Source organism: Rutidosis leptorrhynchoides, chromosome 1 (genome assembly GCF_046630445.1).
Source record: "Rutidosis leptorrhynchoides isolate AG116_Rl617_1_P2 chromosome 1, CSIRO_AGI_Rlap_v1, whole genome shotgun sequence".
NCBI classification, from domain to species: Eukaryota; Viridiplantae; Streptophyta; class Magnoliopsida; order Asterales; family Asteraceae; genus Rutidosis; species Rutidosis leptorrhynchoides.
This window is the reverse complement of record NC_092333.1, coordinates 134399865-134471953: the sequence shown is the minus strand read 5'-3', so window position 1 is coordinate 134471953 and position 72089 is coordinate 134399865. Positions and strand designations below refer to the sequence as shown.

Below are 72089 nucleotides of genomic sequence, written 5' to 3'. Positions count from 1 at the left end.
AATTGATATAACAATATTGTTATTACTGTTAATAATAATATCAATACCAGTGATATTAAAAATTTAATATTTCAAAAATATAATAGATATGAAAATTTAATATAAATAGTTTATTATTACTAATAATATTATTAACATTAATATAACCAGAATTATTATTGTAGTTATCATTGATAATATTATTAGTATAAATTTCACTAAAATTATTATTATTGGGACATATTATTATTATTATTCTTAATATTATTATTATGATTATTAATATTATTTTTATTTAGATTATTATTAATATTATTATAATTAGTGTTATTATAATTAGTATCAATATAATTAATATTATTATCATAATTAATATTATTATTATTAATTTCATTAAGAATAATATGAAGTATAATTATTATTTCTATTTATTATTATAGATATTATTATTTATATTTAAATTATTATATATAATTATAATTATTAAATATTAATTACTAATAATAATGGGATAAGATCACTAGTACGATTTAGAATTCATTCAGTTACACATAGCTATCAAAAACTGTATATAACTTTTGTATATATCTTCAAAAACGTTTCCATCTCAATCAAGTGTACAAGCTGTTGAAAAAAATAACAGAACTTTATTTTTTTATTTATTTACTTGTACCCGTTTAAAAATCTTGTCGAGCAATTTTAGCTAAAAGTTAACTTCAATCAATTCTGGATTTGCTGTATCAGATACACACCAGCATGATATATTTTGTCAATCTTTATTAACTGTAAAAGAAAACAGAAAAGAGAGAAGCTGAACCAGTCGGCTCCCTGTTCCTACTTCATTTTATCAAAATCACTAATTTGCAATGATTTTCAAAATCTATTATTGAGGTTCTGTTAGGAAGCTGTTATGTAATCTATCTGCAAAACCTCACCTTCCAATTCTTTCTAACGAATGCCAATTTTAGAGTCAAAGTTTATATTTTAAAAAGTCAAGATAGTGTTCTTCATGAAATTTGATTTCCAGTCGATGTGTGAGGTTCAATTAATGATACAGTTAGTTTCTAAAATTGTTTTACAACCTATTTCATGTAAAAATTTTGTCTGAAACTGTCTTGAAATCAAAAATTAAAATGGAGTTATAGTCGACGGGTTCAGTGCCGCTGTTGCATTTTTTTTTAAAAATCTTAGTTCTTTTATTTCTGTTAATCCAACAATTCCTATAATCCAATCGTTCTGTTTCAATTTGTGAAGTCTAAAAACCAAAATCGAATTGGTGGTGATGGTTGTTAAGGTTACTGACGAAGTACAAGGGAGAAGAAGAAGGTAGAAAATAACATACAATTTATAATAAATTCGTTGGGGTTATAAAACAGATAAATGGACGACGGCCCAATGGATAGGAGTGTTAGCGGGTACCGAGAGTTCTCGGGTTCGAGCCTAGGCAGTGGCTGTTATTTTTTTTAAAGCTTGTTTTGAAGGTAGTCAATTTTATTATTATTATTATTATTATTATTATTATTATTATTATTATTATTATTATTATTATTATTATTATTGTTATTGTTATTATTATACTTATCATTTATTGTTATTAGTTAGTGATAAAGAGATATTATGATTGTTACTATCAATAATAGAATTAATATTAATATCATTATAATTATTACAAAGTATGATTTTTAAGTATTATTGATATTATTATGCAAATTGTTATTAGTAACATTAATATTATCATTATTATCATATGTATAGTTATTATTATCATTAATAGCATTAGGCACTATTATTATTGATATTACTATTAGGGGTAGCAATTAAAATTAAATTTTAATATTATTAATTATATGATTATTAAAAATTCTATTAAAACAATAATTATTAATAAACTTACCCTTACTACTAAAAATACTATTTTTGCTAAAACTATTATTTTTACTTTATCATTATTAGTAAAATTACCACTTGTATTAAAAGTACTACTATCAGTATTATTATCCTTAAACTAGTATTACTACAAATAATAATTTTACAAAACCAGATATATATATATATATATATATATATATATATATATATATATATATATATATATATATATATATACACATACATATATTAAAGATATAATTAATACATATAACATAACAAAAATTAATATTTTTATATACAAAATGAATATATGAAACATATATATATTATTAATATAAAAGAAATATAACTAATAAATTTATATATATATTTGTTCGATATCAATTATGTATATTAATAAGTACACAGATGATATAGGTTCGTGAATCCGAGGCCAACCCTACATTGTTCACTTGTTCAAAGTCGTCATATGTATTTTTACTACAAAATACAGTATTGTGAGTTTCATTTGCTCCCTTTTTACTCATTACATTTTTGGGCTGAGAATACATGCAAATGCTTTATTAACTGTTTTACAATATTTATATACGTGAGTTTCATTACTCCCTTTTTAAATGCTTTTACAATATATATTTTTGGGACTGAGAATACATGCGCTGTTTTTATAAATGTTTGACGAGATAGACACAAGTACTTAAAACTACATTCTATGGTTGAATTATTAAACCGAATATGCCCTTTTTTATTAAGTCTGGTAATCTAAGAATTAGGAAACAGACACCCTAATTGACGCGAACTCTAAAGATAGATCTATCGGGCCCAACAAGCCCCATCCAAAGTACCGGATGCTTTAGTACTTCGAAATTTATATCATGTCCGAAGGAGGATCCTGGAATGATGGGGATATTCTTCTATGCATATTGTGAATGTCGGTTACCAGGTGTTCAATCCATGCGAATGATATTTTGTCTCTATGCATGGGACGTATGTTTATGAGAAATGGAAATATGAAATCTTGTGGTCTATTAAAATTATGAAATGATTATTTATGTTAAACTAATGAACTCACCAACCTTTTGGTTGACACTTTAAAGCATGTTTATTCTCAGGTACGAAAGAAATCTTCCGCTGTGCATTTGCTCATTCTAGAAATATTACTTGGAGTCATTCATGGCATATTTCAAAAGATGTTGCATTCGAGTCGTTGAGTTCATCAAGATTGTTATTTAATCAATTATAGTAAGATATGTTATGAAATGGTATGCATGTCATCAACTTTAGATGTAATGAAAGATTGTCTTTTCAAAACGAATGCAATGTTCGTAAAATGTATCATGTAGAAATCAAGTACCTCGCGATGTAATCAACTGTTGTGAATCATTTATAATCGATAGGGACTTCGTCCGGATGGATTAGGACGGGTCTCTACAGTTGGTATCAGAGCTGGTATAACGCCGTCCAGGTGTGGCGGGTTAGTCGTAAAGGAGGTTCTCACAGTGTTACCTGTGACGAAGCATTGGCTCTTACTCCTTGCGATCCCTTACGAGGGTTGGCAGTAGCCGAGAGGCAGACCCTAAAATCAGTATCTGAGGTACATTCAGTGGTCACCAGGCGGTTAGCTGGGAAGGCACTGGGTGGGACGGTGGTTGTCCCCACTGTATCTACAGTTAGTATCAGAGCGGTGGTCTTAGCGAACCAGGTCTTGCATTAGTGTGTCTAACTGATAGTCATTATGATGCATTAGTGAGTCTGGACTTTGACCGTGTCTGCATGTCAAAAGTTTTGCTTATCATTTCTAGTCGGAAATCATCTGCTTATCATCCTTAAGAAATTACTTGTTTATCATTCTTAGTCTAGACACATCTTACTGCATTGATTGCATGAATAGTGTATAGACAAATTCATATCTTAGCGTATCTGATAATTCATATCCTAGCGTATCTGTTACTGTAGACTTTATCTGACACGTTTTCTTAATTCCCTTCGTAATCTACGGGATCTTCTGTACTATGTATAGATATTCTATGTAAATAGAACATCATCCGATATCCAAAAATCATTTTATATCAGAAAATTCTTTATTCAATCGTACGAAATGGAACTCACGGCTAGTTCAAGCCCCTCGGATTCTGATATGGAGTCCCACTCCAGCTTCGAAAGCAGCGTCACCAGAATGAATCAATCAATCAACCATCCCCAATTCATCTGATGGGTTCGTAGTTTACTCAATCATTGGAGACAAGAAAAAGGCGATCCTTTCCACCAACCAAATTTCCCTCTTGGCGATGAACCAGAAGCACTCACCGGCGAACCAATCCGAAACACCATTTTCACCCTCATTTTCCGAATATCTCGCTATGATTATATACTATCTCAAATTTAAAACCTTATTCACTCGCCGTTCCTACCGACAATCATCCCGGAGAAATAAGTCAACGAGCTTCGCACCCGAGTTGTAGCCTTAAAAAATATGGTGCAAAATGTACCAGCTTCAGCAACATTACCGGCACCAACAATACCACCAACAACAACATTCGCATCTCAAGCCTAAATTTCCCAATCTGTACCTCGAACATCAATATCCTACGCACCATAGATACCAAGGAGTACCAACAACAACTATTAACGATGAAGTATTGATCCATAACTTCATTAATATTCTGCGAAGAATATGTGGTTCCTAATAGTTTTAGAGATTACTTATTCTAGCTCAAACTTAATATCAAATGAGTCTAATATTATATTGACTCATTAAATCCATAATTACATCTGAAGAAAATATATATGTATATATATTTTTTCATAAAGACTGTAATTAAAAATTCTTTTGTACAAACTGTTAATGGTGAAAATATTTTAACGGGTAGGTAATACCCGAGGAATATTTAGATTTCACTTTAATAAGTTATACTGTACATTCTTCGAATCTGATTCAACCGTCATTTACTATCATATTTACAACCACCGATATACGTATCCGTTCACCAAAGAATAACTATTTTCATTCAAATTCAATTTCATATTTGGATTTTGACCTATCAGAATCCAACAAGTGGCATAATGAAGAAATAATGGACACAATAAAAATTGATTAGAAACAGACTAATTAACAATATGAAATTTTGTTAAGAAACCACGCTAACAAGATCCTAGCTAACTGTTCCTAGCTAACTGTTAATTCCGTATTACATTTTATTTATCGCATTTTATTTATCGCAATTTAATTATCGCAATTTACATTCTCGCAATTTTATTTATCGTCATTTAATTTCTGTTATTTATTTTTACGCACTTTAAATATCGGGACATGTGTACAAGGTTTTGACATATCATATCGACGCATCTACATATATTATTTGGAATCACCATAGACACTCTATTTGCAGTAATGATCGAGTTCTCTATACAGGGTTGAGGTTGATTCTACAATAATATGTAGTTTGAGTTGTGATCGAGTCTGAGACATGTACACGGGTCACGATATGTATTAATTAATTCGAATACTATAAATTAAACAATATATGAATTATTGGACTGTTAACTGTGGACTTTCAAGATTGGACAATTAAAAATAAATAAAAATAATGATTATAACATATGAAACTAAACAATTCTTCAAGTTGCCACTTGATTTCACCCTAAACCTCATTTGTATCTTGACGATTACAATATGCATTCAAACCTTTCATGATTCTTGAAAACACCTCAATCGATAGGATGAACCAACCGCACTTCATCTACGGAAGAAAAGATTGATGCATATAGTTATGCACTTGAAAAACTCTCGGAAACTGAGTAAACGTTTAACACGTAACTGTGCTAATTTCTTTAGTGTTATTATTACCCAAAATAACTTTGCAGTTCTTCTTCAAAATAGCCAATTTTGTCACAGCTCCAGCAAGACAACTTCGACTTTTCGTACGAAACAACCTTATTATAACGTTGATATATACGCGTGCTCTTTTATTGTTACCAGGGAACCTTTCATATTCCACCATATTACCATCAGCGTTTAATCATCTAAAAACACAATTCTCCTGAAACCACCTCGGATTAATAATCGATGATTTAGATATCATAGCATTAAATGCAGAGGAAACAGAAAAATGGTAGATGGTCTAAACGGCCAAAAGTTTAATGATAAAGAAAGGAGTGTTAGGAACGCTCGATAGAAAATTGGGTATTGAAAAACATATTGAGCTACCCATGAAGGAGACCAAGGACAAATACAAGGACCAAACTCTATATTCAAAGGATTCAGGTAATTCTGGATCCGTTGAAAGCTTTAGTGAATATCTTGCTCCTTACTCTAAACCCTTGCAGACAATAGTTTCTATCATCCTCTGATCTTAGATATTTCGAGATATTATCGTATCTTTCATTATAAATATCCTTCATATTTCTGGAGATATTTTTATAATTATTCTTATCTGAAATCATTAATCTCTTCGTGCTATCAGTATTACATCATATAGAAACTGTTAGTTTCTATATTCTGTAAACTTTCGAGCTTAAAATATGAATGTTATTGAAGTAATGTTGGGAACTGATGCATGAGTTAGTATAATATAATGACACTTGATCAACGTGATTATATTACAGTAAGTCAGGCTGAGTTTCTAAATGGAACATGATGATTCACAGATTATAACGTCATCATGTGTCATGTTACATAATTCTTTCATTCTGATTAACTTCAGAACATATCAAGAAAATATATTCTTGATAGTCCTATTCTCAGTGATTCTGGTAATTTGACAAATCAAATCGTGCTAATACGTTCTTTTTTGTTTAGAACATTAAGCTCATTCGAAACTCCACACCTATGAATTCTGGACCGTTACTTGCAAAAAGAAAACAAAAGCATGAAGCTCCGAGATAGAAAGGGGTATAAATCATAGCAAATAAGAGAGAGCATTAACTGTGAATGACAATGATTATAGAAGACGGAAACAGGTATTCCAAAATATAAGAGAAAATATAAAACCCAATAACAACACGGAGGTTTCAAACCGGGGATATTAATACGAATAGCAATATAAAGACACGGTAGAATTAAGAATAGTATCCCCCAAGGTAAAAGTAGAAGTAAACAGATTCGTCAGGTGGAAGTTGGAAAAAGGAGAATGGTTGTTACGATAGTAAGGGTGAGGACAAGGATTTGAACTGGATTAAGCATTTGTTCAATCTTTTGAATTTGGGAATTGAGTATAGGAATGGTAAAAGTAATGGAACGAGAGAAGTTAATTTATAGTAAAATGTCTGATAGAGGAAGCAAGAAAGATCTCCGCATTTAATTAGAGAGATCCTAATTTCCTTATTCGCCGAAGAATCAAATCTTATAGATTTCGAAGATTTTCTTTTAAATCCCTGGAATTCCGGAATTCCACCAAGACAACGTCAAAAGTAAAGAAACACCTTATTTTCTAAATTCAATCATGACTACGTCAAAAGTTAAATCTCTATCTCAATCTTTTGTGATAGCTTCATTCATACTCTTCAAATAATCAAATTATTTTATCCATATTATTCAATGATGATAAAACTCTTTTGATCAGCTCATATTGTCAGGAAAACATATTTATTGTTAGCCATGACGACCTCACTCAAATTTCGGGACGAAATTTCTTTAACGTGTAGGTACTGTGATGACCCAGGAATTTCCGACCAAATTTAAACGTAATCTTTATATGATTTCGACACGATAAGCAAAATCTGTAATGTTGAGTCTCGAAAGTTTTGAAATCTATATTCATGTAATCCATTACCCTTTGACCATGCCCGACGATTCACGAACAGATGTGTGTAAGAAAATATATATATATATATATATATATATATATATATATATATATATATATATATATATATATATATATATATATATATATATATATATATATATATATATATATTTATGTAAATATAAATGTAAGTATTGTTAATATATATATATAAATATGTATATGTTATTATAATTCCATGATTATATAAATATAAAAATATATTTGTTATAATTACTTTTATTATCACTAAAATCAATATCTGTATTAAAAATATTAGAGAAATATGTAACTTGTTATATTTTCATTATGATTAGATATTATTACTATTAAAATATATAATACTCATTATTATAATTCCATATTACATAGTTATAGTACATAATCTATAAAAATTGTAATACTAATATATTAATTATAATTGATATAACAATATTGTTATTACTGTTAATAATAATATCAATACCAGTGATATTAAAAATTTAATATTTCAAAAATATAATAGATATGAAATTTTAATATAAATAGTTTATTATTACTAATAATATTATTAACATTAATATAACCAGAATTATTATTGTAGTTATCATTGATAATATTATTAGTATAAATTTCACTAAAATTATTATTATTGGGACATATTATTATTATTATTCTTAATATTATTATTATGATTATTAATATTATTTTTATTTAGATTATTATTAATATTATTATAATTAGTGTTATTATAATTAGTATCAATATAATTAATATTATTATCATAATTAATATTATTATTATTAATTTCATTAAGAATAATATGAAGTATTATTATTATTTCTATTTATTATTATAGATATTATTATTTATATTTAAATTATTATATATAATTATAATTATTAAATATTAATTACTAATAATAATGGGATAAGATCACTAGTACGATTTAGAATTCATTCAGTTACACATAGCTATCAAAAGCTGTATATAACTTTTGTATATATCTTCAAAAACGTTTCCATCTCAATCAAGTGTACAAGCTGTTGAAAAAAATAACAGAACTTTATTTTTTTATTTATTTACTTGTACCCGTTTAAAAATCTTGTCGAGCAATTTTAGCTAGAAGTTAACTTCAATCAATTCTGGATTTGCTGTATCAGATACACACCAGCATGATATATTTTGTCAATCTTTATTAACTGTAAAAAAAACAGAAAAGATAGAAGCTGAACCAGTCGGCTCCCTATTCCTACTTCATTTTATCAAAATCACTAATTTGCAATGATTTTCAAAATCTATTAATGAGGTTCTGTTAGGAAGCTGTTATGTAATCTATCTGCAAAACCTCACCTTCCAATTCTTTCTAACGAATGCCAATTTTAGAGTCAAAGTTTATATTTTAAAAAGTCAAGATAGTGTTCTTCATGAAATTTGATTTCCAGTCGATGTGTGAGGTTCAATTAATGATACAGTTAGTTTCTAAAATTGTTTTACAACCTATTTCATGTAAAAACTTTTGTCTGAAACAGTCTTGAAATCAAAAATTAAAATGGAGTTATAGTCGACGGGTTCAGTGCCGCTGTTGCATTTTTTTTTTAAAAATCTTAGTTCTTTTATTTCTGTTAATCCAGCAATTCCTATAATCCAATTGTTCTATTTCAATTTGTGAAGTATAAAAACCAAAATCGAATTGGTGGTGATGGTTGTTAAGGTTACTGACGAATTACAAGGGAGAAGAAGAAGGTAGAAAATAACATACGGTTTATAATAAATTCGTTGGGGTTATAAATCAGATAAATGGGCGACAGCCCAATGGATAGGAGTGTTAGCGGGTACCGAGAGGTCTCGGGTTCGAGCCTAGGCAGTGGCGGTTATTTTTTTTAAAGCTTGTTTTGAAGGTAGTCAATTTTATTTTTATTATTATTATTATTATTATTATTATTATTATTATTATTATTATTATTATTATTATTATTATTATTATTATTATAGTTATTATTATACTTATCATTTATTGTTATTAGTTAGTGATAAAGAGATATTATTATTGTTACCATAAATAATAGAATTAATATTAATATCATTATAATTATTACAAAGTATGATTTTAAAGTATTATTGATATTATTATGCAAATTGTTATTAGTAACATTAATATTATCATTATTTTCATATGTATAGTTATTATTATCATTAATAGCATTAGGCACTATTATTATTGATATTACTATTAGGGGTACCAATTAACATTAAATTTTAATATTATTAATTATATGATTATTAAAAATTCTATTAAAACAATAATTATTAATAAACTTACCCTTACTACTAAAAATACTATTTTTGCTAAAACTATTATTTTTACTTTATCATTATTAGTAAAATTACCACTTGTATTAAAAGTACTACTATCAGTATTATTATCCTTAAACTAGTATTAATACAAATAATAATTTTACAAAACAAGATATATATATATATATATATATATATATATATATATATACACATATATTAAAGATATAATTAATACATATAACATAACAAAAATTAATATTTTTATATACAAAATGAATATATGAAACATATATATATTATTAATATAAAAGAAATATAACTAATAAATTTATATATATATTTGTTCGATATCAATTATGTATATTAATAAGTACACAAATGATATAGGTTCGTGAATCCGAGGCCAACCCTGCATTGTTCACTTGTTCAAAGTCGTCATATGGTATTTTTACTACAAAATACAGTATTGTGAGTTTCATTTACTCCCTTTTTACTCATTACATTTTTGGGCTGAGAATACATGCAAATGCTTTATTAACTGTTTTACAATATTTATATGCGTGAGTTTCATTACTCCCTTTTTAAATGCTTTTACAATATATATTTTTGGGTCTGAGAATACATGCGCTATTTTTATAAATGTTTGACGAGATAGACACAAGTACTTAAAACTACATTCTATGGTTGAATTATTAAACCGAATATGCTCTTTTTTATTAAGTCTGGTAATCTAAGAATTAGGGAACAGACACCCTAATTGACACGAACTCTAAAGATAGATCTATCGTGAAATGTCCCGTTCTTATTGATTAAAAACGTTCCATATTAATTGATTTCGTTGCGAGGTTTTGACCTCTATATGAGACGTTTTTCAAAGACTGCATTCATTTTTAAAACAAACCATAACCTTTATTTCATAAATAAAGGTTTAAAAAGCTTTACGTAGATTATCAAATCATGATAATCAAAAATATCCTGTTTACACACGACCATTACATAATGGTTTACAATACAAATATGTTACATCGAAATCAGTTTCTTGAATGCAGTTTTTACACAATATCATACAAACATGGACTCCAAATCTTGACCTTAATTTAGTATGCAACAGCGGAAGCTCTTAGTATTCACCTGAGAATAAACATGCTTTAAACGTCAACAAAAATGTTGGTGAGTTATAGGTTTAACCTATATATATCAAATCGTAACAATAGACCACAAGATTTCATATTTCAATACACATCCCATACATAGAGATAAAAATCATTCATATGGTGAACACCTGGTAACTGACATTAACAAGATGCATATATAAGAATATCCCCATCATTCCGGGACACCCTTCGGATATGATATAAATTTCGAAGTACTAAAGCATCCGGTACTTTGGATGGGGTTTGTTAGGCCCAATAGATCTATCTTTAGGATTCGCGTCAATTAGGGTGTCTGTTCCCTAATTCTTAGATTACCAGACATAATAAAAAGGGGCATATTCGATTTCGATAATTCAACCATAGAATGTAGTTTCACGTACTTGTGTCTATTTTGTAAATCATTTATAAAACCTGCATGTATTCTCATCCCAAAATATTAGATTTAAAAGTGGGACTATAACTCACTTTCACAGATTTTTACTTCGTCGGGAAGTAAGACTTGGCCACTGGTTGATTCACGAACCTATAACAATATATACATATATATCAAAGTATGTTCAAAATATATTTACAACACTTTTAATATATTTTGATGTTTTAAGTTTATTAAGGCAGCTGTCCTCGTTAGTAACCTACAACTAGTTGTCCACAGTTAGATATACAGAAATAAATCGATAAATATTATCTTGAATCAATCCACGACCCAGTGTATACGTATCTCAGTATTGATCACAACTCAAACTATATATATTTTGGAATCAACCTCAACCCTGTATAGCTAACTCCAACATTCACATATAGAGTGTCTATGGTTGTTCCGAAATATATATAGATGTGTCGACAAGATAGGTCGAAACATTGTATACGTGTCTATGGTATCTCAAGATTACATAATATACAATACTAGTTGATTAAGTTATGGTTGGAATAGATTTGTTACCAATTTTCACGTAGCTAAAATGAGAAAAATTATCCAATCTTGTTTTACCCATAACTTCTTCATTTTAAATCCGTTTTGAGTGAATCAAATTGCTATGGTTTCATATTGAACTCTATTTTATGAATCTAAACAGAAAAAGTATAGGTTTATAGTCGAAAAAATAAGTTACAAGTCATTTTTGTAAAGGTAGTCATTTCAGTCGAAAGAACGACGTCTAGATGACCATTTTAGAAAACATACTTCCACTTTGAGTTTAACCATAATTTTTGGATATAGTTTCATGTTCATAATAAAAATCATTTTCCCAGAATAACAACTTTTAAATCAAAGTTTATCATAGTTTTTAATTAACTAACCCAAAACAGCCCACGGTGTTACTACGACGGCGTAAATCCGGTTTTATGGTGTTTTTCGTGTTTCCAGGTTTTAAATCATTAAGTTATCATATCATATAAATATAGAACATGTGTTTAGTTGATTTTAAAAGTCAAGTTAGAAGGATTAACTTTTATTTGCGAACAAGTTTAGAATTAACTAAACTATGTTCTAGTGATTACAAGTTTAAACCTTCGAATAAGATAGCTTTATATGTATGAATCGAATGATGTTATGAACATCATTACTACCTCAAGTTCCTTGGATAAACCTACTGGAAATGAGAAAAATAGATCTAGCTTCAAAGGATCCTTGGATGGCTTGAAAGTTCTTGAAGCAGAATCATGACACGAAAACAATTTCAAGTAAGATTTCCACTCGAAATAAGATTGTTATAGTTATAGAAATTGAATTAAAGTTTGAATATGATTATTACCTTGTATTAGAAAGATAATCTACTGTAAGTAACAAAGGTTTCATGATCTTGGATGATTACTTGGAATGGATTTAGAAAACTTGGAAGTAAACTTGCAATCTTGGAAGTATTCTTGATTTTATGAAACTAGAACTTTTGAAATTTATGAAAAACACTTAGAACTTGAATATAGAACTTGAGAGAGATCAATTAGATGAAGAAAATTGAAGAATGAAAGTGTTTGTAGGTGTTTTTGGTCGTTGGTGTATGGATTAGATATAAAGGATATGTAATTTTGTTTTCATGTAAATAAGTCATGAATGATTACTCATATTTTTGTAATTTTATGAGATATTTCATGCTAGTTGCCAAATGATGGTTCCCACATGTATTAGGTGACTCACATGGGCTGATAAGAGCTGATCATTGGAGTGTATATACCAATAGTACATACATCTAAAAGCTGTGTATTGTACGAGTACGAATACGGGTGCATACGAGTAGAATTGTTGATGAAACTGAACGAGGATGTAATTGTAAGTATTTTTGTTAAGTAGAAGTATTTTGATAAGTGTCTAGAAGTCTTTCAAAAGTGTATGAATACATATTAAAACACTACATGTATATACATTTTAACTGAGTCGTTAAGTCATCGTTAGTCGTTACATGTAAATGTTGTTTTGAAACCTTTAGGTTTACGATCTTGTTGAATGTTGTTAACCCATTGTTTATTATAACAAATGAGATGTTAAATTGTTATATTTTCATGATATTATGATATATAATATATCTTAGTATGATATATATACAGTTAAATGTCGTTACAACGATAATCGTTACATATATGTCTCGTTTCGAAATCATTAAGTTAGTAGTCTTATTTTTACATATGTATTTCATTGTTAATACACTTAATAATATATTTACTTATCATGTAACATAATTAACCAAGTGTATCAATATCTTAATATGATTCATATGTACCTAGTAAGACGTTGTTATAACGATAATCGTTATATATATCGTTTTCGAGTTTCTTAAATTAATAGTCTCATTTTTATGTATATAACTCATTGTTAAAATACCTAATGAGATACATACTTATAATAAAATCATGTTAACTATATATATAACCATATATATGTCATCGTATAGTTTTTACAAGTTTTAACGTTCGTGAATCACTGGTCAACATGGGTGGTCAATTGTCTATATGAAACCTATTTCAATTAATCAAGTCTTAACAAGTTTGATTGCTTAACATGTTGGAAACACTTAATCATGTAAATAACAATTTCATTTAATATATATATAAACATGGAAAAGTTCGGGTCACTACAGTACCTACCCGTTAAATAAATTTCGTCCCGAAATTTTAAGCAGTTGGAGGTGTTGACGTATCTTCTGGAAATAAATGCGGGTATTTCTTCTTCATCTGATCTTCACGCTCCCAGGTGAACTCGGGTCCTCTACGAGCATTTCATCGAACCTTAACAATCGGTATCTTGTTTTGTTTAAGTCTCTTAACCTCACGATCCATTATTTCGACGGGTTCTTCAATGAATTGAAGTTTTTCATTGATTTGTATTTCGTCCAACAGAATAGTGAGATCTTCTTTAGCAAAACATTTCTTCAAATTTGAGACGTGGAAAGTGTTATGTACAGCCGCGAGTTGTTGAGGTAGCTCCAGTTGGTAAGCTACTGGTCTGACACGATCTATAATCTTGAATGGTCCAAGATCTATAATCTTGAATGGTCCAATGTACCTTGGATTTAGTTTCCCCCGTTTACTAAATAGAACAACATCTTTCCAAGGTGAAACCTTAAGCATGACCATTTCTCCAATTTCAAACTCTATATCTTTTCTTTTACTATCCGCGTAGCTCTTTTGTCGACTCTGGGCGGTTTTCAATCTTTCTTGAATTTGGATGCTTTTCTCGGTAGTTTCTTGTATTATCTCCGGACCCGTAATCTGTCTATCCCCCACTTCACTCCAACAAATCGAAGACCTGCACTTTCTACCATAAAGTACTTCAAACGGCACCATCTCAATGCTTGAATGGTAGCTGTTGTTGTAGGAAAATTCTGCTAACGGTAGATGTCGATCCCAACTGTTTCCGAAATCAATAACACAAGCTCGTAGCATGTCTTCAAGCGTTTGTATCGTCCTTTCACTCTGCCCATCAGTTTGTGGATGATAGGCAGTACTCATGTCTAGACGAGTTCCCAATGCTTGCTGTAATGTCTGCCAGAATCTTGAAATAAATCTGCCATCCCTATCAGAGATAATAGAGATTGGTATTCCATGTCTGGAGACGACTTCCTTCAAATACAGTCGTGCTAACTTCTCCATCTTGTCATCTTCTCTTATTGGCAGGAAGTGTGCTGACTTGGTGAGACGATCAACTATTACCCAAATAGTATCATAACTACTTGCAGTCCTTGGCAATTTAGTAATGAAATCCATGGTAATGTTTTCCCATTTCCATTCCGGGATTTCAGGTTGTTGTAGTAGACCTGATGGTTTCTGATGTTCAGCTTTGACCTTAGAACACGTCAAACATTCTCCTACATATTTAGCAATATCGGCTTTCATACCTGGCCACCAAAAATGTTTCTTAAGATCCTTGTACATCTTCCCCGTTCCAGGATGTATTGAGTATCTGGTTTTATGAGCTTCTCTAAGTACCATTTCTCTCATATCTCCAAATTTTGGTACCCAAATTCTTTCAGCCCTATACCGGGTTCCGTCTTCCCGAATATTAAGATGCTTTTCCGATCCTTTGGGTATTTTATCCTTTAAATTTCTCTCTTTTAAAACTCCTTGTTGCGCCTCCTTTATTTGAGTAGTAAGGTTAGTGTGAATCATTATATTCATAGATTTTACTCGAATGGGTTCTCTGTCCTTTCTGCTCAAGGCGTCGGCTACCACATTTGCCTTCCCCGGGTGGTAATGAATCTCAAAGTCGTAATCATTCAACAATTCAATCCACCTACGCTGCCTCATATTCAGTTGTTTCTGATTAAATATGTGTTGAAGACTTTTGTGGTCGGTATATATAATACTTTTGACCCCATATAAGTAGTGCCTCCAAGTCTTTAATGCAAAAACAACCGCACCTAATTCCAAATCATGCGTCGTATAATTTTGCTCGTGAATCTTCAATTGTCTAGACGCATAAGCAATCACCTTCGTCCGTTGCATTAATACACAACCGAGACCTTGCTTTGATGCGTCACAATAAATCACAAAATCATCATTCCCTTCAGGCAATGACAATATAGGTGCCGTAGTTAGCTTTTTCTTCAATAATGGAAACGCCTTCTCTTGTTCATCCTTCCATTCAAATTTCTTCCATTTATGCGTTAATGCAGTCAAGGGTTTTGCTATTTTGGAGAAATCTTGGATGAATCTTCTGTAGTAACCAGCCAATCCTAAAAATTGACGTATATGCTTCGGAGTTTTTGGGGTTTCTCACTTTTCAACGGTTTCGATCTTTGCCGGGTCTACCTGGATACCTTCTTTGTTCACTATATGACCGAGGAATTGAACTTCTTCCAACCAAAATGCACACTTTGAAAACTTAGCGTACAGTTTTTCTTTCCTCAATACTTCTAGCACTTTTCTCAAATGTTCTTCGTGCTCTTGATCATTCTTTGAGTAAATAAGTATGTCATCGATGAAAACAATGACAAACTTGTCAAGATATGGCCCACACACTCGGTTCATAAGGTCCATGAACACAGCTGGTGCGTTAGTCAATCCAAACGGCATAACCATAAACTCGTAATGACCATAACGCGTCCTAAAAGCAGTTTTTGGAATATCATCCTCCTTTACTCGCATTTGACGATATCCAGAACGTAAATCGATCTTCGAATAAACCGACGATCCTTGTAGTTGATCAAATAAGTCGTCAATTCTCGGCAGTGGATAACGGTTTTTGATGGTAAGTTTGTTCAACTCTCTTTAGTCAATACACAACCTAAATGTACCATCCTTCTTCTTGACAAACAAAATAGGAGCTCCCCATGGTGATGTGCTTGGTCGAATGAAACCACGTTCTAATAGTTCTTGCAGTTGGCTTTGCAGTTCTTTCATCTCGCTGGGTGCGAGTCTATAAGGAGCACGATCTATTGGTGCAGCTCCTGGTACAAGATCTATTTGAAATTCAACAGATCGATGTGGAGGTAATCCCGGTAATTCTTTCGGAAATACATCGGGAAATTCTTTTGCGACGGGAACATCATTGATGCTCTTTTCTTCAGTTTGTACTTTCTCGACGTGTGCTAAAACAGCATAGCAACCTTTTCTTATTAGTTTTTGTGCCTTCAAATTACTAATAAGATGTAGCTTCATGTTGCCCTTTTCTCCGTACACCATTAAGGGTTCTCCTTCTTCTCGTACAATGCGAATTGCATTTTTATAACATACGATCTCTGCTTTCACCTTCTTTAGCCAGTCCATGCCAACTATTACATCAAAACTCCCTAACTCTACTGGTATCAAATCAATCTTAAATATTTCGCTACCCAGTTTAATTTCTCGATTCCGGCATATATTATCTGCTGAAATTAATTTACCGTTTGCTAATTCGAGTAAAAATTTACTATCCAACGGCGTCAATGGACAACTTAATTTAGCACAAAAATCTCTACTCATATAGCTTCTATCCGCACCCGAATCAAATAAAACCTAAGCAGATTTATTGACAATAAGAAACGTACCCGTAACAAGCTCTGGGTCTTCCTGTGCCTCTACTGCATTAATATTGAAAACTTTTCTGCGGCCTTGTCCATTCGTGTTCTCCTGGTTCGGGCAATTTCTAATAATGTGGCCCAGTTTTCCACATTTATAACAAACTACATTGGCATAACTTGCTCCGACACTACTTGCTCCGCCATTACTCGTTCCGACACCATTTGTTCCTTTCGTTCTGTTAACCCCTGGTCCGTAGACCTCACACTTCACCGCGCTATGACCATTTCTTTTACACTTGTTGCAAAATTTGGTGCAGAACCCCGAGTGATACTTTTCACACCTTTGGCATAGCTGCTTCTGATTGTTGTTGTTGTTGCGGTTGTTATTGTTGTTGGGATGATTGTTGTAGTTGCTGTTGTTGTTGTTGTTGTTGTTGTTATTGTTGGGCCGTTTGTTGTAGTTGCGATTGATGTTGCGATTGTTGGGATAATTGTTGCGATTATTATTGTAATTGCTGTTGTTGTTGTATTGGTGATTCTTATCACCGTTTTCCTCCCACTTTCTTTTGACTTGCTTCACATTGGCATCTTCAGCCGTCTGTTCTTTAATTCTTTCCTCAATCTGGTTCACTAGTTTGTGAGCCATTCTACATGCCTGTTGTATGGAGGCGGGCTCGTGTGAACTTATATCTTCTTGGATTCTTTCCGGTAATCCTTTCACAAACGCGTCGATCTTCTCTTCCTCATCTTCGAACGCTCCCGGACACAATAGGCACAATTCTGTGAATCGTCTTTCGTACGTGGTAATATCAAATCCTTGGGTTCGTAACCCTCTAAGTTCTGTCTTGAGCTTATTGACCTCGGTTCTGGGACGGTACTTCTCGTTCATCAAGTGCTTGAATGCTGACCACGGTAGTGCGTACGCATCATCTTGTCCCACTTGCTCTAGATAGGTATTCCACCATGTTAACGCAGAACCTGTGAAGGTATGCGTAGCGTACTTCACTTTGTCCTCTTCAGTACACTTACTTATGGCAAACACCGATTCGACCTTCTCGGTCCACCGTTTCAATCCGATCGGTCCTTCGGTTCCATCAAATTCTAAAGGTTTGCAGGCAGTGAATTCTTTGTAGGTGCATCCTACACGATTTCCTGTACTCCTAGATCCAAGGTTATTGTTGGTATGTAGCGCAGCCTGTACTGCGGCTATGTTTGAAGCTAGAAAAGTACGGAATTCTTCTTCATTCATATTCACGGTGTGTCGAGTAGTCGGTGCCATTTCCTTCAAAATAGTCAAATGGAACAAGTTAATCATACAGAATCTTAAGAGTAGTTAATAGTATTTCGTAGCAAAATATGAACTCATTTATAAAAGCTTTTTCTTCATATTAGCGTTTTATAAGTTTAAATTCGGGTAGTACCTACCCGTTAAGTTCATACTTAGTAGCTAATATACAATTCAACTACTACAATTCTATATGAAAAACTGATTATAATAATATTTCGCGTTCAAACTTTTATACAATATTTTACAAACTTACAATACCGCTTATTTTACATAAAGCATGAAATATAGCACACAATAACTTTGATACAAGATAGTTGTGAAGATAATTCTAGCTAGTACACAAGTCGTTCAGCAAAGGCAATAAAGACACGTAATTCATACGTCCAGAAACAAGTCATGCATTCTGGTTTTACTAGGACAACTTCCCATCCTTGGTCTTGTGGAACATAACCGTTATGGCCGTTGATAAGACAGCATGTTGTAACGTCGTCAAAGGGACGAGGGTTACGTAATGACCAATAGTCTCGTAATAACCTAAAAACCTCATTTCTTACCCCAATTACCGACTCCGTCACTTGTGGGAACGTTTTGTTTAATAGTTGTAGCCCGATGTTCTTTTTCTCACTTTGGTGAGAAGCGAACATTACTAACCCGTAAGCATAGCATGCTTCTTTATGTTGCATGTTAGCCACTTTTTCTAAATCATGAAGTCCTATATTCGGATACATTGAGTCAAAATAATTTCTTAACCCGTTGCGTAAAATAGCATTTGGGTTCCCCACAATATATGCGTCAAAGTAAACACATCGTAACTTATGGGTTTCCCAATGTGATATCCCCCATCTTTCAAATGAAAGTCTCTTATAAACCAAGACATTTTTGGAACGTTCTTCGAATGTCTTACAAACTGATTTCGCCGTAAATAGTTGTGCCGAAGAATTTTGACCGACTCTAGACAAAATTTCATCAATCATGTCTTCGGGTAGGTCTCTTAAAATATTGGGTTGTCTATCCATTTTGTGTTTTTATACTGTAAAATAGACAAGAGTTAGATTCATAAAAAAAATACTTATTAATACAAGCAATTTTTACATATATCATAAAGCATAAGCACACTATATTACATATATTACACCACACGAATACAACTATCTTATTCTGACTCGCTCGTTTCTTCTTCTTCGGTTTTGGTTCGTTTTGCCAAGTTTCTAGGGATATATGATGTTCCCCTAATACGAGCTGTCGTTTCCCACAACGGTTTAGAAAAACCTGGTGGTTTAGAGGTTCCCGGGTCATTGTTACAACTTAAGGGCTTCGGGGGTTGACGATACATATAAAGTTCATCGGGGTTGGAATTAGATTTCTCTATTTTTATGCCCTTTCCCTTATTATTTTCTTTTGCCTTTTTAAATTCAGTTGGGGTAATTTTTCTAACATCATCGGAATTCTCGTCGGAATCCGATTCATCGGAGAATTGGTAATCCTCCCAATATTTTGCTTCCTTGGCGGAAACACCATTGACCATAATTAACCTTGGTCGGTTGGTTGAGGATTTTCTTTTACTTAACCGTTTTATTATTTCCCTCACCGGTTCTATTTCCTCCTCCGGTTCCTCCTCTTCCGGTTCTGATTCTTCTTCCGGTTCTGATTCTTCTTCCGGTTCTTCTTCGGGAACTTGTGAATCAGTCCAATATATATTCGACTCTTCGTTATTATTAGGTGAGTCAATGGGATTTGTGCTAGAGGTAGACATCTATCACACAATATCAAACATGTTAAGAGATTAGTATATCACATAATATATACATGTTAATAATATATAGTTTCCAACAAAAATGTTAAGCAATCATTTTTAAAGAAAACACGGTCGAAGTCCAGACTCACTAATGCATCCTAACAAACTAGATAAGACACACTAATGCAAATTTTCTGGTTCTCTAAGACCAACGCTCGGATACCAACTTAAATGTACCGTTCTTATTGATTAAAAACGTTCCATATTAATTGATTTCGTTGCGAGGTTTTGACTTCTATATGAGACGTTTTTCAAAGACTGCATTCATTTTTAAAACAAACCATAACCTTTATTTCATAAATAAAGGTTTAAAAAACTTTACGTAGATTATCAAATAATGATAATCTAAAATATCCTGTTTACACACGACCATTACATAATGGTTTACAATAAATATGTTACATCGAAATCAGTTTCTTGAATGCAGTTTTTACACAATATCATACAAACATGGACTCCAAATCTTGTCCTTATTTTAGTATGCAACAGCAGAAGCTCTTAGTATTCACCTGAGAATAAACATGCTTTAAACGTCAACAAAAATGTTGGTGAGTTATAGGTTTAACCTATATATATCAAATCGTAACAATAGACCACAAGATTTCATATTTCAATACACATCCCATACATAGAGATAAAAATCATTCATATGATGAACACCTGGTAACCGACATTAACAAGATACATATATAAGAATATCCCCATCATTCCGGGACACCCTTCGGATATGATATAAATTTCGAAGTACTAAAGAATCCGGTACTTTGGATGGGGTTTGTTAGGCCCAATAGATCTATCTTTAGGATTCGCGTCAATTAGGGTGTATGTTCCCTAATTCTTAGATTACCAGACTTAATAAAAAGGGGCATATTCGATTTCGATAATTCAACCATAGAATGTAGTTTCACGTACTTGTGTCTATTTTGTAAATCATTTATAAAACCTGCATGTATTCTCATCCCAAAATATTAGATTTTAAAAGTGGGACTATAACTCACTTTCAAAGATTTTTACTTCGTCGGGAAGTAAGACTTGGCCACTGGTTGATTCACGAACCTATAACAATATATACATATATATCAAAGTATGTTCAAAATATATTTACAACACTTTTAATATATTTTGATGTTTTAAGTTTATTAAGTCAGCTGTCCTCGTTAGTAACCTACAACTAGTTGTCCACAGTTAGATATACAGAAATAAATCGATAAATATTATCTTGAATCAATCCACGACCCAGTGTATACGTATCTCAGTATTGATCACAACTCAAACTATATATATTTTGGAATCAACCTCAACCCTGTATAGATAACTCCAACATTCACATATAGAGCGTCTATGGTTATCCGAAATATATATAGATGTGTCGACATGATAGGTCGAAACATTGTATACGTGTCTATGGTATTTCAAGATTACATAATATACAATACTAGTTGATTAAGTTATGGTTGGAATAGATTTGTTACCAATTTTCACGTAGCTAAAATGAGAAAAATTATCCAATCTTGTTTTACCCATAACTTCTTCATTTTAAATCCGTTTTGAGTGAATCAAATTGCTATGGTTTCATATTGAACTCTATTTTATGAATCTAAACAGAAAAAGTATAGGTTTATAGTCGGAAAAATAAGTTACAAGTCGTTTTTGTAAAGGTAGTCATTTCAGTCGAAAGAACGACGTCTAGATGACCATTTTAGAAAACATACTTCCACTTTGAGTTTAACCATAATTTTTGGATATAGTTTCATGTTCATAATAAAAATCATTTTCCCAGAATAACAACTTTTAAATCAAATTTTATCATAGTTTTTAATTAACTAACCCAAAACAGCCCGCGGTGTTACTACGACGGCGTAAATCCGGTTTTACGGTATTTTTCGTGTTTCCAGGTTTTAAATCATTAAGTTAGCATATCATATAGATATAGAACATGTGTTTAGTTGATTTTAAAAGTCAAGTTAGAAGGATTAACTTTTATTTGCGAACAAGTTTAGAATTAACTAAACTATGTTCTAGTGATTACAAGTTTAAACCTTCGAATAAGATAGCTTTATATGTATGAATCGAATGATGTTATGAACATCATTACTACCTCAAGTTCCTTGGATAAACCTACTGGAAATGAAAAAAATAGATCTAGCTTCAAAGGATCCTTGGATGGCTTGAAAGTTCTTGAAGCAGAATCATGACACGAAAACAATTTCAAGTAAGATTTCCACTCGAAATAAGATTGTTATAGTTATAGAAATTGAATTAAAGTTTGAATATGATTATTACCTTGTATTAGAAAGATAACCTACTGTAAGTAACAAAGGTTTCTTGATCTTGGATGATTACTTGGAATGGATTTAGAAAACTTGGAAGTAAACTTGCAATCTTGGAAGTATTCTTGATTTTATGAAACTAGAACTTTTGGAATTTATGAAGAACACTTAGAACTTGAAGATAGAACTTGAGAGAGATCAATTAGATGAAGAAAATTGAAGAATTAAAGTGTTTGTAGGTGTTTTTGGTCGTTGGTGTATGGATTAGATATAAAGGATATGTAATTTTGTTTTCATGTAAATAAGTCATGAATGATTACTCATATTTTTGTAATTTTATGAGATATTTCATGCTAGTTGCCAAATGATGGTTCCCACATGTGTTAGGTGACTCACATGGGCTGCTAAGAGCTGATCATTGGAGTGTATATACCAATAGTACATACATCTAAAAGCTGTGTATTGTACGAGTACGAATACGGGTGCATACGAGTAGAATTGTTGATGAAACTGAACGAGGATGTAATTGTAAGCATTTTTGTTAAGTAGAAGTATTTTGATAAGTGTCTTGAAGTCTTTCAAAAGTGTATGAATACATATTAAAACACTACATGTATATACATTTTAACTGAGTCGTTAAGTCATCGTTAGTCGTTACATGTAAATGTTGTTTTGAAACCTTTAGGTTAACGATCTTGTTGAATGTTGTTAACCCATTGTTTATTATAACAAATGAGATGTTAAATTGTTATATTATCATGATATTATGATATATAATATATCTTAGTATGATATATATACAGTTGAATGTCGTTACAACGATAATCGTTACATATATGTCTCGTTTCGAAATCATTAAGTTAGTAGTTTTATTTTTACATATGTATTTCATTGTTAATACACTTAATAATATATTTACTTATCATTTAACATAATTAACCAAGTGTATCAATATCTTAATATGATTCATATGTACCTAGTAATACGTTGTTATAACGATAATCGTTATATATATCGTTTTCGAGTTTCTTAAATTAATAGTCTCATTTTTATGTATATAACTCATTGTTAAAATACCTAATGAGATACATACTTATAATAAAATCATGTTAACTATATATATAACCATATATATGTCATCGTATAGTTTTTACAAGTTTTAACGTTCGTGAATCACCGGTCAACATGGGTGGTCAATTGTCTATATGAAACCTATTTCAATTAATCAAGTCTTAACAAGTTTGATTGCTTAACATGTTGGAAACACTTAATCATGTAAATAACAATTTCATTTAATATATATATATATATAAACATGGAAAAGTTCGGGTCACTACATATCGGGCCCAACAAGCCCCATCCAACGTACCGGATGCTTTAGTATTTCGAAATTTATATCATGTCCGAAGGAGGATCTCGGAATGATGGGGATATTCTTATATGCATATTGTGAATGTCGGTTACCAGGTGTTCAATCCATACGAATGATATTTTATCTCTATGCATGGGACGTATGTTTATGAGAAATGGAAATATGAAATCTTGTGGTCTATTAAAATTATGAAATGATTATTTATGTTAAACTAATGAACTCACCAACCTTTTGGTTGACACTTTAAAGCATGTTTATTCTCAGGTACGAAAGAAATCTTCCGCTGTGCATTTGCTCATTCTAGAAATATTACTTGGAGTCATTCATGGCATATTTCAAAATACGTTGCATTCGAGTAGTTGAGTTCATCAAGATTGTTATTTAATCAATTATAGTAAGATATGTTATGAAATGGTATGCATGTCGTCAACTTTAGATGTAATGAAAGATTGTCTTTTCAAAACGAATGCAATGTTTGTAAAATGTATCATGTAGAGGTCAAGTACCTCGCGATGTAATCAACTGTTGTGAATCGTTTATAATCGATATGGACTTCATCCGGATAGATTAGGACGGGTCTCTACACAATGGTAATGAACGCATTGAAAATAGGTTTTCAGAAAACAAATCGGTTTTAATTTGATCAAAATATTTTCTCGTTCAAGCTCGAGTTTAGATATCATTGAATTCCATGAGTTTGTAATTCTCAATCTTTAAAGTCAATCTCAAGGATTGAGTAATATCAGGCTTAAAAGCTGATTTTTAATCTTTAAGGAGATTATCCTTTCTGGGGGTCTGATTCATTAGTCTTATCAAGCTAATTTGCACGGCGCCCTCCCCATTTTACGAGACATATCCTCTCATGGTTAGGATAAGTCTGACCACTTGGTGACCCTGTTTGATGCTGAGGTCTGTGGATTTCCAGCTGATTTTCAAGAAAACTTTTCAAGATTTTTCGTCAACCTACAGCTGGTCTGGACGACAACTTCCTGACCTAAATCAAGAAGTGCGTGTCTTTTTCGGAAGACTTTACTTCCTTTTAATGATGGAATTGATTCATCGTGTAGATTCATCTTTCTTTCAAATATATTACAGTAAATCGGATAAAACTGATTAAAATCATCCAAAACAAAAGTACCTGCAATAATCTTGTGCAAATATGTGATATATGTTTTAAATAACTTTGTAAATTCTTCCCACACTTAGCTTTTATTTATTTTTTTCCTTTGCCTTTTTATTCTCCTCTATTCCATTTTAAATGAATTCTAACGTTTTGGGTTGTTTCTCCATTTATGTTCTCTCCGAGGTAACAATAATTTCGGTATTACCACCTAGTTTTATCGTTCATAAATATGTGTAAACATGATTTTGAATTCATTTAGTTGAAAATTTTTCAAATTTTCACAAAATTAGTCAATTAAACTAAGTGTAAACCCGAGAGAATTTATAACCCTTCCCCACACTTGAGATCATGCAATGCCCTCATTTGCATGAAATCAGACTATAATTATAAATTCATGAGGGTGATTAGTGTAGAAAAGTGATTAAAAATACCCAGTTTGAAATTTCTAAGCTCGTCGAATGATAGATGGTGCGCCTCATTGTTCATTTCTTTTGTTGTAATTTCACATATGTTTTGCGTCTTATCGTCAAAATTAATAGCTTTTGCTGAACTTAATCTTTGAAAGTGCGCTGTTTTACTCTGTTTTGTACATGAGATAAACTACAAATATATATATATATATATATATATATATATATATATATATATATATATATATATATATATATATATATATATATATATTTATAACCTTTATTTATTAAAACAATTTAAATGGATAATTTTTTAAAAATTTTGTTTCCTTTTACTTTAGGTAGTTTCGGTACATTTACCTAGTCCGTCCCTCGACAAAATTTAAAATTTGTCGTCTTTAAAGCGATTGTTTTAAAAGCAAAGATTTTTGGGTTTTTAATTTTTTTGGTATACTTTAGATCAATAATATTAAAAATAATGATAACAAAATTTTTCTCCCCGCCCTTGGGTAAAGCAATTTCGGTTCCATGACCTTGTCTTCAACTTACGATGAATTTTAGAAATCATTTTTTAAACTTAATGAAATAAAGTAATTTTTTTTTTTTTAAATCACACAAAAATTAAATTTAAAAATGCATATTAATTTCATACAAAACCTACAAAACAAAAAAAAATTAGAATGGGGGGAGAAAACTAGTTCTTTAGTGTCTGCTAGTGAAAAAGACCAATCGGATTCCATTCTCGGAACTACACGAGAACAGAACAACTAACTCTAAATAGTATTTTCTTTTTAGAACATTTGAATCTCTCCACACTTAGGTAGCTGTGGTGTCGAAATTGTGATTAACTTCATTGTCAATTTCTCTTGGACCATAATCAACTTGCATATCTGTGACTTTTGCTTTAAGCCATTGGTCGGATTCCTGTGTAATATTCACAAATTCAACTAGTTTCGCCTTTTCTTTAGGCGATAGATTGGATACTAACCGGTTACATAACTTAAAGTTTCCCTTGGTTCTAGCATCACGAATCCGTTTAATAAGTTTCTTCATTGAACTATTAATAACAGAGTCATTTAATTTCGTATCAACAACGGGGTTCTTTGTTATCAAGTCATCATTAGGTGTTACTTCATCTTCCCCACACTTAGGTGTTTTATTATTGTTAAGCACTACCGTTGGAGTTGGTAAAACAACATGGTTCTTACCAATCGTTTTTGTTGGTTCAACGGTTTTGGTTGGTGGAGATTTAGACTTTCGACTCACAAAGGTGATCGATTTTTCATTATTACTAAGTGTCATTCTACCCTCTCTTACATCAAATAACGCCCCGGTGGACGCTAAGAATGGTCGACCTAAAATTAGAGGAATGTTTGGGTCCTCTTCTATGTCAATGACAATAAATTTGACTAGAAAGGTTAAATTACCCACTTGAACGGGTAGGTCATCAGCAATTCCAACTGGGTGCTTAATGGTTTGATCAAAGAGTCGGACACTCATCTCTGTTGGACTTAACTCACCTACTCCTAATCTCTTATATAATGAAAGAGGCATAACACTCACACTTGCACCTAAATCTGCTAGTGCATCATACATGACACAATCACTAAGTAGACAAGGAACAATAAATTCACCCGGATCACCCAACCTGGGTGGAACTGTCTTCTCCGGGTTTATTTTTACGGTTTTTGTTTCTTGCACTTTCTTATTCTTCTTCTTCTTCTTTCCAGAAGTATCACAAACTTTATTACCTATTACTTGCTCATACTCAACTCCTTTTCTTGGAAACGGGATAGGTGGTCTGTATGGTGCCACCACTGGCTTTACATACTCAGGTGGTGGTGGTGTTGTAACTTCTTCATTGTTACTCACATCTAAAACCTTCCCATCTTCTGATGCTGGTTTTTCAGAATTTGTTGACACCATATTAACATTCTCATTTCGAGGATTTACTTCAGTATTACTCGGTAGCTTTCCTTGTTCCCTCTCACTCATCATGCTAGCAAGAGTACCTACGTGTTTTTCTAGATTCAAAATGGAAGCTTGTTGAGTTCTTAATGATTGATCAAACCTCTCATTTGTTTGGGTTTGAGATGTAATAAATTGTGTTTGAGATTCCATTAGCTTTGCCATCATTTCTTCTAGATTTGACTTTTTCTCTTCGGTTTGTTGTGGTGGTTTATACAAGCCAGGTCTTTGTTAATTGAAAGTGTTGTTTTGAGTTGGTTGGTTATTCAGACCTTGTTGGTTGTACGAGTTATTGTTGGGTCCATTTGGATTGTAAAGAATGTTTTGATTTCGATTAAAGTTTGGCCTTGGCGGTTGATAATTATTTTGATAATTATTTCCCGGCCTTTGGTTCATGTAGGAAACATTCTCTCGTTGTTCCATGGTTTGCTCAATGTGACAATCTTTCATTAAGTGTGGTCCACTGCATTGCTCACAACTGATTCGTATTGCGTGAATATCTTTATTCATCTTTTCCATTCGTCTCTCGAAAGCATCTATTTTTGCGGAAACGGAATCAAAGTCATGGCTAGAATCGGCTCTAGCCGCTTAAGATGATTGAAAAATATCTTTTTCCTGGTGCCACTCATGCGAGTGGGATGCTGTGTTATCAATAATTTTGTAAGCTACAGTTGCGGTTTTCTTCATAATGGAACCACCAGCTGTTATGTCGATGTCTTTTCGTGTAGTAATGTCGCATCCTTGGTAGAATATTTGTACTATTTGATAAGTGTCTAAACCGTGCTGAGGACATCCTCTCAACAACTTTCCAAATCTTGTCCACGCCTCATATAGAGTTTCATTTGGCTTCTGCGTGAATGTAACAATTTCTCCTTGAAGTCTCAAGGCTTTAGATGCCGGAAAGAATTGTTTAAGAAATTTTTCAACTAAAACATCCCATGTATCAATCGCTCCTTCAGGTAACGATTCTAACCAATCTTTGGCTTATCCCTTTAAAGTCCAGGAAAACAACATGAGATAGATCTGTTCATCCTCAACTTCTCTGATTTTAAATAGAGTACATATCCTTTTAAAGGTTCGAAGATGTTCGTTTGGATATTCTTTTGGAGTACCACTATATTGGCATTGATTAGTTACCATGTGTAGGATTTGTCCTTTGATTTCATAATCTGACGCATTAATGTTTGGCTTAATAATAGCGTGACCTTGGCTAGTGCGTGTGGCTCTCATTCGGTTTTCCATACTTAGAGGTTCTGTTACTTCCATAATTGAATTTGTTGAATCTGAATCACTAGAGGATTCTGATTTAATGGTTTCTTCCTCGACAATCTCTCGATGAGTGATTTGTGGTTCCGGAGGAATGATTAGTGGTTCAGGATCTCTGAATTGTCCTTGAATATTCTCCGGATTCTCAATTGTGAGGTCGGGTTCAAAAAATGGATTATCGAAAATTTGAATTGTAGTACTTAGTCAACTAGATGACGATTCTAAAGAAAAAACAACGGCGACAATATTGGCTAGATGTCTTGATCGAGTTACAGGTGGTGAACGTATGAAAGGTGGTGAACGTTTTGCTAGGTGCATTCACTGAATATCCTATTAGTTATAAAAGATAAAAATTATATGAGTTATCAAATTAATAGAATTTTCTGATTTTGCCCACGTTTCGAATAGCCAATAGATGCAGCAGGTAACCAGGACCCTTTAAATTGGAAGCCCACAACTCGCCACTAACAAATCCAACTATTACTACGAACCAGAAAATTTTTGGATGTCTATCAATTTAACCGCTTAAAATAATTTTTCGTTTTGAAATTTTAGAGAAGAAATAGAAAATTCTATGTCCTAAAAACTAGAGCGTCGAGAAATAAGAAAGAAAAAAACGCGTCGAAAAACGTCGAAAAATAAAAGGTCGAAAAATAATCGTCGAAAAAAAAATAAGAAAATTGCAGCGTCGAAACTTAAAAGTCTAAAAACTAAAAATTAAAACTTACGTCTAAAGGTATTAAAGCTTAAAGGAATTCTATATCCAAAGCGGCAATAACTTAAAAGGCACTAAAATCTTAAAACGGCGTCGCAAAATTCTAAAGCACCTAAATCTTAGTCTATAGAAAAAGCACTTAAAGGATTTTACGGGAAAGCCTAAAAATCTAGAGCTACTATGGCAAAATACTAAGTTTAAAATTAGTTACGAACGATAAATATATAAATTACGAATTACACGGTTAAAATATACAATTTATAAAAAGATATAAAAATAATAAAATTACTTATTTTTATAAAAATATTATTTTTATATTATTATTTTATAAAAGTAATAATTTATATATTTAATAATAATATTAAAACTTAATATTACAAAATATAAATTAAAACTAGATACAAATTATTAATATTTAATATAAACCCTAATAATAAAAATAATAAAAAAATTAAACCCTACGTAATTAATGCGTACCAGGTTTGTGGCCTGTCAGGTCGACTCATGCGACCGCATGATTTTTTAGCGTTGGGGTCATGCGATCGCATGGCCCAGGAATTCCAGAACTTATTCGGGCTGGTACCAGTTTCGGCCCAAATTATATTTTTATTTGATTTTTGATTTTAATAAAGAAAATATTTATAGAATATTTATATAAAATATAATTAGCTTATATTTTAAAATCTTAAAAATAAAAGTACTTTTTAATTTAATAAATAAAGTCTTAAAAATATATATATATATATATATATTTTTAAGACTTTATTTATTAAATTAAAAAGTACTTTTATTTTTAAGATTTTAAAATATAAGCTAATTATATTTTATATAAATATTATATATGTATATATATATATATATATATATATATATATATATATATGTATAAATATTTTTATGAAATAAGAAATAATATATTTTTTAAAAATATAGTTTTACTAAAATATAGCGTAAAGATATAGCGTTTCGCCGAGTCCCCGGCAGCGGCGCCAAAAACTTGATGTTATGCGAGGTGTATACGAAATAGTTATATTTTTGTTACGAAATACTACACAGGTTTTATTAATTTACGGATGGGATATACCTAAACCTTGCTACAATACTTAAAGGTAGTGTACCTAATCGTATAGTAGTGTAGTTTTTAGTAAGTTCGGTTCGTTCCACGGGGAGCTAGCTGAGTTTAACGCAATATTTTTTACAATTATATTTATATAAAAATAATTATATATAGTAATATTATTATAAAAGGGGGTTTTTACAGTTTAATGACCGGTTTGTCGATTTTATATTTTAAGCGTAAAGATAAATGATGATAATATAAATGACAGAATTTAAATTGCGATAAAGTAAATTGCAGTAATTAAAATGACAGTAAATAAAGGTACGATGAAATATGAAATAAAAGTATTATGCTTATTTAAACTTCCGTAATCATGATGTTCGACGTGTTGATTTTAATTTATTACCCGGGTTAATTGTCCTTTGTCCTGGATTATTTGATACCTATTTGGTTTTTGTCCATAATAGTCCATCGGTCATAATTATAAAATGCTCGTCAAATTAACCTTATTCCCGAAGTCAAATATTCCAACTAATTAGGGATTTGAACTGTAACAAGGCTTTAATACTTTGTTAATAATTACACCAGGTTATCGACTGCGCGTAATTCAAGGTTTTAATACTTTATTAACAATTACACCAATTATCCTTGTATGTAATCCACCCCTGTTTTAATGAGATATGGATATTAATTTACCCACTTGATCAGAATGAATAATCAATTACCCAATCCGAATAATTTATTAAATGATCGTAAAAGATGTCGTATAAACGTCACTAAATAGAACATACATAATCATTTTAATAATTATTAAATTAACTAATTTGAAGATAGGTTCGACAGGTTCTAATGAGCTTTCATTCAATTAGACAATACCCCCTATCTATTAATAGTCAATAGTCCAATGTCCACAAGTGTCGGTCTTTTGTCCAAACCTTAATTATGGTACAAAATCTAATAACCCCGTCTTAATATTTAGTCTAACATCACGATTACTTTGGCTCAAATAAGCATAATAATAACTTAGTTACGAGACATTAATTTAAAAAGAAAGAACATAGCTTACAGTGGTGATTAATCGCGTAGCGTTACACGGACAGAGTTCCGACTTACAAAACCTTAAAACATTTCTTACAATAACCCAATTATTATTAAACTTAAATTAAACTTTAAATTATATATATATATATATATATATATATATATATATATATATATATATATATATATATATATATATATATATATATATAATTTCTTACAGAGAAAGGAAGAGAAAAAGATGTGTATAAACTCGACTGAAACTGCGCCTTTTATAGCAATGTGGCCAACCTTTTTGCTCCATGCGATCGCATGGCATTTGTGCCTTCTGGCCATGCGATCGCATGGCCTGGGAATCCAGTTCAGAATTGTTTATTTGCTAGTTTGTCGACGTTATTTAATATAATATATACTACCTCCGTCTCATCTAAAGTGTCCACCTTACTATTTTGGGACGTCCCATTTGAAGTGTTCACTTTGTTTTCTGACCAATCAGAAGAGGTTATTCTGGAGAGAGAAAACTTCTGATTTGTGGAGAATAAAATTAGTGGGATTTCCTAAAACTGTGTGCAAAAAGTAAGTGGACACTTGTGGTGGGACGGAGGGAGTAATATATAAATAATTTATATAATTATTTAAATATTATATTATATTCTTGTACATAGTTGACTTGTAATTTTAGCTCCGTTGCGTCGCGCGTTAATAGTTGGCTCAGGTCCCGGTTCCAGTTTTTCGAACGTCCTTTCATATAATTTAATATCTCGTATTTTGCGTTTTGCGGCTCGTACTCTTGTAATTTTGAGACGTTTCTCATCAATAAATTGAACCACTTTGATTGTACTTTGTACTTTTGAACTTTTTAGTCATTTGCGTCTTCAAATCATCGTTTTCTTCTTTTGACTTCGCACTTATTTATTTAAACGAATATTACATAAAAATAGAACAATTACAACTAAAAGCTTTACATATTGAAAGGATATTGTGCCTAAATATATGTTCATTTGGAGCACTATCACTATGTCAAATTGTTCAAAAAGGGAGTGTTACTAGATGGTAGCACTATCACTATGCTAAATTGTTCAAAAATGGAGTGTGACTAGAGGGTGCGCATAATGTGCAATTCACCCGGTACCTGATCTCGCGCTCGGGGAGCTTGATTACCCGAGGTTCTACCTTCTATGGGGGAGCCAATGTGCTCGTTCATAGGATGGTTTCCTTGCTTACCCAAAAAAAAAAAAAAAAAGATACCCAATTCCCATCTAATATAGTATTAGATGCTGAATTCAATGTGAAAAGCTTAATATCTAAAGATTGGAACACATTATTCATTAAATCCAAAGGTATGTGTTCAGTACTGCAAGTGAGCTAGGTTGAAATTATATTTCTTAATAGTTCTTTGAAAAATTGCATGTGCAGGTGCGAGAATAAAGAACTACCTATATAAGCATGAAGTTTAGCTGCTTCAAAACGTTTGGGACTTTACTTTGATATGCTTATTGAAATATAGGACATAGGCTAGTAAAATATTATGTCAAGTTAGAACATGAATGTGTAAACTGCTGTGTATATTTTCTTCATTATATTCACTATGGATAGAAAGGGTTCAATTCTTAGTAACACCCTTGATATTTGATTATATGAATTGAATTTATACTAATATAAAATTCAATCGTCACGACATTTCATTTATGCATCAGTTTGTTTGTTATGAATTTACTTTAAGTTAATCAAGATTACACTTAAATGGGGGATGATTGTTGGTGATTTGTGTTACTAATATGATTTAAGTGTAATGGGATTAATTTGTTAACCAAAATAATCTTGATAAATATCGAACAAGTTCGGGAAAGTGTGGAGTGCACACTTGTTTGAACTTATCTTGATTATGACGGGGGTTCGGGGGCAGCGCCCCCGATAGCGGGGCCCAAGGAGTGGCAACCCTTTTTAGCAGTTATGAAACTGTCATTCGGCAGTTATAGATAGAACTGCCATTCGGCAGTTATAAACTCCGGTTTTTTGGTTATTTAGTCGGGTACGTTTTTCAAATTCAGATACACAAAAAACACACATTCTTTGTTCAATAAATTCTGAGTTTTATCCGATTAGAGATTTCGATAGTACCATCGAAATACTTTGATCTGAAAGTGATTACACGACTCTCAGAAATCCGAATTCGAAACTCTATTTTACTACAATTACTGTAGTATTTAGTACTCCATAACTTATTAAAATAATTTATTAACAATTACGAAGTATACAAGCTACCTAACACATATATAATGGCAAATCTTATTACTGTAAAGACCTTCATCTCCACCTCCCATATTTTTCTTTTCTTTATCTATAACAACCCAATTGTCTTTTATTTTCTCAAATTCCCCTTTAATTTTTCTCATCAATTTCTTCTTTAACCAATGACAGAACTATTATAAAATCCCCAGTTAGTTTAAGAACATTTTAGTAAATAAAATACAGTGGTGGTGGTTGCGGGTGATACAAGAAGTCATGGACGGATTATTTGAGTAAATAAAATACAAAAAGCTCTTAAAATTTCTGAAATGTTATAATATATATATATATATATATATATATATATATATATATATATATATATATATATATATATATATATATATATATAAATGGATAGTCAATTATTGATACACAAAAGTAATATTATTGTATTACCTAAACTTGTGATATTTTTGCTATAAATAGCCATGAATGCAAGCATTAAACTTGCACCATTTCTCACACTTACAAAGTGTTTCTTTCTTTCTCTCCATTATCATCTTTGTTCTTACACTTCATTATTAGTATTCTTAATCAAGAATCAAATCACTAAAGGTAGTTATAAGCCTACTGAATTATAACATCAAGAATCAAACCACTAAAGGTAGTTATAAGCCTACTGAATTATAACACGTTATCAGCACGATAATCTTAATACTAATTATGGTTGGCTCTGCCACCTAAATGATATATGGTCGGTTATACCACCTGAATAATATATGGTCGACACTGTCGTCTAATTATCATTTATGTTACTAAAATTTATATTTCAATTATCTAACATTTATATGGCCGACACTGTCGCCTAATTATCATTTATGTTACTAACATTTATATTTCTATTATCTAACATTTATATGGCAGACACTGTCGCCTAATTATCATTTATGTTTACTAATATTTATATTTATGTTATATAACATTTATTAATGATTGCTTACATATGGTCGACACTGTCACCTACTTATCATTTATGTTATATTAAATTTATGTTTAATGTTTATATACTTATGAATATAAAGTGACTATAATTTATCATGTTGTTTGTTTTAATAGAAAATGTCGAATCTGAAAAAGCTTAAATTTACTTCTTTAGAATCAACTGGAAACAACTACATGCCATGGGTTATAAAAGTAAAAATGCATCTTAAATCAATGGGCATTCTTGAAGCCATAAATGAAAACAACACTTGTTCTGAAAAAGAACAAGCAACGGCATGTTGCTTTATTCATCAACATATTGATGAATGCTTACAAAATAATTATGTGACTGTAGAAGATCCTCATGTTTTATGGGAAGGTCTCAAAAGCATATTCAATAATCAAAGAGAAATTTTACTTCCAGCTGCTATGGAACAATGGAGAACATTAAGGTTCCAAGACTTTAAGAAAGTAAATGAATATAGCTCAGCTCTGTATAATACATGTTCACAACTTAAATTCTGTGGACATGAAATAAGTGATGCAGACATGATGGAGAAAACTTTCTCCACAATGAATGCTGCAAACATCACAGTGCAAAGAAATTTGAGAATGCTAAAGTTCAAAACATATCCTGAACTTAATTCATATCTCTTAGTTGCAGAGCAAAATGATGAGCTATTAATGAAAAATCAGCAATCCCGTCCTACTGGTACACTTGCAATCCCTGAAGCAAATACTGCAAATAATTATAAACAGGGACAAAGACGCGTGCAAGGTCGTGGTTATAATAACCATCACCATCATCATGCCAAAAGCCATAACTATGGTAGAAACCATCCTTATGGTAATGGTAATGGGTGTGGTCGTGGTCGTGGTCGTGGCCGTGGTGGTCAAAGAAATAATAATCCACGAAAATATAAATATCAACCACAAAACAAGCCCACTAAACAAGATGTTGAAGAAAATTCTTCTAAAAATTCTGAAGAATCTTGCTACAGATGTGGTAGAATGGGCCACTGGGCTAATACTTGCCGAACATCTAAACATCTTGTTAAGATGTATCAGGATTCGCTGAAAGATAAAGAAAAGGAAGTAAACTTTGTGGATAACGTCGATTCAACAGTCACTGAGAAACCATCTGATTTATATGAAGATTTCTTGAATGTTTAAGTTGTGTGTCTTTCGAAAAATAAACGATTTAATATCGTCTGTCTTTGTCATTATGTTTGCTAAATGTTTCAGTACTATCTATTTGCGTTTAAAATATTGTGTAATATTAATTTACTCACTAGTTATTTCTTATATATGAAGTTCAATATGAATTTTGCTGGAATACAACATCAATCAAGTGGTGGAGATCTCTGTATAGCAGACAGTGGAACTACACACACTATACTTAAATCCGAGATAAATTTTATTGATCTAAAACCAACGGAAGGAACTATACATACAATATCAGGACCTGCTAACTTAGGTCCTAACTTGATAAAAGGGATAGGAAAGGCAAATTTCATACTACCAAATGGTACAAAATTTTTAATAAATGATGCCTTATTTTCTCCCAAGTCAAGCAGAGATTTATTGAGTTTCTCCGACATATACCTTAACGGGTATGATTATCAGTCAGTGACAACAGAAAATGAGAAATATTTAAGTATCACTGACAAGAGTCATGTGGTTGAAAAACTGCCAAGACTTAGTTCTGGATTACATTATACACATATAAATGTACCAGAAATACATATGGTAGTTAACGAAAAATATATTGATCCTGGTGTATTCAGTTTATGGCATAACAGATTAGGCCATCCAGGATCAACAATGATGAAAAGGATTATTGAATGTACTCATGGACATCCACTAAAGGATAGAAAAATCCATCATGATACAATGGTTCCATGTACATCTTGCTCTCTTGGAAAATTGATAACTAGACCCTCACCACTTATGGTTGAGAAAGAATCACCAATGTTTCTTGAAAGAATTCAAGGTGATATATGTGGACCAATTCATCCACCATGTGGACCATTTAGATATTTCATGGTTCTAATAGACGCATCTAGCAGATGGTCTCATGTTTGTCTGTTATCAAGCCGTAATGTGGCATTTGCAAAATTTCTTGCCCAAATTATTAAATTGAGAGCTCATTTTCCTGATTACACCATTAAAAGGGTGAGACTTGATAATGTTGGTGAATTTACATCTCAAGCATTTAATGACTATTGCATGTCTATAGGAATTGTTGTTGAACATTCTGTTGCTCATGTGCATACACAAAATGGTTTAGCCGAGTCATTGATTAAACGTTTACAGTTAATCGCTAGACCATTGATAATGAGAACAAAACTCCCTGTATCTATATGGGGTCATGCAATTTTACATGCTGCTGCATTGATTCGCATCAGACCAAGTGCAAGTCATAAATATTCCCCCCTACAACTTGCTTTTGGTCAAGAGCCAAATATTTTCCACCTTAGAACATTTGGATGTGCAGTATATGTTCCAATTGCGCCACCACAACGTACAAAAATGGGTCCTCAAAGGAGGTTGGGAATATATATTGGATATGAAACATCTTCAATCATAAGGTATATTGAACCTATGACAGGTGATGTTTTTACAGCACGTTTTGCTGATTGTCATTTTAATGAAACATTGTTTCCTAGATTAGGGGGAGAAATAAAAAATAAAGAAAATGATGTTTCATGGTGTGAACCTCAATTAAAGTATCTTGATCCTCGCACAAAAGAATGCAAGATAGAAGTTCAAAAGATAATGCATATACAAGAACTTGCAAATCAATTGCCTGATGCATTCACAGATACAAAAACGGTGACAAAATCATATATACCAGCAGTAAATACTCCAGCTCGAATTGAAATTCCAAAAGCTGGCAATAACGTCACTCATGAATCTTTGCCACGTCAGAAACGTGAAAGACCAATTGGTTCAAAGGATAAAAATCCTCGAAAAAGAAAATCAGCTGATAATGAAGTAAAAGAAAGTGTTCAAGAAGAACCACATATCAGTACTCCTACTGCAGAGGAGATTGATGATGTCAATACAGAAATTGCAATCAATTATGCATATTCAAAAATATTATGGAACCGAAATGAAATGAAAAATCTTGATGAGAAATTTTCATTTAATGTTGCATATGACATCATGAATAATGATGATGATCCAGAACCAACATCTATGGTTGAATGTCAAAATAGACATGATTGGGCTCAATGGAAAGAAGCAATACGAGCTTAATTAGAATCACTCAATAAAAGAAAAGTTTTCGGATCCATCATTCTCACTCCTAAAGATGTGAAACTTGTAGGATACAGATGGATTTTTGTCCGAAAAAGAAATGAGAAAAATGAAGTTACAAGGTATAAAGCTAGACTTGTAGCTCAAGGTTTTTCTCAAAGACCGGGAATTGATTATGAAGAAACTTATTCCCCTGTTATGGATGCAATTACTTTTAGGTACTTAATCAGCCTGGCAGTTTCTAAAAATTTAGAAATGCATCTCATGGATGTTGTGACTGCTTATCTATATGGATCACTTGATAGTGATATATATATGAAGATACCTGAAGGATTTAAGGTACCAGAAGCATCAAATGCAAAACCCAAAGAAATGTATTCGATTAAATTACAAAGATCTTTATATGGGTTAAAACAATCGGGACGTATGTGGTATAACCGATTAAGTGATTACTTGATAAGCAAAGGGTATACAAATAACCTTACTTGTCCTTGTGTTTTCATTAAGAAAACAACATCCGGATATGTGATCATAGCTGTTTATGTTGATGATCTTAACATCATAGGTACAAATAAAGAGATCCATGAAGCCATTCAACTTCTAAAGAAAGAATTTGAAATGAAAGATCTCGAAAAAACCAAGTATTGCCTTGGTTTACAAATTGAGCATATGCCTAATGGTTTACTTGTACATTAAACAACATATACTGAAAAGATTCTGAAACGTTTCAATATGGACAAGGCAAAACCATTAAGCACTCCTATGGTTGTTAGATCACTCAATGTTGAAACTGATCCATTTCGTCCATGTGAAGATCATGAAGATATTCTTGGACCAGAAGTACCATATCTTAGTGCAATTGGAGCTCTTATGTATCTTACAAATTGTACAAGACCTGACATTTCTTTTGCAGTTAATTTGTTGGCAAGGTTCAGCTCTGCTCCTACCAAAAGACACTGGAATGGGATCAAACACATATTTCGATACCTTCGAAGAACTACTGATTTAGGATTATTTTATTCTAACGAATCAAAACAAGATTTGGTTGGTTATGCTGATGCAGGTTATTTATCTGATCCACATAAAGCTAAATCTCAAACTGGATATGTATTCCTAAATGGAGGTACTGCAATATCATGGCGTTCTCAAAAACAAACACTTGTTGCTACATCATCAAATCATGCCGAAGTGATTGCATTACATGAAGCTACTCGGGAATGTTTTTGGTTGAGATCAATGACACAAATCATTACTGATTCTTGTGGACTAGAACGCGATAAAAGTCCAACATTTATCTATGAAGATAATGCAGCTTGCATAGCACAGATGAAAGAAGGGTATATCAAAAGTGACCGAACCAAACACATACCTCCTAGATTCTTCTCATACACTCAAAATCTCATTAAGGACAACGAGATTGAAATGAGATATGTTCAATCCAGCAAAAACTCAGCTGATCTTTTCACGAAAGCACTTCCAACTGCTATTTTCAGAACACACGTTCATAACATTGGCATGAGACATGTTCAAAAGATGTAACAACCGAAGCGATGTCTACTTGAGGGGGAGTCAACTCCATGCTGCACTCTTTTTCCCTTAGCTAAAGTTTTTCCCACTGGGTTTTCTTTAGCAAGGTTTTTAACGAGGCAGTAACTTACAGTTGATCTTCAACAAACAAAATTGCTATCCAAGGGGGAGTATTATAATATATATATATATATATATATATATATATATATATATATATATATATATATATATATATATATATATATATATATGGATAGTCAATTATTGATACACAAAAGTAATATTATTGTATTACCTAAACTTGTGATATTTTTGCTATAAATAGCCATGAATGCAAGCATTAAACTTGCACCATTTCTCACACTTACAAAGTGTTTCTTTCTTTCTCTCCATTATCATCTTTGTTCTTACACTTCATTATTAGTATTCTTAATCAAGAATCAAATCACTAAAGGTAGTTATAAGCCTACTGAATTATAACATCAAGAATCAAACCACTAAAGGTAGTTATAAGCCTACTGAATTATAACATGAAACACTGGTAAGAGTAGCGTTTAAAAAAGTAGCTTTTTCCAATCTCAAAAAGCTTTAAGCTTGTTCAACCAAACGGGACTTTTTATTAGTTAGGAGCTTTTTTAAAAAAGCTAAAAGCTCCAAAAAGCTCCTCAGCAAACATGCCCTAAGGCTATAAACCAAACACACCAGCGTTGGCAGCAACAAGATGAAACTAAAATTGCATGCTCTAGTGCTAATGCTTGCTCTTTTGATTGTTCATTACTTGTGGTAAATAAACAGCAAAGAACACGTATTTGCTACCATCAACTACTTGGAGTAAAGTTTTAATTAGGATCAACATTACTACTCATAATACGGTTGCCACAAAATTTTTCATGTCAAACTAATACGAATTACAGAAGGCAGGCCACTTGTAGGTAGAAAAAGACTGATATTTTCGACATCAAGGTAAATAAATACCTTTAAACTTTTACTCTCAACGTACGTTGTTGTATACATGGCTGCTGCTGAAGGTTAGATACTTGGATAGCAAATGTAAAGGAGGTTGGTTGGTATTAATCAAAGTCCATTGCTGCTGCTTTGTCCTTTTCAGCATTTTGGCTAGACCATAGTTTTATTGTCCTGTCATGAGAAACAGTAGCAATACTTTGCCCATCTGCAAAACATATTTCCATGGAATTTTAAGAGCAAGAAAGAATAAATAGCATATGTGATGATTATGAACATGGCAATAGGTATTTTAATGAAAACGTTCATGAGCAGTTTGTGCAACATTCAAAAAAAAATCTAGGCAACAAAGATCAAGTGAAACCTATTGATGATCTAGGGGATATACTCACTATCAAAAGAAGAAGAGGAAGAAGAGGAGGAAGAAGAGGAGGAAGAAGAGGAAGAGGAGGAGGAGGAGGAGGAGGAGGAGGAGGAGGAGGAGGAGGAGGAGGAGGAGGAGGAGGAGGAGGAGGGGGAGGAAGAGGAAGAGGAAGAGGAAGAGGAAGGAGAAGGCGGCTATGATTGGAGATGTATCTGAAACAGAAATTAAAAAAAAGGCTATATTTGACATAGATAGCAACAAAGCCTAATAAAGTTTCAGAATTCAGCCTCATCACATGTTGCAAACTTTGAAAGAGTTCTTTGAACATACCGAACAGAACTCGGTCCGGGAAAAATTCTTTGAAAGAGACGATCAATGGAAGATTGAAATACAGTCATCTACACTTTATTATTAAAGCTTGATAAAATAAATATACCATTTTTATTAGTATCAATTTTATCTCACTGTTTTAACTCATTAATTTTAACGCAATTTGACATTCGGAATTCTATACTCACTCATTTTTGGTTTTGTTTTCATCTCTCTATCTTCAAGCATTTCATATTCAGTCTTTGCTTCCTTCCTGATATTTTTTAACCTTTATTTATGTTTCTAGTTGTTGAAATCCATCAAGTGTTGTAATTCTAATTCCATTCACACTCACAACTTAAATCACTAAAATTAATTGTACCCATATCGTCAAGCATTAATCTTATCACACTTCGATTATCTTTCATGACAAAAAAAAAATAAAAAATCAAATTATTTTTAATTTTTTTAAAGAATCCTTGACAAAATGTCACTTTCATGTAAAAAAGCCATTGAGGTAACGTAGTTAGATTTCCGGAACCTTAAATTGGGTTTGGCTCTGGTCTTGGTCAAGATTTGGGTTCACTCATGTCGCCATTATGTGTTGGAAATGGACCGGCTGTTTCGGACTCCTCTGTTCCTTACACAAAAAGAACTGATATTTTGTGAGGGAAAAACTTATTAAGAATATGTCAAATACTCTGTCTGCTTTGTATATCCAGAATTTTTTTTATACATATTTTAGACGAAGCTACTTCAGGAACCGGCACCGGCGTTATGCGTAAAGGGGAAAACAAAACTATTCTAAATGGTTACTGTAACCTAATATGGAGTCCTGTTTAGTAGTAAGGGTATAAAGGAAAATGGGGCAAGACTAAAGGGTAACTTATGTAAAATAATATAAAGGGTAAACTTGTCAATTTGTTTAAAAAGGTGTAGATGGATTAAAATTTGGTGTGTGAGGATCACCTCTCCCATTTAGAATCCATGTTGCTGTGTTGTATTTTTCTGTTTTTGATAGCTGAGGCTTGTGTTCTGTATTTTTATAGGCAGTGTCTGTATACTATATGACCCGTATGTTATTGACCTTCAACAAAATATTTTAGCTCTTCATCAAATCGGGTAATTCATAAGCACATGCATCAAAATGTACAACTGTACTCACGACTTCGGTAGTCTAGCTAGTTACCTAAGAAAATGACAGATGTGTGTGTGTGTGTGTGTGTGTGTCCATAAAGTAGATCAAAGATTGGGAGGTTACCTGCAGCTACATCAACAGCTGTAACTTTAGCCTCGTGGCCAGAAAGAACCTTGACGGGCTTGAAATCTCTGGATGACCATACCTGATACATAAATCAATAATAAATAATTACATTTAACCTTCGTGTGTACATTAATAATAAATAATAACAGAAGATAAAAGATAAATTACTAGAAGACGAATTTTACCTTAGCAGTCATATCATAAGAAGCAGTTACTAAAAAGTATCCCTCTTGAGGCTCAAATTTAATTTGAGAAATCAGATTTGAATGGGCGGGAATAGTATACAACGATTTCTTTTTCCTCAAATCCCAAATTCTACAAGTATTATCTTCACCACCTGTTGCCAAATGATACCCATTTGGTGAAAAACTAATACCAAGAACCTGAAATATTAACAATCATATAATCACCACTTAGCTTGCTCAATAAAAGAGGATAATAGACAAAAAAATAAAAAAATGACACTTTCACCCCTCCACTTATTAATGGGTTGAGTTGTATTGTGAATTTTATACCTAGCAAACGGGTCATATTGGGTCGGTTTGGGTAACCAGTCAAAACGGTTTTGGGTTGAAATGGGTCATGGGTCAAACAGGTAGAAATTTTACTGTATTGTTTTAGTTATTAATATTAATATTTTTATTATATATATAAGAAAATATTAAAATATTAATATACATAATAAATGATATAACCATTAATGCTTTCATAAATAATTGATAGATAAAATTTGTTATGCTCGACCCATTTGACCCATTCACAAGACCCATTAGAGCTGTCTCTATTTATTGAGCTTTAGGATTTGATACCCATTTGATCCGTTCTTTTATATTTTGTATAAGACCCAATAAGTTGAAGAAAAACTCATTGGACCTCTTTTTAAGTTTTGGTTTACATTGCAGGCTTAATTTTATTCAAGACCCAATTGACCCGAAAGCTTGACCCATTTGACCCAAATTTGAGAGTATAAGTCTCAATTGCCAGGTATAATTGTGATATATCTTAAACAGGTCAAATGGGTCGAATTAAATGACTCACCGGCTTCACATGACCTTCCAAGGAAAGAATGCTTCTCCCAGACCGTAGGTCCCACACACGAGCAAGTGCATCGAGCCCACAAGAGGCTGCTAATGAGCCATCTGGATGAAAAGCTAACCCATACACACTTCGGCTATGACCTTCTTGTAGGAGCAACTCATCACCGGTCTCTGTATCCCATAATCTCCAAGTCTTATCATAGCTAGTTGTACCCAAATAATTCCCTGAAGGATGAAAAGCAACACGAGCTAAACGGTCCAAATGACCCTTGTATGTATTCAACAGTGTTCCTTCAATGTTCCACAATTTTGCAGTGCGATCAGCAGATGCAGTTGCTATTTGATTATTTGTCTGAGAAAATGAAACATCGGTTGCTCGTTCTGTATGACCCTTTAATAAAGATACGATCTTTACACCTGGCATGCTCCATATCTTAGCAACTCCAGTTAACGAACTGACCAGGAAACAACACAAAATCACATATGAGAACGGTAAAATGATGGTAAGTTAATAGTCGGATAGGATAAATGGGGATTGGGTAACAGTAAAATGATGCAAGTCTAAAAATATGTATCTAAGAGTTGCTGGAAATCAACAAGATAAACATAAATAAATTGTTTAAGAATCATATAATGTAAACTAGCCACCACTATACGCTAAACTTTAATAACTAAAAAAAGGTAAGGGCATTAACAACATAAACCAATTACATTAAGATTCTAAATCTTATCACTAGTTGAAGAAGCAATCCATACATCGTAGAATTTATAAAATACTACTCTATGTGTTGGAATGTATACTTTGCTTGCTTCCTTACATTCTTCATTTTTGTTTGTTACATAATCAAAGTCATATTTGATTCAAGTAGCTGATTCATGACGAATTGAAATAAGTGAAATACAAGCATGATTGCCTTGCTATGTTATATATGCATTTGTGTATAAACTGTATCGTTGTTGTTTGTAGTCTTCACTCTTCTTAATCATAACAAAAATTTTAAGCTTAAAACAATGTTCATATTTGGTTAATGATCCCAAATCTTAATCATAACATTGCGCGGACCTGTTTGCTTCTTTCATTACCAAATTTTCTGTTTCCATGCGTGTGAATAAAACAGTCTTCAGTTGCATTACATTTTAAGTAGAGTACATTTGTTAATTGAACCAAAAGAAATCATATGAACTTGTATCTATAGTAGCACGGACATATATCAGTTGTAAGATATTGAACAAACATAATCCTGACAGTATTTGTATACAATACTGAATTACATAGTCAATTTTAAGAAATGGATTACTCAAAAAAGATGAGACAAAATAGTGAAGTTAGCAAATCATAATAGTATTCGTGCAGTTAACTGCTTTCAAACTGTACCTGGTAAAACGGGTTTCGACCGAACCCGACCAAACACATTTCAAAGTGCCTACGAAACCAACTCATTTGGACCCAAAATCTGACCCAAACCCAACCCAATTGCCTGGCATACATACACCCAACAGCTTATTTAAAACTGACATATATTTCTGATTGCTATTGCTATTCTCTATGTCCTTTGCAACACCTTCATATAATACGGTCCAGTTCTTATTTGACTAGTGTTGACCATGCATCCTAACAAAAGTAACACAGTTCATCTAACATCTTAATTCATGCACTAAAGACAAAACACTTGAATGTTACAAACTTTTAAGATGTTACAAATATATCCACACGTATAAAAATGCATTCAAAGTAAGAAAACTTACCATGTAGCAAGAAACTTTCCATCGCACGAAAACGAACACCCTGAAAGAGGCCGATCATCACCAATCTCACTACAATCCAACCCAAAACTAACCGCGTTCTCCAACGCCCAATTAATCTCAGCATCCATATCTTCATCAGGATCATCCCTCTTTCTCCTAGCCCGTTCTAACCTCAACGCAGCTTTCACAACCGAATCTTTCGCAATGGCGTACCGCGCTTTCAACAAAGCTGTAGACCCCTCCGTATAAAACGGATACTGAACAGCTTCACCTTCATCTTCACCACCACCACCACCATCATCCGTTGCAACGGCATTCGTTGCAGCTTCTTCTTCCTCTAAAACCTTCATTAACTTATCCAATTGTCCTTCAGAATCAAGTTTGGCCATTAGCATCCTCAACCTATCCCTCCTCTCCATTTCTCTTTCTCCAAATAAAGTAACCGGTTCACCTAACCGTCGCAGGCGGGACCGCACCGCCTTATCGTTAGTCGGTACTGCGAGTGCTTTAGCTTTTTGTTTCATCAAAAAATCCTGCTTAGCTTTCTCTTGTTTCTCCCTAAACAGCCTGCTTTCTTCTGAGATCTCGTACTCCGGTGCTGAATCGTCATCTTCTTCATCCGATTTAGCAACTGTGTCGCCATTTTGTGCACGAACTGTTGGAATTGGGGCTAGTGGACGAGGAATCGGAGCAATTGGTGGTAGGATTGGGGTTGACAGTGGTTGAATTGTAGGTTCAATTGGCGGAATGTGAACGCCGGTGTCTGATGGTGTAGTGGTGGAATTAGGGTTAGGGTTAGGGTTAGGGTTTTCATTTTCGTCTATATCCATGGTTGAAAAGAGCGGTAACAGGTAACAGCAATACAAATGGAAAACACGTTTCGTATCTAGGCTTAAAACTGAACGATTATAATGTCGCGAAATGATTTTATAACTTAAAGTGCAGCTATCCAACCCTTAATCTCGATCAAAACAACAATTAATGCTTGAATCAAAATCAGTTCACAAATCGATTGTAAAGCAAAAGTGAGGCGAGAGTTGGTGAAACACGGGTGAAAGCATACTTTTGTGTAAGAGTTTAGGGTGGCTTAAGATGGTTTGTAGGTGATGTTATTTTCAACAGCGCGTTTGCTGCATTTGTATTCAATGCGCGTCATTGTATTCAATGCGCGGTGGAATTTAGATATATGTTTTTTGATACCTAATATATCTAATAGGTTGAGTTGTTTGTCGTACGTGTATGTATATGTATCAAATATAGCTCGAAATATTTAGTGTTTTTTTAACGATGTCCGTTTCGCGCGTAGTTACTCTCGTTGTGTTCGTTAGATTTTTTCGAGTTGAACAGTGATTTCAGAAAAATTTAACTCGCACCGAGCGAGAAGATAGGGCCCGTTAAAAATTCAGGTGGAATTGGTTTCTTTTATTTTAATAAAAGGGTTAAAGTCAAAAATAGGCTACAAACTTACACAAATGTGCCGATGTCGCCCACAAACTCATTTCCGTCCTACTATCGCCTACGAACTTATAAAAAATGTGCTAATATAAACAAAATACTTTTTTTAACTGTCAACCAAAATGGTTGATTACGTGGCTTCTAAATAGTCATGACACGTCGGTGCTACATCGAAACAGAACAAAGTATATGGGCGACATCGGGACACAACTGAAAGTATATGGGCGACATCGGGACACAACTAAAAGTATATGGGCGACATCGGGACATATAAAATGAATAAAAAAAGTTAAATAATTAACTTTACCGGTTCAGCAGGTAACCAGTAACGAAATCTTAACATCAGCACATTTTTTATAAGTTTGTAGGCGACATTAGGACGAAAATAAGTTTGTGGGCGACATCGGTACATTTGTGTAAGTTTGTAGCTTATTTTTGGCTTTAACCCTTAATAAAATTATATATTTACGCTTTCTACCCTGAAAAAAGTGTATAGTTGAGGGACCGTTGTGTAAATTGAGACGAATTTGAGAGGCCGTTTGTAGTGTGAACACAAACTCAAAACGACAATATCAAATAACTGAAACGACGAAATCCGCCACGCATTTTAGTATATAGGTATAATATAATAATAACTAGTTAATAACCCGCGACTTCGCAGGGTTTTAAAATAGAAGACTATAAAGTTTTTGTAGAAGTAACAAAATTGTATTCGAAAAAACAATCATTCGTTAGTGAAATATAAGACAAAAATGGGTGATACAAATTAATAATGTTACAAAATGACTGTACAGTAAACCAAAACAATAATTTAGACAATGTACAAAATAATGGTGTAATCAAGTCGTAGCAAGTATGAGAATAAAGTGAATACTTGTGACGATCGCTCCAAATCCATATGGACGAACACGTCATTCATTGATTTCATTGCAAGGTATTTGACCTCTATATGATACGTTTTATAAACATTGCATTCTTTTGAAAAGGCACACCATAAATGAATATTTAAATCAAAGGTTTTCGACATCTGATGATTTCTACATATAGACAATCACCATAAATAATAGTTTACAACAGTACTTTCGTTGACAATGCAGTCAAAATAAGATACATGGTGATGATTTGGTGAATGCCACGTTTCCTTGAAAAATATGTCATGTAAGACTCCATGCACATAGCTTGTCTAACATCTAAGCAAACAGCGGAAGACTTCTAGGAAACCTGAGAATAAACATGCTAACAAGTGTCAACACAAAGGTTGGTGAGTTCATAGTTTTAATGTTTCGTATAATCTGTATATAAAGGTGGATCACAAGATTTCAGTTGTTTCATCCAGAAACGTTTATCAAAATATTCTACGAAATTGAGCACCCTGGTAACTAAACTTAACGTATATATAATTTGTACCCTTTGTATAATCATCTTAATAATACACGCAAACCAGCGTGTACGTTTCTCAAATAGCATACGTCCGTTAAAAGGCTAGTGCTCTAGCTCGGACGGGGATATCAAGCCCTATGGATCCATATACTGCAACTCGCGCCCACCAGTTCTTATAACTGGCAGTTAACAGTTACCAAAGCTAAGGGATTTTCGGTTCAAACTCAGTGTAGAATTTAGTATGTACTTGTATCCATTGTGTTTAAAATAAAGTGCATGTATTCTCAGTCCAAAAATATAGATTGCAAAAGCTATTAAAAAGGAAGCATATAAAACTCACGCATATAAATATTGTATATCGGTTAATAAAGCATTTGCATGTATTCTCAGCCCAAAAATGTAGAGATTAAAAGGGATCTTATGAAACTCACCTTAGCAGCATATAAAGTCGTTCACCAAAATGTGATCGAAACTCGAATTACCAAATAACCGTAGATCTCAACCTAGAGAACATATGTTGGTCAATAAATGTCTATCAAGCTAGGTCAGGTCATAGTGTATCACAATCCTAATGCTCGAGATCGACATACAAAAGTTATCCAAAGTCGTTTCAAAAAGTCAATTTTGACAGTTGTTTAACAAAACGAAACGTACCTTATATAAGGATTCATTTACTCGGTTGGTAATATTCAAAAATCCAATTTATCAATCTCGTAAACAAGTTGTTTAAATCTTAATTGCAGATTCAAAAGCAATTTTAATTAACGTAAATCATAATTCAGTTGATCATATCTTTTAATCCGTTCATCGAATATATTCGATATCTAAATGAAAAGTTATTGATTTTTCGCCAGCTTTCCGAAAACATGTATATCATATACCTTTTACCAGTAATATATGTATTTAATTCGTGATTCATTATAAATTGTTTAACGACGAAATTTAGTATACAAGTATGTATAAATATATATTCGAGCACTAGACATGGATACATTATTAATATATAATAGATAAGATATAAATGCTTACATATCAATATTTTGATTTAATATTGTAGGAAGGTACGTAGACGTAACGGAGATGATAAACACTAGATTTGATTCACAAATATACCCCCTAACATTACCCATAACCTCCTTGGCAATAACCCATAATTTCCTTAGCTTTATCCCGCTCATAAAACTATTTTGAAAGTGATACGCTCATGACCTCGTCGTAGTATTTTATGTATAATACTAATTAATAATATTACTACTAATAATATTAAGATTAATAATAATATTAATCTTAATAATAATAATAATAATAATAATAATAATAATAACAATAATAATAATAATAATAAAATAAATAAATAATTACTTACGGAGTAATTTTAAATCAAAACAGAGGCAGATATCTCGAGCTTTTATAGGTGTGGCCTGTCCAGGACTGCCATGCGATCGCATGGCCTCCAAGACCATTTTCCATGCGATCGAATGGGATGGATTTCCAGCTCATGATCTTTTAACTTCTAGTTTGTCGACATATTTTTTAATTATAAATATAATATATTTAATTTATATAATTAATTATATATTATATTAAATTCACATGCATAGTTGACTTGTAATTTTTGTTCCGATAAGTCGTACGTTGTCACTCGACTTATGTCCCGGTTCCGGTTTTTCGAACGCCCTTTCGTACGCTGAAAAAACTAGTACTTTTCGTTTCGTGACTCGTACGTTTGTCAAAATATAAACTTAATCATTGATAACTATGTCACTCTAAGTGTAGCTTTAATCAATTAAGTGTTTTGGTTATTTGCTTCTATAAATCATCGTCTCGTAGTATATACATATACATATACATATATTTTTATTTATTTTGAAATACTGTTTTACTGTAGCACAGTTACTGTAGCAAAGTCAATTTTTACTGTAGCAATTCACTATCGTTCGAGTACGATGGAATGCCAAACGAGGACCTGGAGGTCAAAACTTTGAAACGCAACAAGATTCCGATCGTTCGAGTACGATGGAATGCCAAACGAGGACCTGAGTTTACTTGGGAGCGAGAGGATCAAATGATGCAGAAGTATCCTCACCTTTTCCCGACTCCTCCATCTACCTCAGCTTAAATTTCAGGACCAAATTTTCTTTAATAGGTGGGTAATGTAACGACCCTGGATTTTCCAACGTTTATTTATTAATAATTGTTATTATTAATACTTGTGATTAAACGAATGTATTGTTATACATTTACTTGTTACCATGATTGATCATACTTAACTTTTGAATGCCCGAAACGTCTTTGTGACACGCGAAACTTACACGAATAATATTTTCATGTATTATTTACATTCATGATTAAGTTTTATTAATCATTTTAATTAACTAAGGTTATTGGTTAATTACTTGGACTCTTGTTGGATTAATTTGTTAATTAATGGAACTTGGGCTTTTATTAATAGTTAATGGACTTAAGAGCCCACCCTACATCTTTAATGGACTTGTTAGCCCACTCTACTTAACTAGATGGATTATTTAGCCCAACACACATGCAAGTATTACATTTAAGATGAACTAGTTAGTTTAATACTTGTAAGAATCTAGTTACATCTACTTCCCATGCAAATGCACCTATTAACCAACTTTTAAACCTTTACCATGCAAGAAACTAGTAGACAACTCCCTCCCCCCTTTTGATACCCCAAACCACCGGCCACCTATAGCATGGGAGGGTTCAAAATTTTTTTTTTTTACTTAACACTTGTATTCTCTCATTTTACTCTTTCACTTTCACACACACTTCAAATTACTTGCAACTTTTCTATCATTTGCTCTCTACTTTGTGAGTTCCTTTCGAGGTTTCTTCTCCTTCTTTTTCTTTTATAAAACCAAACCCATAACACACTTATCATCATCATTCTTTTACTTGTTTCTTGTTATTGTTTCATTACTTGTAGTTGTTTGTTGTTACTTACTAATTATTAAGAATCAAACTTGTTAGTTTGATTCTTCATTTATCTTGTTCATAACAACAACATACAAGAACTAAACTTGCTAGTTTATGTTCTACATTTAAAGTTTTAAAAGATTAAAGTTCATGAGTTAAAACCTTACTTGAAGTTCATGAAGTAAACTTAAAGTTTACTTTCTAAAGATCAAGATTTAGGCTTGAATCTTTAAAAGTATGAAACCCATGAACTTGTTACTTGTTTATTTAGATTATTTCTTCATTTTATGTACTTTAAAGTTATGATTTGGTCAAGTATTACTAGTTAATCTTGATCTCATTTTTCTTGAACAAAAGTTAACTTGAAAGTTCAAGAACATGGAAGTGTAACTCTTTAGTTATAACTTCATACACTTGTGTTAGATTTAACTTAATAACTTTAGATCTAGACTTTTTGGTCTTGGATCTTCAAGATCTAACTAAGAACTATGTTCTACATCTTAGGATCTTGATTAGTTAGTTTACTTTCTAGTTTGTAGTTCAATATTACTTTTATAGTTCATGTATGTGTTAAATCTAAGACTTTGATGTAACTTTGGTTCATCAAACTACATACAACACTTAATTGAGTTGTGCTACTTGTCTTAGACTTACACTTGGGTTATTATGGTCAAAACTTGGTAAAGATGATGTAAACACATCAACGAGTTGTACACTTGAAGCTATATGCATCGAGGATGGGAACCGTGATAAGCATCGAGTACCAAGAAACCCCGGAACCTACTTTTTACTGTTTATGTGTCTGAGCCGTATGACATGGGCTACTGTAAATATGATTTTCAGTTGTCTCTGTTCGATTAGATAACTTTTCATTTAGGACTCGTCTTAATCCGAGTTACGGTTTAGGATTTATGGCCCTCCGATCGTCACTATGTCCTTTTAACGTTGTGCTGAAAATTCTGACCTACTCGCACTTAGACCGTCGCCACGGTCAAACAAAGACGAGTTTGCTTCTGGAATTTTTATCACAACTAGAGTACTCATATGTGGAGCCATGACCACTGGCCTCACCTTATTTCAGTAGGTTTAGAGTCCGTGGTGACTGACCGAAGTCAGCCTTTGTTTTAAACTTCTTTCATGAACGAAACTTACTTTACACCTTTTGTTTGATGATGAATGATGATGACCTTTAAGACCTTATTTACATACATTTAAACCTATTGAGACGATTTACTGACTTAGTACTATTTGACTTAGGTTGAGGACTTTCCGGACCTACGTACTTGCTTATTTTCCCGACTCGACTTTACCACTACTTTACCACTGTGAGTTATAGCATTCCCTTTTTACTTTAACTATTTTGGGAACTGAGAATACATGCGCATTTTACGTTTTACATACTAGGCACGAGTACTTAAACTTATATATGTGTGGGTTATACAACGGCATAAACATTCCCTTTAGCTCGGTAACGTTTAGTCATTGGTTTTTGAACCAATGAACGCGAATCTTAGATATGGATCCATAGGGTTTGACATCCCCACTCGGGCTAGTAGCGCTAGCATTTAACGGGTGTTTAATACTTCGTATACATACGCACTTGCCAAGTGTACTTTCAGGGGGTATAAACGTTAAGTTAGTTACCAAGTGCCCACGGTTAAACATATACTTTATCATACTGTTTTGAAACGCTCTTTGTAGCACTGAAATCTCGTGGCCTACCTTACATACTGTTATACTTAAACTATAGCTCACCAACCTTTGTGTTGATGTTTTTAAGCATGTTTTTCTCAGGTGCTTAAGGTTGCTTCCGCTGTATACTTGTCTTGCTGTAGACACCCGCTGCTCTAGAGTTATCACCACATGAACTGTTTATCTTGCATTCATAACTTTAATACTTTTGAACAATAATTTGTAACGACCTAAGGGTCACGTACTACTACTATTTGCTTCAGTTCATTGAAGCATACTTTTGATTGTAAAACATTTGATGTTGGTTATGACGTCACCTTTTATCATGAATGCAACTTGTTTTGAAAACGCATATAGTGTTTGACCTTGTAATGATCCCGTTGTTGATGATTCGTACACGATGGTTTTGTACGGGGCATCACACTGATGAACCCCCAGATTTATCTTCACCATTCTTCCAGAGTGGACAATCCTTCTTGTAATGACCCCACTCTTGACATTTGAAGCACTGGACACCCTTCACACCGTCTCTTGATCTGAACCTACTTTTATTACCAGATCTCTTTTCGGCAAACCTTCCCTTTCCATGACCAACCATAGCAAACTCATGCTCATAACGGCCATCGAATCTTTGTCTCTTATCCTGAGATAAAAGTGTCGGTATTACCTCCTCCATCTTTACAGTAGCCTTACTGTAAAGAATAGTAGTGACCAAAGTATCATACGAACTGGGAAGAGAGGTAAGAAGAATAAGGGCCTTAGCTTCTTCCTCAATATTAACCTCAACTTTTGCAAGTTGATCCACCAGACCATTAAACACGTTCATGTGTTCAATGATATTCCCGCCATCCTCCATCTTTAAACGATAAAGATCACGCTTCAAGTTTAGCTTTGTGGTCATATTCTTCCCGAGATATAAATTCTCGAGGGCCACCCACAACCCCGTCGCAGTTGTCTCGCCACTGACATTATTAATGATCTTATCACTGATGGAAAGGCGACTGGTACTGACACATCTTTCCTCGATGTCATTCCAATTGTCATCCGTCATCTTTTCTGGCTTTCCTTCCGTTTTACCTTTCAACGGCTTTGCCAAGCCTTGCTGAACCAGGACATCCTTCACCCTTGCTTGCCACAAGGTGAAATTTCCGGTTCCATCAAAAGGCTCCATCTTAAAATGCATACCGCTATTTCCCGCCATCTTCAAACAAAAAAAATATCCGATAAACCTGGATACGCTCTGATACCACTTGTTATGACAATTTGCCTAGCGCACCCACACCAGCGGAAGCGAGGATATAATTTGTTTGAGACAAACTTGCGAGAAATAATAGAAAACAAATAAAGTAACTGATGACACGACGATTTAACGTGGTTCGGCAAACACTGCCTACGTCCACCGCAAGAGTCTCCTTTATTCTTATAATATAAAAGAACCCGGTACAAGAAAAAAGTACACTATGAGTTAAACCAAACCCAAGCCCCTTAGATTTTAGTATAAAATCTAAGTTTCCCGTACACTCTTTTACACTCCTTACAAGAATAAAACTCTTGACCTCATAAATACACACTCTCCGTTGATATTATGGATCAACTGTGTTTTATCTTTGTAATTTTTTTGTGTGGATGCATCTTTATCTCTGGTCGAATATATATATATATATATATATATATATATATATATATATATATATATATATATATATATATATATATATATATATATATATATATATATATATACTGTGAAAGATACATGTGAAATGGAATAAGAAATGACAACCACATGCTGCCCTCCATCATTGACTTTATGTAATGCACATCACAACTTTCGTCAAAAGTTAGGCTACAACTATTACCAAATAGTTACCCATGTGCATTCCATGCAAATATAAAATATCTTGAATTTATTTAATATAATAAATAAATATGAGCCACCATTCAACAATTAATTCAACCACCGTTCAACAAAGGGAAAACAAATGTGTCGATTGTTATCAGGGTCGAAGCATGTTTTGTTGATTAGTGTAGGAGTTTGGGAAGGCTCAATGAGGATGTTGGATTAATTGTATCTCATTACGATCTTAGTGACATTTTAAATAATATATTATTTCTTAATTTATTTATTTTTTGCGAAAAATCGAACTATACAAATAAAATAAGAGAAACTTTCATTCAAGAATTAAAAACACCTAGAACGATACAAAAAAGGACCAAAACCCACCAACTATAATAAGTGACATGACCTACCAAACGTTCTAACAAAACCTTACCAACCTAAGAAAAAGCAAACTAGAGGAAACAAAAAGCTTGCCATAACCAGAACATAGATGCTAGAGAACAACGCATCAACGACTAAAAACTCTCAACAAAACAGCAACAAAGCTAGACTCCACAAACAAACATAGAAAAAATTAAAAGTAGGAACTCTAGTGTGTGAAAAATGCATGTTAAATAATGAAACTCCATAAGATATTATGAAACCTTAAACACCTTACTAAATCTGAACGAACCCAATCTCGCAATTAGATTTGACCAACTAACCTATTATATTATATCATCTAATGATTTTGTGGTGCTTTCTAAATTATCAATTATGGGTGTCCATTCCCATCGAAGTCACAAATTATAGTCAGCTCTTCTCTTAATTTCGGTCATGTTGAATTTCAAGTTCTTGCATGTCCATTATAGTTTAGAGTGTAGACTCAATTTTTCTTTCAGTTCTCGCGATTTTAGTTTTTGTTTCCTTCTTCGTTTCAAGCATTTTTTTTATTAGTTTTGGTTTTTTTTTTAGTATTGTTATTTTTAGGTTGCTTAAAATAGGAAATTGAAGTAAAAACGTTATCTTTTAATGAAATTTGCCCTTTGTATATTTTTTTTGAAAATAAAAAGAATATGTAAATTTATTTTTTGTCAACGAGGCTATGCCATGGACCCATCTTATACAATTCTAGAAAACCTTGCATTTCCTATGCTCTAGAATTTCACTTGTTATTATATGATCACCTTATTCTCATGATGTTTGGAGGCATTGACGTTTATATGATCCACATTGATAGGTTAATCAATCAAATTTTCACTACATAGAACCTTGTGTTGTTGCTCATGTGGTAGTGGCTTCTCATGTGGAGTGCAACATTGGACATAAGGTGCCCCTTTACCCTTGAATTCCACCCAAGGGTGCCTCCGCACATCGAGTTGTAGGGGCAGTGGGGGAGAGGAATTTTACCGTCCATGCCCTCGGATTGGGCCGAGTTTTCTCTTGAACAAAAAGTTGGCGACCAATTATGCAACTGTGAGAGATGAACGCGTGAATGGTTAAGTTTTAAGAGTATTGTTAGATGCAAATAAGGGCAACAAAATGACATTCTTTCAAATTTCCTATAACAATTATTTATGCTTTTATGGAGTTTCATAACTAATTTTGCATTTACCCATTTATAATAAGTTTTGAGTGCCCTAAATTTCAAAATATTTTTTTTTAAAGGCACCCAAATTTCTAGATATAAAATAACATACATAGAACACCACAAATAATGCAGAATCAAAACAAAATGCAAAAGTAATTTTATAATCGGTCAGGAAAATTAAGATTCATCATCATTGATTCTATCATGAACCTCTAAAATGCTTCTTTGTTACTTCAGATCATCCCCACCACCCAAATACTCTACCAAACCACCGCCTTCTTGTTCTTCACACACAACAGTTTCTTCATTTCCCTCATCTATATTTTCTTTTGCTTTTCTATAAACTTAAAACCCATAATGTTATTGGTCTCGTCCATGGATTACGAGTCTTCAATCAAAATTTGTTTCACTCGACTTCACAACTCCACATCACCCACTAGCAAGCCCTCGTTGATGATTTCAACTAGAAAATAACCTTCCATTCTACTTGAAAACACTCGGTACACCCTATCTCAATGCTAATAACATCAGACTCCATTTTTACAATCCCCGGTTGGGGTTGTCTATACTCAATTGTTTCACAAGTGTATTTCGAAACTTGAAAAAATTGTTGATTTTTCACGATAAATTCTGAAAGTAAATACTCATTATCAAGAATTGACTAAAGTGTTTCTTTTGCGTGATCTTGCAACAATATATATGAGTTTATTTTTAGTTTTAAGAATATTCTTAGAGGGAAATAAGGGCAGCAAAATAACATTATTTCTAAGTTTTTATAACAATCATTTGTACTTGTATCACAATTTCATAACTAAAATTTTTTTTAGTTAAGGTAACTACTCGATTGTTGGTTATTTCCTTAACTTATTGAAGATAAACATGTTAGGTTTATGCTAATTAGTATAATCCATCTTCCTACTGTTGAAGTATCTGAAGAGGAAGAGGGGGAAGTCGAAAACCTATTTTGGTTGTTCGAAATTATGTTTGCACTTTCTTCATGTGTGATTCTGCTTAATGCAAGAAGATAAACATGTGAGGTTATGCTAATTAATATAATCCATCTTTCTACTGTTATGTTTACTTGAATCACCATACAACAACTTTTATATACTTGATTGAAGACTTGATTTAATAAAAAAATTGTAAAGAATTTAAGAGGACACAGAAAAACTCCTATGGTAGGAGAGTGAAACACTTTGTGAAACGGTTTAATGGCGATTTTTTAGGTAACCACCATAATATATTTGACTTAGTCGGTTAAAAGTAATTAAAACTAGTTTACTTATTATTTTTTATTAATATAGTAATAATAATAATAATAATTTAATAAAATAAATACCGATGTAGGTAATGTGTTCTTAAGAGAAATGGGTTTTTTTTTTAATTGAAAAAATCTGAAAATTACAGCTTTCCATTTTTTACTTAATGACGTCAACTCAACTTTTTTAAAATCTGTTTTATATAAAGTTATGATATGATATGATGATTCTAATCTAATCAAAAAAGAAAATCAAAATCAAAATTCGTTCACCACTACCATGAACCACCCCACTCAAGCCACCATTTTCCACATCATCACTCAAACCACCACCATCATCTTCTCCACACGTTACCGCTTTCTCATGTCGATCTTTTTTTGTTCCCTTTCATTTTGTAACTTGAAACACAGTTCATAACTGATTGCTTCACAATACTCACCGACAAAATACATCTACTCAACGAAGATTATATTTCCCGTTTGTTGTCAAGATTCTTTGATTTCATACTGGTGTACGTTCATGCCATTATTGGGTATGTATTAACACGATACTACATTCAAGGCCTAGGCCTGATCTTTGTTATATTGCTTGACTACTTTCATACACCTCGATACTCGTCATTTTCCACCATGATAGATAAAGGAGTGGAGTTAAGTTTGAGCAGTATTTGTGTTTTCGTTAACTACATTTGGGTTTGTTGAAATAATTACGAACCTATTCGCTAATTTGTTAACTCGATTAAGTGAATATAAACAAACAAGGCTGACGTTAATAAGTTTGATCAATCTTCCGTCAAATGAATCATTAGAAGAAGGTCAAATTGAAAATTTATTCTGGTTACTGAAAATTTCATTTTATATGATGATTGCGCTTAGTTCTTGTGCTATGTTATATAATGCAACAAGAACTCAATCGACTGCCTTTAAAAGACGTCAAAACTGTTAATAAACGTGGTTTTCACCACCAATCTGAAACTCTTCGACACGATTTGCCAAAGGCTAACAATAAAAATGTGTGGATATATGGTTCTTCGGTGTTGCCATTGAGGCAATCTGATCGTCCCATATTCTAAATACATGTTCACGATTAAACGAGGGTTATTACAAGGGTTTTGAAGGCTTAATCGAAGAAATTACTAGGTTTTTATGTTAGCAAGGTTTACGAACGAAATCACGAAGAAGTATGTCAAAACGAAGCAAAGTGGCAAAAACAGAGTAGACCACAATTTGTAGTCCTGACACCGCAATTTGCGGTGGATCGATTTTCAACAGAACAAGTTTGGCTGCAATTTTGCGGTGAGTTTTTGCGGAAAAGATAAAGAAGACCGCAAATTGCGGTCACTCCACCGCAATTTGCGGTGGTGACGGATCATGTGCAGTTTTTAAGTGTCGAATTTAAGGATTTTTGGTTTGGGGTTTAGGTTGCTGGTTTTCTATAAATACCAACCCTATAAGCCACGAATTTTTCACGCATTATATCAGTTTCTAAAGCCCTAAACACTCTCTAAAACATCATTAAACACCACTTTGCAAGGATTCAAGTCAAGATCAAGAAAAAGTTCTTCATGCAACTTCAACAAATCATCTTCAACATGAGTGCCTAGTCTCCTTTGCTTTATTCCTTTCATGAACTATTAGTATATGTATTATTCATTCAAGTTTTGTGGGATTTGCAATAGTATAATGCTTAAGTCTTTTGTATTATGAAAATTGTGAATTAATCAAGTTTTATTTGATGCAAGTTGATTATTGTTGATTATTGCAAGACCATTATTGTTGCTTAACATATTGTGCTTAATCCATCATAGTGCTAATTAGTTAAGGATAAAGACAAGTGTGTAAGTGTCATAATCATACCCAAGATAATCACTTTAGGAAAACTCAAGAGTCCTTGTTTATGAGATTTGAGTAGAACTTGATAGCACATAACTTGTTTGATGTATGCATGTCTAATCGGGATTGAAAAGGAGTAAAGGCTTTTTAATTATTGTTTACAAATCTCGTTCTTGCTTAGTTGTTTACAATCTCTGTTCAAGTTTACAATTGCATAGTTTTATTGTTCAAATAGTCATTCATCTAGTTAATCTTAGTTAATTACAAAATCAAATCATGAGAATTGCTTGATTTTAACCACTACTTCCCGTAGAATGAATCCTATTTACCCTAGCTAAGTTAGAGTAATTAGATCATTTTTGGTTCCCCCTTCGACACCGATCATAATTAGGGATGACAATGGTCACCCGATCTAATGGATATCAACCCGATCCACCCGATACATAATGGATATGGATGAACCTAAACGGATATGGATATGGATATGGATAAAAAACTTTCATCCATGAATATATCCATATAACCCGAAAAATATTTATAAATACATAAATATAGATATAAGCAAACACATTTACTATTATAAATGCATTTACAATACACATATATATTTCTTGAAATTATATAATGAATTAACCATTAAATATAACAATAAAACACGTATATATAATCAAATATAAACAAAAATTACACAATTAATTTGTCATAGTCTATGTTCTATACTGTAGTACGTTTAAAAAATTGTGTTATATCTTCGACAAACATTACACGTTTTTATGGATAGATTTTAATTATGCCACATTATATAAATTTTGGTTATTTTACGTTTTATTTTATTCACATATTACAAAATATTATAACATTTTTGAATATCCAATGGATATTCATTAACCCGCTTAATTCATTGGATATGAATATGGATGGATGAACTGAAATTAAACGGATATGGATATGGATATTGATGAACACAAATAAAATGGATATGGATATAGCCTCACCCTATCTATAAACGATCCATTGCCATTCCTTAATCACAATCATCGAATTACTTTTCAAGCTTGTTTTGGTTATACATTTATATATTACCTATCTTTAAATGTGGTGAATGTTAGTATTGCGCAAAAATCTCCAGGTGGAAAGGAGTACATTGAAATGTCTCGTTCATATTGATTATAAACGTTCCATATTAATTGATTTCGTAGCGAGGTTTTGACCTCTATATGAGACGTTTTTCAAAGACTGCATTCATTTTTAAAACAACCATAACCTTTATTTTATCGATAAAGGTTTAAAAAGCATTACGTAGATTATCAAATAATGATAATCTAAAATATACCGTTTATACACGACCATTACATAATGGTTTACAATAAGAATATATTACATCAAAAATAAGTTTCTTGAATGCAGTTTTTACATAATATCATACAAGCATGGACTCTAAATCTTGTCCTTATTTTAGTATGCAACATCGGAAGCTCTTAATAATCACCTGAGAATAAACATGCTTTAAACGTCAACAAAAATGTTGGTGAGTTATAGGTTTAACCTATATATTTATCAATCGAAATAATAGACCACAAGATTTCATATTTCAATACATCCCATACATAGAGATAAAAATCATTCATACGGTGAACACCTGGTAACCGACATTAACAAGATGCATATAGAATATCCCCATCATTCCGGGACACCCATCGGACATGATAATTTCGAAGTACTAAAGCATTCCAAATTCCAGAATGGGGCTTGTTGGGCCCGATAGATCTATCTTTAGGATTCGCGTCAATTTGGGGGTCTGTTCCCAAATTCTTAGGATACCAAGCTAAAAAGGGGCATATTCGGCTTCGATCATTCACCCATATAAAGTAGTTTCATTTACTTGTGTCTATTTCGTAAAACATTTATAAATTTGCATGTATTCTCATCCCAAAATATTAGATTTTAAAAGTGGGACTATAACTCACTTTCACAGATTTTTACTTCGTCGGGAAGTAAGACTTGGCCACTGGTCGATTCACGAACCTATAACAAATATGTACATATATATCAAAGTATGTTCAAAATATATTTACAACATTTTTAATACGTTTTAATGTTTTAAGTTTATTAAGTCAGCTGTCCTCGTTAGTAACCTACAACTAGTTGTCCATAGTTAGATGTACAGAAAATAAATTGATATATATTATCTTGACCCAATCCACGACCCAGTGTATACACGTCTCAGGCTAGATCACAACTCAAAGTATATATATTTTTGGAATCAACCTCAACCCTGTATAGCTAACTCCAACATTATTGCATATAGAGTGTCTATGGTTGTTCCAAATAATATATATAGATGGGTCGATATGATATGTCAAAACATTTGCATACATGTCTATGGTATCCCAAGATTACATAATATATTAGAATATATGTATAATACAATACAAGTTAGCTAGGATATGATTTGTATAGAATTGTTACAATATTTTCCGTAGCTACAACAATCAAAAAATATTCAATCTTGTTTAACCCATAACTTCTTCGTTTTAAATCCGTTTTGAGTGAATCAAATTGCTATGGTTTCATATTGAACTCTATTTTATGAATCAAAATGGAAAAAGTATAGGTTTAAAGTTGGAAATATAAGTTACAAGTCATTTTTGTAAGAGATAGTCATTTCAGTCGAAAGAACGACGTCTTGATGACCATTTTGAAAAACATACTTTCACTTTGAGTTTAACCATGATTTTTAGATATAGTTTCATGTTCATAAGAAAAATCATTTTCCCAGAATAACAACTTTTAAATCAAATTTTATCATAGTTTTTAATTATCAAACCCAAAACTACCTGCGGTGTTACTACGACGGCGTATGTCCGGTTTTACGGTGTTTTTCGTGTTTTCAGGTTTTAAATCATTAAGTTAGCATATCATATAGATATAGAACATGTGTTTAGTTGATTTTAAAAGTCGAGTTAGAAGGATTAACTTTTGTTTGCAAACAAGTTTAGAATTAACTAAAATATGTTCTAGTGATTTCAAGTTTAAACCTTCGAATAAGGTAGTTTTATATATATGAATCGAATGATGTTATGAACATCATTACTACCTCAGGTTTTGTGGATAAACCTACTGGAAATGAAAAATTAGATCTAGCTTCAAAGGATCCTTGGATGGCTTGAAAGTTCTTGAAGCATAATCATGACACGAACACAAGTTCAAGTAAGATTTCTACTCGAAATAAGATTGTTATAGTTATAGAAATTGAATCAAAGTTTGAATATGAGTATTACCTGTATTAGAAAGATATCTTACTGTAAATAATAAAGATTTCTTGAGGTTGGATGATCACTTTACAAGATTGTAAGTAAGCTAGCAAACATGGAAGTATTCTTGATTTTATGAAACTAGAACTTATAGAATTTATGAAGAACACTTAGAACTTGAATATACAACTTGAGAGAGATCAATTAGGTGAAGAAAATTGAAGAATGAAAGTGTTTGTATATGTTTTTGGTCGTTGGTATATGGATTAGATATAAAGGATGTGTAATTTTGTTTACATGTAAATAAGTCATGAATGATTACTAATATTTTTGTAATTTTATGAGATATTTCATGCTAGTTGCCAAATGATGGTTCCCACATGTATTAGGTGACTCACATGGGCTGCTAAGAGCTGATCATTGGAGTGTATATATGATATGCCACTAATGGACGGTTTTTATTTTGTACGGTGTCGTTAGGTCGCACGGTGTCCGATTCGGTAGCACACAGCGTCTTCGTTTATTTATATTTTGCGGGGCCTAAATTTACTTTACTTTCTAAGGTGTAGAAGGTGTAAGTTAACCTAGTGTCAAATTTTATGCTGATTAACGAATTGAAGATCAAGTGGATAATTGTCTTTTAGTTAAATTACCTGGATAAAAGATAGTAGTTGATTTTAGCTAAAGGTCCTAAATGCAGAAAAAGTAAATAAAGTGGGAGGATATCTGGAGTATGCAGATCAAGGAAATGTTAACCAAGATATCAGTATTGGGTTAGGGAAAGGTAATTATGCTTATGTTAAGAATATGCTTGGATTGATGTTGATCTGGTTGGATGAGCCAATTACACAGACCTACTTATCTCTGAACTCTCGGAGTTCTCTTTGAGCAGTGAGAAGTATGTCACTTGGTCGTAAAACTGAAGTGTAACAATACCTCGGAGGTTATCCTCAGTAGAATACTAGTTTCATTAGTGAGTTAAGCTCTAATCCTAACTCTCGTTATCAGTTTAGATAACTGAATAACAATGTGCCGTGTTGATTGAACTGATCACAAACGGAAGGAGTCCGTCGGTTTAAGTTGGCAAAACCTTAAATGAAAACTAACAACCATTACATCATACTAATGAGATCATAAAAAATCAAACATTATACAGCATTACAGTTAATATACTGATAGTAAAGCAGATAGAAACCTAATAAGTACCTAAACAGTTGGCATGACTAAGACCTAGGGCAACAATCAGACAAGAACATGCAATAGGCTTGGGTCATACAGTGAAGGCACTAACTAGATCTTAACAGCTCCTAAGAGGTCTCTTTGGAACAGTCAATAGGCATACTAGGTCATTCATGTCTCAATTCCTAGGTTCCGTGTCCTAAAAGTGCATTAGATGCCTCTCGGGAACTCCGGCCATACCAAGTTCATAGAATCTTCAGATACAGTATAACAGGGGTCTTAATCCTATGAAGTAGCTAATTTCATATAGGTGGACAAGTCCTGATCACAACCTAAGTTGGTCAATCCTTAAGATGCTAGCATACAAATCTATCAGACTTCCTAATTCAGTATTATGACAGTAACCGTACTAAATTAACATAATTACGCTAACCCAAACTTCTATCATGGCAACATACAGATAAATTAAGCTATCATGGCAATATCGGAACACATTATTAAACATAAAAGATAAGAATACATGTTTAATACAAAAGACAAGCGTTTCGAATAAAACCTGAAAAAGCCGAACTAATCTGCCCGGGATCGCAGGGACTCGCCGGGATATCCTCCGAAAAATAAAAGCTAAGCTAACTACTACTAAAAACTACTAAAAATATTGAAAATATAAATTGTATTGCAATTTGAGTGTGTCTTGGAATGAATGGAGAAAGCCCCTTTAAATAGACTTGGAATTCTGCCAAATACGCCTGGCAGGCCGTATTTGGCAAGCCGTATGCTTGGCAAGCCGTTTGGTGGCACGTGTGGTGGCACGTATCTAGCAGGCCGTTTCCATAGTGGCATGCCGTATGACAGGCCGTATGGCAGGCCGTATGGCTTGCTGATCAGGGCCTGATTCACTAGATCGTAACTTGATTTCTTGTCTTTCACCGTTTTCGCTCTAGAATCTTCGTTTTAGCTCCGTTTAACTTGATTCTTTTTGCAGCACCTTTGTAATTACTCAATCTACAAAATCAACCGAAAAAACTATAATTTTGCTGACAAAGTTTTAATCTTTATTGTTTTAGGGCCTGATTTAGGGGGTAAAAACGTGACTTTTTGCCCGATATCAAATACCCCACACTTAGCTTTGCTTGTCCTCAAGCAAGAAAGCGGAAATATCAGGATCTTTCTAATAGATTCTTACTTGCCCCACCCGTAGATCTTTTTATTATGCCTTCATCAGAAGTCGGTTCATCTTTCGAATGTATTCGAAAAAGTTTCTAACTTCGATGATTTGGTCGCTAGATTTCAATTGCGTCCATAGTGGAAAAAGGCGTACTTTCCAACTCTCAGATGTAGAGTATACATGATCAGGCTTCTCACTGACGGATCACTCATATCACTCAAGTGTTTAGGGTGTCCTATTCTAATTGTATTGTCGCTCAGAAGCCAGTCGTGTAACAGTTCTCATCATAGGCTTGGTAAAGCATCGATATCTCCACCAGTTAAGTAAGGACGGCACTGATCTTCTTCCTAAGCATTCTTTCAAGAGGAAGACGGGTTATAGGGTTTGGTTGAAAATTTATGAGTTTTGGTGAAAGGTATCCAGATCTTTTGATTTTGAGAGAATTGATAGACTTTAATTCTTCAGAGTATCCATTTTGGATAGATAATGGCTGAGAATTCCGTAAAGGTTTTCTTCAGAAGAGGCGGATTATGCTAAGACTTTGTCTAGAATTTTCTTTTGCTCTTCCTTCATTCTTCTTCAGGGCATCTCCTTGGGTTTCTTTTTGCCTTATTAGAGACTTTGCTCTTAGAGACTTTGCTCTTAGAGACTTTGCTCTTTCGTCATTCATTTTTCTTTTTCAGCATACCCTTTCTTTATAACTTTTGTCTTTCGTTCCTGGTGCCCAGAGAGGAAGTGATAATCCATTGAAAATAGGTCTTTGACCTATCAAAAATAATCAGGGGTTCGGAATCTTTCGACTAATGCTTTTAAAGCGAATTTGATCGATCTATCTCTTCATTAATCTCTGGATTTTTGGTGAATGGAAAGGGGAATGAAATGTGAATGGTGTATTTTGGGAGTGAATTTGGGGTGAATATTTCTGATTCATCAACTCTTCATGTGAGTTGGTCGGGTTGAAATACGTGGAGTGGAAACGGAAACGGATGGCTTTTTGTCTTCTCTATTCAGAATCATTTCGGAAGGAGTATCGCACCTGCACCACGTATGGCGCTCACTAACCATTGGCCTTGAAACGTATGACTGAACCAAGTTCTAACTTGAACCGTACACCGGCACGCTCATCAATTAAAATAACAAAGTACTGTAGATTTGATGGGTCATACAGATACTTTGGGTCCAATATTCCTCACTTTTTAGAGTAGGGGTCGTGCTTGATCATGCGTAGCCTTTTACATATTTTCTTAAAAGAAATCTTTTGACACAAAACATTAGTTTTAGCTTAATCGTTCCGTTCTAATAAATGTTCCGAAAACCGATTTCTAGCAATTTTATTAGATCTTTTGGGCAAAAACAAAGTAAGAATTTTTCAAAATTATCCAATATCCATTGCTTAATTACTTTTGGACAAAAGAATTTTTCAAAACCTGGCATTTTATGGTTACTTGACTTAAAACTTTCGACCTTAAAAACCTTTACCCATTACCCCACACTTAGAAGAACATTGTCCCTAATGTTCTCTCGAAAGAATATTTTGATACTATATGAATTAAGGACATGACTTCTAAAATTCTAAGTTCGTTGCGGGGGTTACCCCACACTTAGAGATTTTAGTGCGTTATAATTGAAATAGGTTTGAGGAAGGATTACTTCCCTATGGTCGTGTTAACTTTCCTAGTGCTGGGCCTTCCTACGGTCCATCTCCTACATACCAGTCTCTTTTAATAATATTTCTGCATGAAGAGCACAAAGAGAAAGGCAGCATTTCCACTATATATAACTTTTTATACAATGCTTCAAAAAGATAAAAACTAAAACATAAAATAAAGATAAAGTAGTCTATGGGATACTATCCTGGTCAATGTGTGTCAGCTCTGCAAAGTATCTGAAAACGTCATCCTCCAGGTTCGGCATGTGCTCGAAAGGTTGCCCTATATCCATCTCAGGGCCTAGTAAAGACTCTAGACATAAGTCTGTTGGTATCTCCAGGTGGGATAAGTCTGGGAAAAGTTCCTCGTCAGGCATGCTCCCAGTGATCTCAAATGCCTAGGCCGTTGGCGGATCCACTGAAATAGGAATAGTGACTAAATGACAACCCTCTGGCAACTCAGCAACTGGAACTGGCTCTGTAACTGGGGCAGGCGGCACGATGGGAGTAGGAGTAGCGTGTGCAGGCATGGCAACAGAGTGAACTGAAGCTGGTGTGGAATGCCCAGGTGTAGACTGTCGTGTCGGCTGAACACGGCGTGCTAGCCTAAATGAAGATGGGCCCAGAGTGCGTGGCATCCCCTCACGTCGGAGGTATGCTCTTAGAGCTTTGTAAAGGCTCTACTGATCTCTGAGTAGTGCCCATGCAACATCAGGGTCACTCAAAGTAGCTCCGTAATGGATCACCATCCGAGGCTCATGTGTGATGACCCGAAAATTTCCGATCAAATTTAAACTTTAATCTTTATATGTTTCCGACATGATAAGAAAAATCTGTAATGTTAAGTCTCGAAAGTTTTGAAATCTGTTTCATATATTCAATTGACCTTCGACCATCCTCGACGATTCACGAACAATTGTGTGTAGATAAATATGTAAATATATGTAGATATAATTATAAATATAAGTGTATATATTTGTAGTAATAAGATTCAAGTTAATCATTTGAATTGAAATATAAAGTAATATATTAAACAATTCAAATATCTTATTATATAAAATAAGTATTACCTATTTAACAAAATGTAAATTTAATATATTAAATTATATAGTTTAAATATAATTTTTATTGTTATATTAAATTATTTTTTTATTATTTCTAATATAAAAGATATAAATATGAGATTTGATATATGTAATTTATTATATTCTAAATATTATTTGTATTATCATTAGATATTATTATTATCTCCATCATTAAGAATCATTATTTATATTATCATTATCATTATTTTTGTTATTAGAAAATAATACAATCTATTATTTTTATCATTTATAAATTAGTATATTCAATTATTATTAGTGTTTCTATTTAGTTATTTAATTATTTTTATCTGCATTATTAATATAAATACTAATAATTAATATTATTATTAATATACTTATTATTTATTAATAATAATTCTATAAAATTATATAATAGAATTAACCAATTTGTTAAAAGTAACTATCATATGGTACATTAGGCAATTTATTTTCTTTATCCAGTGCTATTCCAGATTTCCAAATCACAAAACAATCCAAGAATCAGTTGAGGGTACCTATCTGTTTCATTTTTTTATTTCATCTAATACACTGTGATAGTACTTCTTGTCTGATAAAGTTATGTGTCCTAATCCAGCTCCAATGCAATCCAATCAGGAACGATATTAAGTAATACAAGTGAACCTTCTCTCTTCTTTCTCTCCTTCTTCCTTCTTGGAAATTTTGATTCGTGAACCCGTAACAACTAATACCACAATCACCACTCAGTATCTCTCTCGAACTCTCCTCTCCATCGTGATACGAACCACAATGAACTGCCATTTAACCGTCACCTATTTCCTTCTCTCTCTTCTCTATATCATTCTTTCTCTAATATCGTTGATTCAAACGAACTCACCTTGTTTAACACCCTAAAACCATGTCACTTCGTCAACCAGGAACCACTATCAATCACCTCTTATTTACCTTTTTTCTTGTAAACTCCATTCCCATTTTTTTTATACAATCAACAAACTTAGCACCATCATTGAAGATAGTTGCTGCTATGTGGTATATATATTTTTTTTTCTCTTTTCTCTGCTGTGACCGAAATACTCATATAGACTTTATATGATTATCATGTGTATAACAACTAGATACTTGTCCCACTAAAATAATTGGTGCCGATAAATGTGGCTTTACATGGTCAATTTGTGGCTGCTACAAATTGGTTGTGATATATTACCTTTTTGATTATCAACTGAAACCCTCTTTAATTATGATGATACGTGATGAATTGCCCCAAAAGAACCCCACCCATCTTATTCTGTCAAATAATTTTAACTACCATGGTGGACAAGTGAATCGAGCTGGTAACATAAAGACATAGGGCCGCTAACCTATTTGTTCGACTACGAAAATGGGAAAGGAAGTATGATGATACCGTAATGATTAAAGGGGAAGTGATGATTTCGGTGGGACAAAGGAAACCCACTAAGTTTCTAATCAATATTTGCCATATATATTTGTCTTTTGGTTCTTGCCGAATTCTTGAGGGAATCAGGAGGTCCACGAGCTTTTTTTTTATATTTGGTTTATGAACTCCCTACATGGACTGAAGTATTTATTGGGCCATTGCAAGTCGGATTGTAGTTGATTTGGGGCCGGATTAATAGTAGATGTTGATGATGATGTATGATGAAGACTGCTACGAAACTAACTGCTTTCTGTTTTCTATTTCGTTTTTCTGTTTCTATTACTATTTTAGTGTGAACGATGATAAATAGTCGATGATGATGTTGGACATACGAATATGATTATGGTTATAAAGATGAGAGATTATGAAGATAGGCAAGAACTATTAGATGATGCATGATTAAGTTAGTTGATGATGATAACGATGGAGAATTAGAAACCGAACCCCACAACCGAAATCACATCGAGCAGTTTAATTCATTGTGTTGTTGGGCAGAGTAATTCCTTTTATTTTTGGGCTGTAGACTAGTGTTTCCATTTGAGGCGAGGCCCACTACTCATTTACTGGTATTGACGTTAAAAAAAAATAAAAAAGAAACAAATAGAGATACGGGTTATATACTGTAGTCCATGATATAATTCAGAGATGGAACAAACAGAGAGATGGTTGAGAGTGTTGTCGAGGAGCGAGAGGTCACGGGTTCGATCCTGGTCCGGGGCATTTAGTTTTAGATAAAGCTTATTTGAGGTAGTTTTCACTTTTTAAATTTCTATTATTATTATTACTAATTATTATTATGATCATAATTGTTATTATTATTATGATCATGATTTTTAGTATTATCCCTAAATAAGGTTAACATTAGTATCATTGGTATATGTATTATAAGTAGTATTATTATTATTATAGTTATTATTATTATCATGTATTATTAAGATTATCAATATTAGTATTAGTAATATCATTAAGAATATTATTAGTAGTATCATTATGACTATAATCATTATTATTATTATTATTATTAATATCATATTTTTTTTTATTATAAGTATCATTATTTTTAGTAATATCATTATTATCATTATTATTATTATTATTATTATTATTATTATTATTATCATTATTATTTTTTATCATTATTATTACTATTATTATATAAAGGTACAACTTTCTATTATTATTTTACCAAACAAAATTGAGTTATATAAAAGTTTATGTAATACATATAAGATAAATATAGTTAATTAAATTATTAACAAAACATATAATTTACTAAAATAACAATTAATAATAATATATAAACTATTATTATATAAAGGTACAACTTTCTATTATTATTTTACCAAACAAAAATGAGTTATATAAAAGTTTATGTAATACATATAAGATAAATATAGTTAATTAAATTATTAACGAAACATATAATTTACTAAAATAACAATTAATAATAATATATAAATTAAGATATAATAAATAAATTTGTTCGATTACGATTATGCGTATTAATAAAAATACAAATGATATAGGTTCGTGAATCCGAGGCGAACTCTACATTTTTGTTCAATGTCGTTATATGTATTTTTACTACAAAATACATTAGGTGAGTTTCATTTGCTCCGTTTTACTCATTACATTTTTGGGCTGAGAATACATGCAATCTTTTAATAACTGTTTTGCAATATTTATATGCGTGAGTTTCATTTGCCTTTTTACCCTTTATATTTTTGGGCTGAGAATACATGCGCTGCTTTTATAACTGTTTTACGAAATAGACACAAGTAAATGAAACTACATTCTATGGCTGGATTATTAAACCGAATATGCCCCTTATTTAGTCTGGTAATCTAAGAAATAGGGAACAGACACCCTAATTGACGCGAACTCTAAAGATAGATCTATTGGGCCTAACAAACCCCATCCAAAGTACCGGATGCTTTAGTACTTCGAAATTTATATCATGTCCGAAGGAGGATCCCGGAATGATAGGGGATATTCTTATATGTATCTAGTTAATGTCGGTTACCAGGTGTTCAATGCATATGAATGATATTTTTGTCTCTATGCATGGGACGTATGTTTATGAGAAATGGAAATATGAAATCTTGTGGTCTATTAAAATTATGAAATGATGATTTATGTTAAACTAATGAACTCACCAACCTTTTGGTTGACACTTGAAAGCATGTTTATTCTCAGGTATGAAAGAAATCTTCCGCTGTGCATTTGCTCATTTTAGAGATATTACTTGGAGTCATTCATGACATATTTCAAAAGACGTTGCATTCGAGTGGTCGCGTTCATCAAGATTATTATTAAGTCAATTATAGTTAGATATATTATGAAATGGTATGCCTGCCGTCAACCTTTGATGTAATGAAAGATTGTCTTTTCAAAAACGAATGCAGTGTTTATAAAATGTATCATATAGAGGTCAAGTACCTCGCGATGTAATCAACTGTTGTGAATCGTTTATAATCAATATGGACTTCGTCCGGATGGATTAGGACGGGTCGCTTCAGTTGGTATCAGAGCAGTGGTCTTAGCGAACCAGGTCTTGCATTAGTGAGTCTAACTGATAGTCATTAAGATGCATTAGTAAGTCTGGACTTCGACCGTGTCTGCATGTCAAAAGTTTTGCTTATCATTTTCGTCGGAAATCATCTATTTATCATCCTTAGGAAATTACCTGCTTATCATTCTTAGTCTAGACACATCTTACTGCAATGATTGCATGAATAGCGTATAGACAAAATTCGTATCTTAGCGTATCTGCTAATTCATATCTTAGCATATCTGTTACTGTAGACTTTGCCTGACAACTTCCGTAGATTCCTCCGTAACTTATGGGATTTTAGTATTATATATGCATATGTAAATTA

General features: G+C 32.7%; 1 protein-coding gene across 1 annotated transcript; it reads right to left on the bottom strand.

Moving 5' to 3' along the window:
- Nucleotides 1-40428: 40428 nt before the first annotated feature.
- On the bottom strand, nucleotides 40429-46594 carry LOC139865399 (U4/U6 small nuclear ribonucleoprotein PRP4-like protein). Its single transcript, XM_071853628.1, has 5 exons — nucleotides 45498-46594; nucleotides 43753-44206; nucleotides 42900-43097; nucleotides 42712-42793; nucleotides 40429-40985 (listed from the first exon to the last, which is right to left on the bottom strand). The coding sequence occupies exons 1-5, from the start codon at nucleotides 46325-46327 to the stop codon at nucleotides 40885-40887; spliced, it is 1665 nt and encodes a 554-aa protein (XP_071709729.1). The 5' UTR covers nucleotides 46328-46594; the 3' UTR covers nucleotides 40429-40884.
- Between the last annotated feature and the right edge of the window lie 25495 nt (nucleotides 46595-72089).

Bases quoted from the DNA above. Each gene is read 5' to 3' on its own strand.
- LOC139865399 (XM_071853628.1), bottom strand. From the start codon at position 46,327: ATGGATATAGACGAAAATGAAAACCCTAACCCTAACCCTAACCCTAAT. The intron at 44,207-45,497 runs GTAAGTTTTCTT...TTTCCTGGTCAG, and splicing joins GGAAAGTTTCTTGCTACATG to TTCGTTAACTGGAGTTGCTA. The intron at 40,986-42,711 runs GTAACCTCCCAA...TATGTTTTGCAG, and splicing joins AGCTGTTGATGTAGCTGCAG to ATGGGCAAAGTATTGCTACT.